Genomic DNA, 72089 nt, shown 5'->3' on the forward strand with positions numbered 1-72089 from the left:
AACTTTTACTCTTACATTTGATAAGTGTTTTAAACCTTCTTTAAGACATGTCACTCAAATTACAATCTTGGAGTATGACTCCAAGACTTGTATTGAAACGAAGTATGACTCATCTTCTTGATTTAACCATTTCAACAATTCAAGATTCCTTCTTCTTAGTCATAAGAATGCACTAAGACTTCCTTAGAGAACTAATTTTGATATGGTTTCTTAATCATTAAGATGATCACAAAACTGATACTAAAGTACTCTCCCATCTTTTCAGATTTGAGAAACTTTTATCCTTCTGCCTAATTTGATTCTTCTTATTCGCTCTGCTATGCATTGAAAACCTTTTCCAATGTCTCAGAGTTACACTTAAGCTTGTAAGTATAATCATATTTACTGAGCTTTAGTAAACTATGACGAATAGCCTTATATCTTTTGTGGTGGACTTAATCAGTGCACATGACTATGTACTCGATCCCTTAGTCCATTACTTGACTCACACATCCATGTGAACAAGTAATTAGTCTTAATTTTTCCAATACTTGAAAGTTCTCATTCATCATGCTATACAACTTGCATGATTCCAAGTCCCGGTCCAATTGAGACTTTGGATGATGAGAGTCTTTCCTTATTTGGTAAATTTAGACATTACCACAAATGAAGGAATCAATTTCATATTTCCACTCTTGCTATTAATGGAATCATATAAGCAACAATTTTTTTTTCAAATGCCATTGTAAGGATATTTAAAATAAATAAAATCAAAAACTTTCGTTTATTTTAAAACTATGCGGAAAAACTTATCCTTACAATCCATACGAAAACTTGTTGTTGTCTATTCCTTAGCAATATCTCATAACTCCTAAGAAGTAGCTCAAGAATCCGATCTTCAAACTACGCGATAGAAATCCATCTATGCGATCAGATTCAACATATTCTTTCTTTAAGTTCCTTTACTTTTCTTTGATTCTTAAAACATTACCATGTGACCCAGTCACATCATGTATAAGGAATCTCAGAATAGAAACTTAACAGAGTTAGAGTAGTGGACTTTTACCTGAAGTAGAGTCAATCTTATTGACTTTAACATCCTTAGGTAAATTAGGCAGCTTCGCAACTAATGACCCTTACTTTGGCAATATAAACATATGGACCCTTTGATAATGGTACACAGGACTATTACAGACTTAGCTTTTCTCTTTACCATTTGTTCAACCGAGTTGACTATGGTCGATCCCTTTCCATTGGGAAGAGAATGCTTTCCTGGATTTCCTGTGTCACCATTGTCAATGTCCATAAAGTTTCAGGAAGTTGATCTTAACAATGGATAAGATCATTAAGGGTCTTGTCATAGTCTATTTCATAGGTGTCCCAAAAGAACTCACTATGTGACTTAGAAAGTGATTGAACCACCAACTTTCTCAAGACATTGACACCCAACTCTCCCGGCTTGTCAATATGTGTCTACATCTCCAAGATGTGATCACACCTAGACCTTGTCTTGCCAATAGGGTTCGAGTGACCTTAAACTTTTCAAGAACTTGTGGGTTAGGGAGAATAATTGGAGGAGGAGAGAGAAGTATGATATCCATGGGACATCATCTTCATTTAGAAAAGCTTGTTTCAAGAGATTTGGGAAGATCATAAATGTCTAATCCAGACATGTTATGGGAGATATTCAAGATAGTTGATCTTTGAGTCCTTAATATGACACCCAATATGAAATATTAAGGCTAGGACCCAACAAACTATTTTATAACTTAGAAGAGGTATGCCGTAATCCAAGCTATAAAACAATTTGAAGGTAGGTGAATGACGATTCACCAATTTCCACCAAGATAAACGAAATGTATTATTAGGTTTTAATTGGTTTTGAAACTCCTAGATCTTTTGAGATTCATTGAACTGTTCAATGGCATGTTTCAATCTCGAGTGTGCCCTTCAGGTTTTGTGACTGGGATGCCGAGGATCACAAAACAAGGTGTGAAGTAACCATGCAAATTACTTGGTACCCTTAAGTGTTTACCCCTCAATCGATGTGCCGGTTAACCACACACGTTCCATCGATACTATGATAAACATTAAGTCACCCTTTGCCTACCTTGTTAAATACGAGTTAGTGTGCCGGTTAACCACACACGCTCCACTAACCAACTTAAACAAAGTGCAAAGTGTAATTTCATGGATTAGCACCTTATTCACATTTTCCTAAGTAACTAAGATTGGGTATTATTTAGAGTTTAGTTACTTAGTATTTATCATTAATACTTTTAATGAAGGGAGAATTATAGTCATGTCAAACCCGTTCGGCTAACGACCCTCCACCAGTCAAGCGAGCGGTGGGTGAGAGTGAACACCCATTAAGTTGCCATTTTATAGGCAACAACCTTATACCCACCTTATAGACCGGCTTCGTGAATGAGGCGTACTAGCGGTAAGACCGACTTTACTCTTATACATATATATATATTATTAACTTATAATATTATAAAGTATAAGGGTTGAATTTTAACTTTTAAAATTCTAAGGGCTAACTTGGAATTAAAGTATTCATAAGAGAAAACTTTACAAATTCCAAAACTTGAGGGCAAGTTTTGAAACTATTCAAAACTAATTAATTCCATAACTTATGTATTTAAAGTAGTTTTAATCCAAAAACTCTTCAAGTTCCATAACTTGTGGACAAATTATGGAAGACTTTAAACTAATAAAGAATTAATCTTTTCTTTATTTTATAACTTATGGAATTAATTAAGGTTACATATTTTATTTATTTATTTATTAATGAAGTGACTCTTGAACCTCCATAACTTAAGGACAAGACTCTTCATCTTTTTTGTAACCTTTGCCAACTTTATGAGTTTTATGAGTCTTTAATGTGACTCTTCATGTAACTTAAGGATAAGTTACACAAACAAATTTTTATACTCAACTCTTAGATTAATTTGGATTGAAAACAACTTTTTCACTCAACTTTTCTATTAATCTAAGCAACTCATAAGAGCAAGGTAATTCAAATCAAACTTTTTCATGTAATTAGTCTAACCTTTAAACTAATACAAAACATGAATCTATTGACAATTATCTTGAAAATGGATTAGCATGAACATTACCACATTTAAAAACAAGTTTATAAGTTCAAAACAACTTAGGGTAATGTTCCTAGTCCATTTCTAGCCAAAAACCTCGAAGATATGCTGTTTGGGGTCCAACTCGTCGAGTGCATGAACACAACTCGGCGAGTTGGATGCATTTTGCCTTGGACTCGTCGAGTCCCTTCATGGACTCGGCGAGTCAGCTGGGCTGACAGCATCAAAACTCGATTTTTCAGCTTCTATTGCAGGTATAACAAGAAAACAAGCCTAGGCTCTGATACCACTGTTGGGTTATGAGCATTCTAACACTCCTAAGTGTACATGCAACCCTAAATACCTTGGATCTATGTTTTCTCTATTATACATGCAAATATGAACATCCAAGGTATTATCCTAATCTAGCATACAAAATAATGGATATAACAAGATAGAATACATACCTCTTTGATAGTGCTTGTCTTCATGAAGCTTGAGTGCTTAGTGCCCCAAGTGTGACACCTCAAATGGTTCACACAACACCATAAGCACTTGGAATAACTTAGAGAGAAATTAGAACACTTCATGAAATCGTCTAGCCCTTCATACATACACATAGTGTTAGTGTAACGATTTCTTGAGCCATGGGTTTCTTTTATATGGTGGCTATTAGGGTTACACCATGTAACTCATGACTTTACCCATTCCTTATGCTCCATGGATTTTAACCTCCATGGAGTATCCATGGGTCACCCCATGGACTTAGTCCAACATAAGGAATCTTGGATCACAAGCCCACATATATAAGAATGAATGATTTACACAATCAACCCATATATTTAATTAGTCTTCTTTTGATCACTTAATTAATTCTAGATTAATTCTTGATCAATACTAATTAAATAATCTCATTATTCTTATTATTAATATACTAGAACTTATAATATATTAATAACCGTAAGTGTCTTATTTCTCTCATTATAGTCTATCCAAGTGCATGATGCCATGCAACCCAAATGGACCATGCCGGGTCGGGTCAAGTCTTACCAATTATAGTTATGGACTTAGACATTAATCCAACAACTATTACATATTATTAGTGTAGATATTATTAGATTAGATCTGTCGATCCTAGTACCAAAGGATACTATAAGGGGTTAACCACTCCTAATCCCTCAGTTAGCTACAGAGGTAAATGTACATCTACGAATGTCTATGGTTGATACCATTACAAGTATACTTTAAGGGACTAACTATTCCTACACCCAGCTGTTAGCTACAGAGGTAAATGTACATTTACGGATGTCTTAATTTAACACTATTACTTATCCTAGTACAAAAGGATAATACTTAGGTTATTATATTATTTCTTCCTCTACTTTGTGACACATTCACATGATCGACGAGGTAGGATATATTTGATATAGATAACTAATTTCCTTATTATCTTTATAATGTGACTCATACACATAAACGATAAGGTATACTATAGTTTTATACTAATAGTTTAAAACAAGGAAAAACCATCACATTTACAGAGATGCTTACCTTAAAAAAAAAGTAGGGTCTTGGTAGAAGATTTCTAGGGTTATTCAAATGCTTTCCATTACTTACAAACCTTTACATACTTATATGAAATTTCTTTCAAAACAATGTCAAGACTTTCATTATAAGTTTTAGAAATCAAGACACAGTAATACTTATGAATTTACCAGCTTTATTGCTGATACTCGCTTTCAAAATAACTTGTATTCTCAGGTCACAAATAGACAAGTACGACGACCAAGCTTTGTGAAGACGAAGCAGTCCAAGCACATCTTATTTTATGATTGTTCATTTTATTGTTGTATATGATGAAAGAACACACTTATAATTACAATTATAATATTAATGCAATGGATGATGTTGTTGCTTGTTCACTACCTTACATTGTTGTGATACATTATATGACGTCCTCCACCCCAGAACGTTTCCACCGTTCTCGGTTTTGGGGTGTGACAAATTCAAATTTAACTATGTTGATCCTGATGTTGAGGGCAATAATGTCCAAATGGTGATTGACGGCAAGGAGGAAAGTAAGGAAAATGTACGAAATAGTAATCGTGAGTTACTAATTTCTGAGGTTATGCTAGATCAATTGAAGACAGGGGATCTAAAGAGTAAAGTAAATCTTCCTGTTCCTAATCCTAGCTCTGATGTTTTGAAGGATAAGGAACCGGTTTCATATGCTGAAAAAGTGAGGGGTAAGAAACTCAATGCAACCAATCTTATTTCTAAAGTCAAGAAAAATGCTGAACTTCCTGTTGGAGTTGTGGAAATGCCTTTATGTGACATTCTTAGAGGATGCAGTCCTTTTACGACTACTTTATATGGATACTTTCTTGATAAACATGTTAATTTTTTTATTGTCAATAAATTTGCTCATAATATGTGGAAAAAACATGGTCTGGAAGAGCTTATGGTAAATGATGAAGGGATATATTTTTTCAGATTTAGTTCGGAATAGGGAATGTATTCTATTTTGGAAGGGGGTGTTTGGATGATTTTTTATGGTGCCCTTGTTGTTAGGAGATGGACTACTGGAGTAAGTTCTGTTAAAGATCAACATGACAAGGTTCCTGTGTGGGTGAAAATTTATAATGTTCCTTTGGAATATTGGAATGGGACTGGGTTGAGTCATATTGCTTGGGAAATTGGAAAACATCTGGATGTTGATGCCCACACAGCTAAGATGTGTCAAGAACATTGGGGAAGGCCGACTTTTATGAGAATATTAATTAAAATGTTAGCAGCTAAAGATTGGCTCAAAGAAATCCAAGTTTATTCTTCGGAACTTGTCATAGGTGAGAGAATTTCATCTAATTGCAAAGCTGAATATGCTTGGAATCCGTCTAAATGTTCCCACTGCAAGGTGTATGGTCATAAGGATTCTACATGTGGAATCCTTTTAGCTAAGGAGGTTAATTCTATTGAAAATTCTAGTTCAGGTGAGCAAAAAAAGGATGGAAGCAAAATTGATCTTATGGAGATTCTTATTAATAGTACCAAAAAAGTGGAGGTGGATAAAAATGGATTTCAAACTGTTGTTAAAAGAAATAGAGGAAGTAATTTGGGAGAAAAGTAAAAGGAGGAAACTGGGATCAAAAACCAAATTCCGAATCAAGGGCAAAAAGGGAAAAATCAAGGAGGTGGTAAGAACTAGATTGGAAATAGTGCTGGGAATCAGGGGCAAAAAGGGAATAATAATGTTAAAATCGGTAATTCTTTTGGAGGAAATCAATGGAATAAAGGAAAAGAAACAAAGGGGCCAAATGGGAAAAATCAGAATTTGAATGGAAATTCTTATGGCAGAAATTTTGAACAGGGGCAGAGTAGTAAAAAAAATAATACTATGATCAGGGATAATGGTGATGCGGCATATTAGGGAAAAAGGATAATATGGGGAATTTTCAGTGAATTGTGTGCAACAGGAAGCAAACAAACCAGAAGTTAATGGGAAAAAAATTGTTTCTGGTCAGAAATATGTTCCGAAATCTGGCAAGGATTTCAAAGTCAGCTGGAATTTTGACTCCAATCCTCTTGCAGTGAAACATTTCGAACCTGTGAATCTTTTTTCTAAAAATAAATTTGGTGTTTTAAATGATTTGGAGGATGATAAATGTTTTATTTTCTCAAAAGGGGGTGTTGATGAAGCTGATCTAGCTTGTTTGGATTCTGTGGACCAAATGGAGGTTATAGGAGGTATCCCTTTGTCTGATACCAACATGGAAGCTTTTCCCAATGATGCTTAGCTTTGGGATTTGGAGTGTTAAGGGGATTTAATTTGTCTCCTAATCAAAAAGAAATTAAAAAGTTGATTCAGTTGAATAATTTGAGTTTATTAGCTATTCTTGAGCCTCAAGCTAATTACTGTAATCTTGGTGAGAATTGTGATAAGATCTTTGGATCTTGGAAGTGGATTGCTAATAAAGGAAGTTCTGGACGCTCTTCTCGTATTATTATTGGATGGAATCCAATTCTTTTTAATGTTAACTTGATTGATCATAATGATGAAGTTTTTCATTATAAAGTTAATTTTCCCCATAATAATAAGTACGTCTTTTGTTCTATTGTTTATGCTACTAACAAGTATATTGATAGAAGAGTTATTTGGTCTTCTCTTGTGCATCACAAAGGTTTGATTCGAGATGACCCTTGGTTGATTGGGGGTGATTTCAATGTTACTCTCAGCCTTAATGAAAGCACTGCTGGTTCTTCTAGATATTCTAAAGGCATGGTGGATTTTCTTGATTGCATTAATTCCATTGAAATTCAAGATATTAACAGCAACAGATTAAACTTCACTTGGAATCAAAAACCGCAAGGCAACAATGGTATCCTGGAAAACTTGATCGTGTGATGGGCAACAACAGACTTCTTGAAAATTTCCCTTCTATTTATGCTTCTTTTCTTCCTTATGGGATATCTGATCATAGCCCAATTGTTATCAAAATTCCGATCAAAAATAAATTTAAAGTGCTTCCTTTCAAATTTCCTAATATTCTTACTTTGAATCTGGGGTTGAAATTTTTGGTGGAAAAGCATTGGAATGTTGAGATTCAAGGAATCAAGATGTTTTGTTTAACTCAAAAGCTAAAAAATCTCAAGAAGCCAATTCGAAATCTGTTAAAAATTCAGGGGCATTTTTCGAAAAATGTAAACCACCTTCGCAAGGAGCTGGAAGTGGTCCAAACTGATCTGGAGTTGGATCCTTTCAATTCTAATCTTCGTGATTTAGAGGCCATTTTTCTTGGTGAACTTAAAAAAGCTTATGAGAAAGAGGAAAGGTTTGTGAAACAAAAAGCTAAAATCCATTAGCTCAAAGAGGGGGATAGCAATTCTAATTTTTTTCATAGAATTGTTAAAGGGAGATCTCATAAAAATAGAATTGAAGTTGTTATGAATCGTGAGGGGGAATGGCTAGAGGGTGAAGATGTTTACAACGAATTTGTGGATTACTTCAAAGATTTTCTAGGTTCTGATGTTACTTGTGGAGAGATCAATCAGCCTAACTCTTTGTTTATTAAAAAATTAGATCTTGCTGCTGCTGTTGAGATGATTCAGGTAGTGTCCAATGAAGAAATCAAAGTTGCCCTCTTCGATATTGATGATGACAAATCTCCTGGACCTAATGGTTATTCGGCTAAGTTTTTTAAATATATGTGGTCTGTCCTAGGGGAGGATTTTTTTCCTTGCTATCAAAGAATTTTTTGCTAGTGGAAAAATTCTCAAAGAAGTTAATGCCACTGTCATTGGTTTAGTCCCAAAGTTTGATTCCCCTGCAAAAGTGAGTGACTTTAAACCCATATATTGCTGCTCGGTTATCTATAAATGCATCAGTAAGGTGATTGTTGCTAGAATAAGGAATCACTTGGGATCTATTGTTGCTGAAAATCAGTCAGCTTTTATTCCTGGAAGATCGATCACTGATAATATTCTCCTTTCTCAAGAACTTGTCTGGGGATATCATAGAGACCGAGGTTTTTCTAGATGCGCTCTTAAGGTGGACATCCAAAAAGCTTATGACACAGTTAGCTGGTCATTTCTTCAAGATATTCTTTTTCATTTCGGATTCCATCCTGCTATGATAAACTGGATTATGAAATGCGTGAGTTCCACCTCGTACATGATTAGTATGAATGGTTCCTTCCATGGTTATTTTCAAGGGAAGAGAGGTCTTAGACAGGGCTGTCCTTTATCTCCTTATCTTTTCACCCTGGTGATGGAAACTTTTAATTTGATACTTCAAAGAAAAATAAAAAATGAGTCGTTGTTCAAGTTCCATTGGAGATGTAAGAAGCTTAAGCCCACCCACCTTTGTTTTGCGGATGACTTGATGATTTTTGGTCATGGTAATTCTGCTTCGGTTAGGGTGATCAAGGAGAGTCTTGAATAATTTCCTTTAGCGGTTGGCCTTCATCTTAACTTCTCTAAAAGTCACATTTTCTTTGGAAATGTCAAAGCTAATGTGAAGGGTAAAACTCTTGACACTCTTCCTTTTGTTAAAGGGAAGCTTCCAATGAGATACTTGGGAATTCCTCTTATTTCCACTAGACTGTTCATTCGTGATTGAAAAAGACTTGTTGATAAAGTCTGATGCAGAATTGGAGATTGGAGGAACAAATATCTATCTTCTGCTGGAAGACTACAACTTATATCTTCGGTTCTTTTTTCTCTTCCTGTGTATTGGGCAACATGTCTTCTTATTCCGGCTGCTATAACCAAGGAGATATAGAAATTGATGAAAAATTTTCTTTGGGATTGGAATGAATCCAAAAAAGGGAGAGCTAAAATTGCTTGGTCTTCTGTTTGCAAACCAGTGGAGTATGGGGGTCTAGGTCTCAGAAATCTTAGAGCTTGGAATAAAGCTATTTTATCTAATAGAATATGGATGATCATTTCCAACTATGACTCTTTATGGGTGAGATGGATAAATACTTATGTTTTAAAAGGAAGAAGCTTCTAGGATGTAGATGAAAAACAAGACTTGAGTTGGAGCTGGAGAAACTTGATGAGATTAAGGCCTCAATTTTGAAATCATTTTTATACCAAAGTTGGGAATGGTGCCAATACTTTCATGTGGTATGATGATTGGCATCATTTTGGAGCTTTTTCTTCTGTTTTATCTCCAAGAGAGATTGCTAGTGCTGGTTTCAGAATTTCAGACAAGGTCAAGGATGTTATTGTTGATAATTCTTGGTTTTGGCCTCCTGAATGGATTTCTCTTATCCCTCAGCTAAATGATTTTCAATTACCGGTTCTTGATCCTCTGGTAGCAGATAGAGTTTTATGGAGGAAAAGAGATGGTCAAATGGTTGAGTTTTATATTCATCAAGTGTGGATTGATCTAAGCAATTGTGGTCAAAAGGTTCCCTGGGTTCACCTTGTATGGCTCAAGCAACACATTCCAAGACACAACTTCATTTTATGGCTTGATATTCAGGAGAGACTTATGACACAGGATAGAATGAGATTTTGGGACAAAAATAAGAATCTCAAGTGTACCCTTTGTAATTTGCAACCGGATTCACATTCTCATTTTTTTTTGGATGCCCATATTCTTCTTTGATATGGAAGGCTGTGAAAGATAGAGTGGAGTTAAAAAGTTTCCCTCATGATGGAAAGAGATTATTGAAGATCTTCAAGATTCTCTTAAAGGAAAAAGCATTCAAGTTTTTATTATGAGAATTGCTTTTGCTGCCATGGGTTATCATGTTTGGAGAGAAAGGAATTCATGATTATTTCGCAGAAGCAAGAATGAGGAGAATAAAGTTATATTGTATATCTTTGAGGAGATTCGTCTTAAGCTTATTGGGCTTAAAAGTGGTTTTTTGGGTTTTGACAATTCTTTTAGAAGGAAGTGGGGTGTTCCTATTGGAGAGGTGAATCTTGATTATCTTAATGATTAAAGGAATTGACGGTTACAGGTTCAACAATTTTCCTTTTAAAATTGCTATGCTTATCGGTCTCATCCCGATATTCTTTAGGATTTTTCCTTTAGAAGTGGTTTCTTTAGTGCAAATGGGTTTTATCCCCATTATTGGTTGTTTCACTCCTTGGCAACTTGGAGTCTCCACTTTTGTGGGTGCCATTGCTAGTTCGATTAGCAAGTGGTGGGATATGCACTCGACAATACATGGGATTGGGTACGTTAACCTTATATTGTACCACAACTGGGTTGGTTGTTTCCTTTATCTTTACAAAAACAACCACGTTGACTCCTTATGGGGTTTCTTTTTTCTTTTTGCTATCTGGTTTATCCCGGATCTCATTGGAATCTTTTCCTTTGAAGTGGTTAATCTTTTACTGCAAATGGGTTTGATCCCCATTATTTGGTGTTTTCTTCCTAGGTAACTAGGAATCTCCACTTTGGTGGGTGCCAGTGCTAGTTCGATTAGCAAGTGGTGGGATATTCACCCGACAATACACGAGATTGGGTACGTTAACCGTAGACTGTACCATATTTGGGTTGGCTGTTTCCTTTGTCACTATAAAAACAACCATTTTTTGTCCTTATGGGACCTTGTTATGATTTCTGTTGTCTAGTTTATCCCGGATCTCAATGGATTTTTTTCCTTTGAAGTGGTTATTTCCTTAATGCAAATGGGTTTGATCCTCGTCAGTTGGATTTTTCATCCTAGGCAACTAGGAATCTCCACTTTGGTGGGTGCCACTGCTAGTTCGATTAGCAAGTGGTAGGATATTTACCCGACAATACACTGGATTAAGTACGTTAACCTTAGAGTGTACCACTTTTGGGTTGGTTGTTTCCTTTGTTTACATAAAAACAACCACTTTTGGATCATTTCTTTTCTTTGGTTTTACCAAAAGATTATTTCCAACCAGTTTATCCTGGTTATCATTGGTATGTTTACCTTTGATGAGGATTTTGAAGGTTTTATTCTAAAGTTTTGTGGACTTAACCTTCAAGGTATTTTTGGAATTACCCTAAAAACAAAGGAATTGATGGAATTGATCTTTTTGATCATAAAATCATCGGTTGTTTGTCCAAGGGTTCTAATTTCACTAATAGCTGGTTTAACCCTCAAGGGTATTTTTGGAATTATTGGAACATTCACTTGAAAGGCTTCATGAAGATTTTTTGGGATTTTTTAGCAAGATTGAAGATAGTGATAATTTGAAGTTTCTTTGGAAGTTGTGGGACAAGATTGGATATTTCGGTTTTAGCATCCTACTTTCTTGGAGTTTGAAGACTAATTTTTTAGCTAAAGATGATGGTGCTAAAAGTTTGGAAGAGATTGAAGATAATTTTTGGATCGGTATTATTGGGAATGTGTTTGTCAATGAGTTTATTAATTGGAGCATATGGATTTTCCAAGAGAAGAATGCAATGAAGATTAAAAGAAGATGTTTAAAGAAGAAGAGTGTGGATTTTAAGAAGATTAAAGCTAATTCGCCACAGTTGATTGCTATTTTTGGACAAATTTTGTATTGGAGTTTTCTGGACTTTAGTGGAGGCTTGATTGGGTTGGCCAATGATTCTCATGATTTGGAAGTTCCTTGGATGTATTTCAAATTTGGTATTTTTCAAACCTTGGATTATTATTTTGAGTATGAGGCCAAAACTCTTAATTTGTTTGGGAGGTAGACTAATTGGTACTTAAAGATTGAAGACTTTGAAGATTTTTTGAGTGGGATGATGTTAACTTTTGATCTCATTGTTTATAATTTTAGAAGCTATGATTGGTTTCACTCTCTTCAATGGAATTGGACATGGAAGTGGATTGGTTGGCGAACATTAGTTAGGGTTTTATGTAATTTAAATTTCCTTAGTCGATAGTTTGTTAGTTGTTTAGTTAAGGTTTGTTTTGTAGTTAGTTCTTTTTGTGGGGCGGTTGCCTCTTTTCTTTGTAATGTTTTTTCCTTTTTAATAAAATTTTCAAGGGGTTTCCCCTTTTATCCAAAAAAAAAAAAAGAACAAGAAATAAGGCCAAACCAAACACTATTAGGCTATAGAATCTTAGTTATGTGTAACTGTGACGCATACACTAAGAAACTACAGTAATGATGTCAATTTCATACAAAGAAGAACCCTAGGCTATCAGGCATCATATAATTAAGAAATTCTATCATGTAATTCTTCAAGATCCCTAGCCTATCACTAGCATGTTGTTCTAACAGATAACAATATCGAATGATAGTGTGGTAACTTAGGGTCTACTTACTGGCTCTGACTGATCGTACACATCACATCATCTTTTTTTATTTTGAAAACAATTTGAAAGTGATTTTTTTTAAAATCTTTTTCCTTAGTTAGAGACTGGATTCGCACGAGTGTTCCTCTAATTCACTCAAACCAAAGCTCTGATACCAACTTGTAGCACCCACAAAATAAAAAATTTTAACTTTTTTAAAACACACCAAAAATGTAAGCCAACGCTTAGTGAGATTTCTAATTCACAAATTGTTTACACACATAGTTTTCAAAACATTTTCAACATCAGGGTCTCTCAAAATCATAAGTCAAAAATATAAGGATGTGTATGGTCATAACTTCACCTTCCTGCGGTCATTTGAAGTACCTGCAATGTAACTCGAAACTGTAAGCCAACGCTTAGTAAGATCCCCTAAAATACTAGCACATACATCGGTAAAAAAAATACAATGACAACATTTCAGATCCAATTAACCATCGGGTTAGAATACCCTCAGGCCCAGTCAACCATTGGGTCGGAATGCCAATATACTATGGGTACAATCAACCATTGGGTTGAAATACCCTAGGCCCCTTAACCATCGGATTGGAATGTCAATCTACAACGGGTCCTGTCATCCTTGGCATGGAATACCCGTGGGCCCATTCAACCATTGGGTTGGTATCCCCCCTGTACCCTGTTGGCTTACATACAGAGCAGAAAAGCCTTAGTCACCAACAAAATATGTGCACATATAACATATAATCATATCATAGTCTACAGCTAGTCAGACATATCTATAGATCACTAAGCATAGCATCGTCATATATAACAGGATATTGATTTAATAGATCACTACATCACAATAGAAAACATAATAGGATATCAAATCCAAAGGGCCAGACTTAGTGCCTTCGACCCACAAGTATAGTGAGGAAAACTCACCTCACAAACTAGATAAAGTTGATGAGGTCTCGACTCCTAATCTCAGCTCTCTAACTAACACCTATTCCAACCAAATGATCAATCTCCAGCAAAATCCCAAAATTCTGAAAATATCCTTAAGGTCAAACTTGGTCGAAGTCAAAATCAACTGGTCAAACCAAATAAGTCAATTGATTCAACCCAATCAAGTCAACTCAACCGAGTGAACTTATGGTGCGTACACTTGGCATACTCTAAGGTACATTGGGTGTACACGTATCCTCACACGTTGACCAGCATTAGGGTGGTTGACCTCATACGTAGGGCATACTAATCAAAAGTCTAATATCTATTAAGAGCTTAATGGCTTAAGCTCTTATGTCCATACTTCAGATCCATGGCTAAAATATTCTCAGGAGTTAGAAAGTCTCCAACTTTATGACTTAGCATAACCAATGAGTGCTTAACTCAACGTATTATTCCATTAAGACCTTCTAAATGATGCATGAAGCAAAACTATAGAATTCATTTTTATGACTTAAGACCTCTCGTAGGGTCTAGAAGGACAACTTAAAGGTCACGAACATGCCATGTTCATGATCTAACCTTTTGGGACCAAAAAGCTCCATAAAGACATTCAAAACTAGATCTATATGCTAGAGGGATAAAGTTGCAAGCTTTATACATTAGGAAGGTTGAACATGATGTAGAAATCCAAAATCCATGTGTTTTTCTCCTTCAATATGAGCTGGGCTTCCTTCCTTCTTCTTCTTAGGCACGAAAATACACACTCAAATCTTGAAAAGGCTCCTCAAAGTGAAACTAGGGTTGCAAAGACGTATGAGAAGGATGTAGGCGTATAAGGTGGATAAGGCCATAAGATTTCTTAAATACGAGTCACACCCTAAAAATTAGGGTTTATATAACTGGAAAATGCCTAGAGTACAGTGATGTACGCCCTATGTACTAGGGTGCACCCTAGCACGCTCATTGTACACCATGTACGCATGGTGTACTCCCAAGGCCAAAATCACAAAAATGCCACTAGGCTCCTTTTGCATACTTTCTTGAACTTAGGGACCAAACTGCAACATAATTACACCATTGTTATTAGTGAACATTAATTGGAAATGAGCAAGAACCATGTCATACTTTTGTTGCATTTGTAGCATTTGTAGAGGTAGGAGTTTGATTATTCTTCATTCCTAACTCAACTGCTCGTAACAAGTTGTGGAGTTGGGCCAATGTGGTTTTTGTGTTGTTCAAATGATAAACCAAAATGAACTGATCATAACAAGGTTGAAGGAGTTAAGAACCATGTCGATGGCCAACTCCTTGTGAAATTCACATTCAGCCTTTGAAGGGACTCATCTATATTTACATTCTTTGCATGTGGTTGCAGACATACTCTTATTTCTTTAAATTGCAAGCCATTAATGCATTGATGAGCTCTCTTGTGAAATGTTTCCACAAGATCTAATTTCATCGTGTATGGCCAGTTTTCCTCACATAAATTTTGTAACTCGGGAAGCATGAAGGCAACCATGATGCAAGCAACCTTAGTTGATTCTTCATAGTATTTCTTATAGGAGGCTATTTCTTCAGGAGTAGCAGTGGTCTTATTGATCTCAATGATTTGTTTCTCAAGGACATACTCTTTGCCCTCATATCGAAGAACCATCTTGATATTACACATACAATCATTGTAGTTGGTGCCATCCAATGTCACCTTGAACACGGTCGAGAGAAGCGAGAAGTGGTGGGTAGTGTTTTGAGAAGCAGAAGTATCACCAGAAGTAGACATCTATAAAGAAAAAGAATCCTTAGTTAGATGATATAAATCCTTAATATTTTAACCCATAATTAATATTTAAGGCTATGATTCAATATAATATTTCATAATCAAGAAGAGGGAAGCCATAATCTTATTGCGAATTTATGAAAGGTATAGCAATTCACCAATTTCGAACTATGAAATTCCTAGATCTTTTGAGATTCATTAAATCTTATCAATGTCATGTTTAATATTAGATTATTCCTTTCTATTTGTGACTGGGATGTCAGGATCACAAACAAGATGTGAATAAGCATACAAATATGATTGGCACTCTCGATGTCATTTATCATCTTTAATTAATATGTCGATTAACCACATGTGATCCATTAACGTTGTTAATTTTTAAGATGCCCATTATTACTATTTATTGTCACTATTAGTGTGTCGGTTAACCACATATGCTCCACTAACTACATTTAAATTATAATGTGCAATTTTATGGATTAACATATTTTTCACACTTTTCTTAAAGTAACTAAGAGTGGGATTTTCAAAAATAATTTAGTTAATTTATATCATTATACTTATTAATTGGATTATGATCTATCAAATTTGGCTAACAACCATCCACCATACAAGAGAGCGGTAGGTAAGAGTGGATAGCTAATGACGGATATTTTATAGGTCGTTTTCTTAAACTCTCCTTATAGTATGACTTCATGAATGAGGCGTAATAACCATTTGACTGACTTGTCTTTATATATATATATATATATATATATATATATATATATATATATATATATATATATATATAATATTAAAGCTTTTAATTACATATATAGTATAAAGTGTATTTTAAAACTTTTCTAAAATACTAGGTTTAATTTTAAATTTTCAAAATCAATAATAAAATTAATATAACTTAAAAATAAATCAATTTCGATTTAGGTTTTATCTTTTAATTAATAATTAATTATTATGATTAAATCATAAGGATAATTCATAGATTCAAGATATAAGATATAAAATTAAAGATAAATATTTAGTTTTACACAATTAAAAAACATTATCTAAACTAATTATCCTAATCAATTTGAATTAAACATGATTTCGATGATCAGAGGGTTCACCATATCATGGCATAGAAGTGTCACATTATGTCATAATGAAGAAAAAAACGGATCTGAAGATCCCCACGTCGTAGCAGAAAAGGACCACGACGTGGTGCTGCGATAGAATGATGATTATGCCAAATCTCCAAATCAGGTTTTGTTCAAGTTCAAGCAATGTATTATCAAATTTTAGAAAACCATATGCTCTGATACAAACTGATCGGTTTTCAGTTCAATAATGCAGATATATCCTTATAAGCTTAAGGGAATATGCAACTTTTTTGATCTAGTCATAACAATATTGAAGTAACATTCTATTTAACAATAACAATCCTATAACCCTAACTAATTCAGAAATTCATAGAAGAAGATTACATACCTTTTGATTGTTGTAGTAAACAATCAAACAATCATTCTTGAAAAAACTCTTGGAAGCTAACACCAGTAAGCTCATTCCTCTAATGGTCAACATCAAAACCTTAGCAACTAGGAAACTTAAAAAGAAAAGTAGGGATGGACGAAATCTTAACCATACTCTTAGCTATTTGAGTGGCTGAAATTTAGAAGCTAATGATCCCTATTTATAGCTTATACACAAACCTTAGATAAACCTTACTTGATTAAAATAACAATATCTTAAATCATGTAAATTATCATGTTTCGTAATTATCTCAAAGGCATATTCTAGAACACTAAGGAAGCCTCTAATTTTCGGCCGACTTTGGAATATTTTAGAATTTATCTCTTGTTCAACTATTAAACAATTAAAATTTATCCTTCCACTGTTATATAATCCAATTAATCCAAAAATTAATTCAGATTAACATCTAATTAACTCTTAATTAAATAATACAATTTATATTTACTATATTATTTTCATAATATATTAATAAATTCATTTATTGTTATACATTTATCATATAATAAATCAATAAATTAGTTTCTCTCTCTAAAAGTCGTCATATTTAATTACTAGGTTTAAAGGCAACCCAAAAGGAATTTGTTAATAATTCAAGTATATACCAATTTAGTTATTGACTTAGACACTTAATCCAATAAAAGGTACTCGAAGTGGATTCCTAAATGGCATGATGCGCTATGGTGATTCATGATGTGCCATTATAGCTCATGATGCTCCATTATTTGTATACCTGGTGCTTATCAATGTCTCTCAAGGATGAATGTTCTAGAAGTAGTTGCGTGGTAGATTATGATTGGTTCATGACTTTCATGGACCTATAGATTGATGGGTTGAACTCATTAGGGTTTTAGGGTCAGTCTTTAGCTTATAAAAAGGATGTATGTTAGTCATTTAATTGTTTCTTGAAGTCTGGTGAATAGGAAAATCTCTATTAAAATGTACTTGTAATATCTGTTTGAGAACATATTAATAAGAATACTCCCTTCTTGCCCTTGGATATATGTCATATTGTCATCTTAACCGAACCACATAAATATTGTGTCTTTATGTGTGTGTGGTTTCACGCATTATCCGCTTTGCTCCCTAATTACTTCTTACAACTCCTTATACTTTTCCTTCTTTCTAGTATGATTCAAGAGCTTAAGGGTCACTTATGAGTAGAAATACATGTATCAAAAACCCTTAAACTGTCCATTAAGTCACTTATTAAGTTCTTAATTTGAAAACTAACTTTACTAACATGTGTCAAAAACCCTTAAATTGTCCATTAAGGGTCATATTAAGTTGATAATATTTCTATATATAGTAGAGTCTATTTAGGTTATACACAAGACATTTAAGCATAAAATGAAAAAAAGAAAAGGAAAATCATAGAGACTAGTCTATGAATTTATCACCTTATGGTGAGTTAGTTAGAAACTAAAGGAATTAAATAGCTGTAATGTAAATATCTTGAATTTGAATTTATAAGTATTTATCCCTTAGATCAAAGGGATAAATACTTTATTATATCAAAATAATATATTGATCAAGGCCTAATATAGAACCGATCCAAGTAGGAGTGAGCAAAAACCAAACCGGTCAAAAAAACCATTCAAACCACAATAAAGCGCATCCGAAAAACCAAAACCAATGCAAAAACCGATGGTGCAGATTTTATTTTCACAAAAAACCGAATTTATTGGTGCGGTGCGGTTTTTATCTAGAAACTAATCCACCAAAACCGAACTGTACCGCAAGTGTATAAATAATAAAATAAATAAGTAATTTATATTACATACAATTATACATATTATTTAAAATAAATAAATTCTACTATATAAACAATAAAATAAATAATAAGTATATTATATACAATTATACATAACATTTGGTGGATCGTTTATGATTACATAAATATATATTACTTGGAGAAGTGAAAAACATTTTTTGTGGGAATTTACCTTAGTTATTTATTTTACTTTATCATAATAATAGTTAGATTTTGTGTTTGTAACTTACTGATTATGTGTAAATAGTACGCGAGATACAACTTGCATGCTTGCAGAGTTACAGGTGCAAATTGAATGAGTTTGGGATTACGGGATGTAAATGAAATAATCAAGTGAGATTATGGGTTGCAAATGAAATAATCAAGTGAGATTATAAATTGGAAATGAAATGATCAAGTAATCAACCTTAAAAACATAAAAGCATGGTTTCTAAACCATGGACTACAATTATAAATCTTTATATGAATATCATGATTAAAAAAATGCATCGGCAAACATAAAAAACCAAACCATATGCTTGACTCGGTTTAAAAATGACACCAAACTGATACAAACTGAAACTGCATTTGAAAACCGCAAAACCGAATCTTTGAAAAACTGCACCCAACGGTTTCTAAAATGCAAAAGCCGCACTTTGCGGTTTGCGGCTCGGTTTGACACTAAAACCGCACCATGTTCACCCCTAGATCCAAGTGCAACATCGACTCCCTCCACATTCCCTCCATCTCTCACATGTTCTTCATCTCTCTCTCTCTCTCTCTCTCTCTCTCTCTATCTATCTATCTATCTATCTATATATCTATCTATCTATCTAAAAGTGCTATAGTTTTGGTTTTGCTACATAAAAAGAGAAGGTATGTGGCCATTGTTGCTAGATGGTGGTCTTGGGTGCGATCACATTATAAGATCTTTTGTTTGAGATCTTAGTTCATCTAAGTAATTAAATCAAAGATTAGAAATACTAAAATTGTATGATTTTTAATCTCAATTTTCTAGTTCTTAATGTTGCAAAGAATCAATGAATCCTTCAAATTTGTTATAGTCATATGTAATTTAGAAAGAAAATTAAGTCCACATGAGAACTTAAGAAAATGAAGGACCTAAGCTTAATTAACTTTATTCAACCAATTTACACTACCAAAACCCTTAGATTATGCTAATAACAACTAATAAAGTTTTAAGGTTGATAATAGGTTTGATCCTTTTATAGATTGCAATTTAGGGGAATGTTAATGAGGCGGAAAAATATGAGGGAATGGTGATGATGACGTCTATGAGTAAATAGGCGACTTTAAGATTGGTGTGGGTGTCAATTATGTTGTCTGCATATCGATGGTATTGGTGCTTCATACAAAAGTTTGGTGTTTGTTTCGAGATCTTTGGTGATGAGGAAAGTCTCGATGTTTGTGGTAATTTAGGTTTACTTGTAAGATGAGAGCAAAATGAGTTGAGATGTGAGGGAATGGGGAAACTATTGTACACAGAGGTAGCTGGTTAAGGGTTCTCCAAATGATGATATGAGAAAAGATGGAGGGGACAAGAAACAGAGTTCAAGAGGAAGGCGATGATTTTGGAAGGATGGAGGAATGGAGTGAGAAGATGGAGACATTTTATTTAATTATTAAACGATTTAGAAAGGGGAAAAAAATACTATCAAACTGTGATTTGGACATTTCACAAAAAGAATGTTAGATTTCCGCTTAGAAAAAATTGATTCGTCTGTGTATAATATATGTTTTACTTAGTTGAATGATAGTTGCAAACAAATGTGTTGTAACAAGAGATCGATTTTTTTAAATAAAAGTATCACCTATTTTCACAAAAGTTTAACGACTATTTATATAACTAAACCTTCATACGGACCAAATATGATATGTTTTAGCAAGTACAAGGATCATTTATCTAATTTTGTCTAAAATCTATATCATTCTTAAAATTGAAAATATGGAATGCAATATCAAACAAGTAGTTGCTGTTAAAACATAAAACCGGTCAAGAAACTTATCCACTTGATCGAAAGCGAAAGTCCATCAGCATAAATCCATGACACACAAAAAGAAAAAGAAAAAAGAAAAGTTAAATCCAACGGTTGTGGAACACCCATTCGCGGAAACACGGAGCCGCTCTCGCCCAATACTTTGGAATCTAAACCCAACCACTCTCTCTCTTTCTCTCTCTCTCCATCCATCATCCACCCACCCACCCACTACCCTAACACACTTTAACTCAACCATGGTTAACCCAAACTCTATGATCATCTCCTTTATATCCCACCATTTTACCCCCCATTTTCATCCTCAAATTCTCCTTCATCTTGCCCTTTCTTCACTCTCAAGTAGCCTTCTTTTCTCCGCCGTCGTGGTTGTGGATCACCAGAGCTACTCGACTACAGTTTTGAACGATGAGTTGCAATGGATGTCGAGTCCTACGAAAAGGATGTAGTGAGAGTTGTATTCTACGACCATGTTTACAGTGGATCCAAACTCCGGAAGCTCAGGCCCACGCCACCGTCTTCGTCGCCAAATTCTTCGGCCGTTCTGGCTTGATGTCTTTTATCTCCGCCGTTCCTGATCATCAACGTCAATGTAAGTTCGGTGTTAAAGTGTGTGTTAATCTTAGTGTATCCTAAAAAGTGTTGAATCTGATATTATAAATCGTCTTTTGTGTTTGCAGCTCTGTTTCAATCGCTGTTATTTGAAGCGGCTGGCCGGACTGTGAATCCAGTGAACGGCGCCGTCGGGCTACTATGGACAGGCAACTGGCACGTGTGTCAGGCGTCGGTTGAGACGATCCTCCGAGGGGGTACGTTAAGGCCGATCCCGGAGCTTCTGAACGGACATCCAGCGATGACGGATGTCGGTGATTCATCGGAAACAGATGTAACGTGTACTGACATGCTCAAGCTTCATGATCATGATCATGATCCAATCGCGTACTCACGACCGAAGGTACAGAAACGGCGGCGAGGATGTGAGATGCAATCTAAGATGACCCAGTTACAGGATCTTGATCTGAGTTTAAACCAGAGTTTTCTGGAGGAAAAACGACAACCGGAGAATCGGCGACTGGGAAGTCCGTCGATGAACTCCGAGGATTCTGTGACTACGACGTGGTTGGATGGTGCTTTACGAGATTATAATTACACTCCAGGAACAAGAGGAAATCAAAACCTGCAAATTTTGAATTTATTTAACTGATTAACTCGATTGATACTATTTTTAGTATGAGATACCCTAATTTTGTTCTTAGGTTTCTCATTTTGTTTCATAGAAAGGGAAGATGTTGTGCCGGAACTTTGGATTCCGGCGAGTTTTGTAGATCACCGGCGGCCACTGAGAAAGAAAGTTGGGCGGTGATATATTTTTACTATCTCTATTTAAACAAACTAAAGAGTTTGAATTTTAATATATAATTGAATAATTCTCTCAAATACTCAATGCCTTATTTAACTAATTACTATAATATAAGAATATGTTCTATTTAAGAAGAATGTTTTGTATATTGATTCAGTTAATAAAATAAGGTAATTGGACATATTCATAGTAAAAATATTACTATCTTTTCGTAACATCTGAAGATCTGTATTTCAGTATTTAAGTCAAAGGCTGTCTAGAGATGTAGAATGCGACTTTTGGAATATCGTAAGGGACATCTAACAAATAGTTGGTTGCCTTTTTATAATTATTTATCCTTACTTTTATGTTTAAAGATATTAAATGATACATAGTTGGGTCACTTTCTGATTTGGATTTCTAAGTAAATTGTATTGGGTCAATGATATATATGACTAATTAACATGCCGAAAATTAGTATTTCGACTAAATTTTGCCATGTTTAGTGGCAATTGTTGTTTTACGCGAAATTTGTTTTGGGTTTGAGATGGATGTCTATAACTATGGTGCCTCTGTGCTATGGTTGTCTATATGGCACCTACATGGCAGTATGATCTTATCATATTCATCATCGTGATGTTTGGGTCTAGGTTTCAAAAGAAAAACTAATATTCATGCAAACATATATTGTTTATTCCAAAACTTAATAGACTTAGGAATCAACGTTCTATGTGTCATAAGCAACCATATAAAAATGAAAGTAACGGATCCACTTTTTCTTTAACTACGGAATAGATTTTTCTTATTCTCATCCCACGATGTGTTAGCTATTGAATTCCGAGTCATGTATATGTTGGTAAAGTAAAGCTTGTCCAAAGTGATGCTGAGCGTCCGAAATAGTATCCTTAGACATGGACTTATCACGGAAGGAGAAGATAGTAAAGCTTCATAGTTTCGAAAATGTTTCCATTAATAGGACATCGAGGTCTTCTATCGTAAGGCTGACCAAGCCAATGATGATTAGCTAGTTTTTTCAAGTGATCAACCGCACTGAACTAGCAGTTGTTGAGTAACGATTTAGAAATCGAACAAATAAAGTGATATTAATTAAAAGATCATGCAAAACATAATGATTACAAAGGTTTATAAGTTCTAGTGTTTATGATCCAACGATACCATCGTTAGATATACTGCCATTAATAAGATTTATAAGATTGTTTTCTCATTAACTCTATTTATAGTGGAATAAAAAGATTGCAAATATAATGATCACCAATCACATTGTGACACCTAGGACCAAATACATGAATGCACAAAAACAAACTACTCGAATTATCATGCACCATTGGTTTAAGAAACTAAAATTTAGAGAAACCTGATTTTTAGTTAAATTTTGATTAAAAGGGCAAGATGATTAATTATGAGAAAGAGATGAGATTATGAAGTTATGACTTCATAAAAATGGTAAAAATAAGTTTAAACCTTTAGAAGATGTTAGATAAGTAACTTAAAAAAAAAATGCATGAGAAGATGTATTACGGTTAAAAGGGTAAAATGCGTATTTTATGCTTTTTGGGCCAACTTTGTGACTAAATAGATTAAGACTTGTATTTAGTCAATAAAATATGACTTAACGGATTTGTTGAGTATGTTCACACCTTCGTGTGGATATAAATATCATAGAAAATGGCTAAGAAATGAAAAAGATATGAAAGTTAGAAGTTAGGAAAAAAAACGTTCCAATGTTGGAATGGAATCAGCTCAATGGGTTGCTGTCAAGTTGGAACTGTGGTGTGCTGAATAGATTTATGCATTGCTGTCAAGTTGGAACTGTGGTGTGCTGAATAGATTTATGCAGTGCGGCAAGTGGTGAAAAAGCGTTTGGACATAGTCTTCTTCGTAGGAGAGAAATGGAAATGTATTTTGCCCCACGACAGGGTGTGTGGATGCCACAACATGGTGGCTAAAGTAGGATTCCTTTAAGAAACAATACCATGACATGGCAAGTAGGTGGCCACGAGGTGGCAATTAAATGGATGCCAACGACCTTGGGTGAAACGTTCGTCACGACAAGGTGCATAGAATGTCGCGATGTGGGTATGTACTCTGAAAACATGTTTTAACATGTTAAGAGCTCATTCGATCCATTTTTAATGGGAGATCGATTAGGGGCTTAAAGTGGGCGATTTTGATGCCCAAATGGTGCTACGAGAAGCTAGAGATAGTGGGTTGTTAGGATTGTTATCCTCTTCACATCAAGGCATGATTTCTCGATTTTGGTGAAATGTTTGAGTAGAGTAGATTAGTTGAACTGATCAACCTATAGGTCGATTATAACGTACATAATAGTGTTTAAATGCTTTAATCAAGCTTAGAAACTTATTTCTATTGTGAAATGTATGTATGTGAAGTTAGGGTTTGAAACCTTAACGAATGATTTTTTAATTGTTGCGTTATAATAGATTATGACGAATTAGGGATTATGGGATACTTATTTCATCAAATGGATGAAATTAAGATACAAAGAATGAAAAGAAAGACTATTGATCCATTAAGTGGTCATTTTGACCATAAGAGGCGTTAAGGTCTTAATAGACTAACACAAGTGTTAAGATGCTTGTGTATGGGTATGATTAGGCCTAAGAGCAAAAAAGATGGATCCAAATGCATCAATAAAGGACTATGGGATAGTTAGACTTCACTAACTGATACTGATACTGTGAGTTATTATTCTCTCTCTATCTCTCTAGATTTATGTTATATATATATATATATATATATATATATATATATATATATATATATATATATATATATATATATACGTGGTGTGTGTATGTGTGTGTGTATTTTACAAATCAGTCTAGCTAATAGATGGCCTCTTACTGTCTACGATTAACGATCAATGCTAGTATTTCGAGTTAGGTGAAGTGGGTCCTAAGTGGCTACACGAAGACTTGGTCGTTCCTAGGTGGTCTACACGGTTTAAGCCGGTAAAAAAATCACACAATCAAAATTTTCAAACAAAATAGCCGACTAGTAAAATTTATGGCATTTGGTGACTAAACTATGATGATTAATGACTAAAATTTTTAAATAGATCCCCAATTAGTCTCAAACTTATTATATACGATTATATAAATATGTCGACGACTAAATATGCTAAAGTTCGATGGTTGTTTACTTATTTTATTAGGATATAGGTAATATTTAATTTTTAAAAAATAATTTTTATTACCATTAAGGGTCTTTGGCTAGACACCAGTTAATCCCCACCCAGACCATATAGCCCCTTAACCCCAATCAACTACTCCACCACCGCCTTACGATTTTTACATCCTTGATATATATATATATATATATATATATATATATATATATATATATATATATATATATATATATATATATATATATATATATATATATATATATATATATATAGGAGTAAGATCAAATGTGAACACCTAAAATGTTGAGAACGCGAGCGCAAATCTATGCCACGTAAATATCTAGATCTAAGGCTATTACTAATCGGACCATTATGTAAATTCTTAAACTAATGGCATTAAATTGTAATATTAAAATTATCAAAAGGGTATAACAGTAATTACAACTTTAGTAATTCCTAAAATTTCTCAATCTCTCCTATTTTCTTTCATTTTCCGGTATTTCTCATCCTCCCACTCGTATACCTAGGCTTTCATTGACAAAGCCGCCTCTATCATCCGCATACCTCCAAAATCTGTACAACATCGTCATCTCATGTTGTAGTAACCATCAAGGCTAATCCCTGGTCTAAACGTCAATTACGCATAGTGGTTCCCTCTTTGAATCCTGATCAATTTCAACTACAATAATGTTTCACTTTCTCTTAAACAAGCAAACAACATGGATAACACTTGGGGGATACAAAGAGAGATTGAGAATGGGGGACGTTGTAGCAGAGGTGTTAGAGGCGTTGTTGTTGATGTCGTACTGTATTAGGCGGCCCAACAAGACGATTATGAACCTGATGCTTGGAAGTTGTGGTTATCATTATTATACATGCTTTTCTTCTTCTTCTTCTTCTTCTTCTTCTTCTTCTTCTTCTTCTTCTTCTTCTTCTTCTTCTTCTTCCTGTTTGGATTTTCTGAGATTAATTTCGATTTTCTGATATTATTTTCACAATTTGTTGTTATCTATGTTATTTAATTCCTTACTAATTAGCCTCCTCTTGTTTGTGTGTGTATGGTGTTGAAAGGGTGTTTAATAGGTTTATGATGATGAAGACGGTAGCTTGATGAGGACTCGTCAATGGTTATATCATATGGCCAGGTGTTTGTGTTGAAGATATACAAATTAAAAAGGCTTCTTAATTTTGAGTTTGCGAGACAAAAGACACATACAAAGGTAAAAGAGTTATTTGTTTCTTTTCTTTTACTTTCTTATAATGCTTATTAAATTGTTTTTCCATTTAATATATTTAACTTTTTCTTCCCGTTCATCATGCTTCTTATGTACCTTTTGCTGATATATTATATGTTTTTGAAAGGTCCACTAAATAAGTTTTTGAACATTAAATCTGTTCAAGAGAATAGATTTTTTTTTTTTAATTTAGATGTATAACAAACATGAATGGGTTTTTTAATCTATATTTAATTTTTATATCAATAAATTTACATTAATATAGCTATAATCATCAACTAATATAGCTACACCATTTTTTATATCTATATATAATCATATATGAATATAGCTATAGTCATAAATGAATATATAATTATAACCATATGTACACGTGTTTTTGAATAAATGAAGATGCATATATACATTATTATAGTTTATGAATTGTTTTATTTTTTAATATCATTGAAATCATTTTGCATGAATGAATTTAAGAATAACAGTGATCTCATGTGCCTTTGTTTTTGGGTGTGATCGTAACATCAAGATTAAAGACCATGAGCGCAACATTGTTTTTTTTATCTGTTTCATTTGTTAGTGATTTCAACTGATTTTTTGAACTTCACATTGTCCTATATTCATTTAAGATTACACATGTATTTAACTTCTTTTTTTCACCTTTGTACTGTGTTTTCTTCATTCGTGATTATAATTGTGTTGAGTTTTTTTTTTTATCTATCCTATTATGTGTTATTAATTACAATGTTTGTTTTTATTTATCATTATTCATGATTAACATAACTTGATCAAATAAAATTATAAAAAACTATTTAAAAGTTTATTTTTATGTATATTTCGGTGACAACCATGGTCACACATGGGAATGTACATATAAGGACTTTTCGAATGGTAAGCCGCGATCCTTCGATGGCACTAGAGTTGTCATTGCATTGACTCGATGGTTCGAGAATACCAAGTCGATCTTTGAGATATGTGCTTGCCCGAAATCCAGCAAGGTGAAGTTTGTGGGCTGCACCTTCACTGACAAAGCACTAACATGGTGGAATGGACATGTCAAATCCCTAACTCTTTCAGTAGCTAATGCCATGAGTTGGGAGGATTTAAAAGAACTGATGCTCGCTCAGTACTGCCCACGTAGAAAGATACATTTGGGGATTAACACCCCTAACACCGGGGAATGTCCTCGCTACAAGACCGCTAACGTTTCACAGTGCCAAACGGTTGGCTCAGACTTTGATTGATTATGGAGGTCGCCAGGATCCCAAGCCAGCTGCCCATGAACCACCAAAGGAGAGCGGTGGAAAGAAAATGTTTTGGAATAAGCTCAAGGGAAAATCTTCCCAGGAGCCCTCTAAGAAACAGCAAGTAGTGGTTGTGCATGCCGCTACTAATCCTGGCGCTGCCCCTACACCTGCAACACCTAGAAGTAGATATGCTGGAAGCCTCCCAAGGTATGACAAGTGTAACTTCCACCATCATGGGTTGTGCTTTGAAATTTTGTGCAATAACTATGGGAAGAAGGGGCACACAACTCGTTTTTTCAAGACACAAGTCCAACTAACCAATCATGCTCCTGGAGCTGGAGTTAGCCAAGCCTGTTATGGATGCGGTGAGACCAAGCATTACAAGAGGAATTGCCCAAAGGAAACAACTGGCAACACGGGGAAAGTGCTAGCTATGGGCTAGGAGGAAGCTATCGCTATTCCCACCGTATTTTTAGGTACGTCCCTCCTCAACAACTCTTATACATAGATCCTTTTTGATTCTGGTGTGGAGAGAAGTTTTGTTAGTCATACATTTAAGCATCTACTCAAGCATGAATCCCAACCTCTAACCAAAACCTTTACCGTCAAAATAGCTAATGCTAAGAAAGAGAGCACTGGCGACGTATTCTTAGTTTGTACCCTTACCCTAATTTATTATTCCTTTCCCATCGATCTTATATCGGTCTCCATTCAAAGCTTTGATGTCATCATCAACATGGAATGGTTAAGTCTTCATCGTGTCGATATCCTCTGTTTCGAGAAATCCATTCACCTAAATTTGCCTAATCTCGAAGTCCTCATCATTTATGGTGATAAACTCAGCAAATACCACCACATCATATCATCCATCAAAGCCCAAAAATATCTTCGAAGAGAATATCAAGCGTTCCTAGCCCATTTGGTTAATGAAAACCAGGAAGTTAAAGAACTCGAGAGCATCCCCGAAGTCTGCAACTTTCTTGATATCTTCCTCGAGGATCTTCCCGAAATCCCTCCCGAACTCCTAGTTGAGTTCAGAATCGACTTAATCCCCGGAGCCACTCCTATAGCCAAATCCCCATACCGTCTAGCACCGGCAGAAATGCAAGAGTTATCTAGCCTGCTTAATCAACTACTTAACAAAGGATTCATTAGACCAAGATTCTCACCCTAGGAAGCCCTGGTCTTATTTGTGAAAAAGAAGGATGAATCCTTCCGGATGTGCATAGATTATCACGAGTTCAAAAAGCTTACCATCAAAACCTCTATCCTCTTCCTCGATTCGACGACCTTTATGATCAACTGCAAGGAGTCAGTTACCTTTCAAAGATAGACCTAAGATCAGGGTAACATTAGTTGTGAGTCCATGAGGGTGCCATTCCTAAGACAACATTTCGGACTCGGTATGGTTACTATAAGTTTGCAGTGATGTCCTTTGGTCTGACCAACACAACAACAATATTCATGGATCGGATGAATCGGGTGTGCCGCCCCTTCCTAGACAAGTTCGCGATAACATTCATTGATGATATAATTGTCTATTCCTGAAGCGAGAAAGATCATAGACAACACTTGAGGCTAGTGCTAGAAACATTACGGGCAGAGAAACTGTATGCAAAATTTTCTAAGTGTGAATTCTAGATTAGAAAGGTAACTTTCCTTGGTCACGTGGTTAGCAAGGAATTCATACATGTCGACCCTTCCAAAATCAAGGCGATTGAGAACTTTTCGGCACCGAAGACACCCACTGAAATCCGTCAATTCTTGGGTCTCGCTAGTTATCATCGCAGGTTTATCTAGAATTTCTCCAGGATTGCTAAGCCTTTGACCACCCTAACTCAGAAAGGTCTACCCTTTAGTTGGGGAGAAAAGTAAGACACAACGTTTCAAACATTGAAGCGGGCCTTATGCAGCGCACCTATCATGTCTCTGCTAGAAGGTACGGTGGACATTGTTTTCTACTTAAATGCAACCAATTAGGGAAGTTTCAGAGTAAATTTCAAATTAACGAAGGCGAAGAGCAGTTCGAAAGGATTCTACATCAATGGTAACCCTATATTGACCTTTTACAATGGTTCTGGTAACGGTCAGTGCAATAGTATCAATAGAGCATGAATAGTAGAATTCATATACTTGTTTATGGTAGAATGGATATAGAAAGTCACAAAAGTCATATCAAAGAGGACCGCCCTTGACATAGTTGACAAAATCTTGGATTGCTTTGGGATTTCAGCTGAGAATGCCACATTGGTCGATTGAATGATGAGTGTAGATTCAGGAGCACGAGGACCTTTGATGATGTTAGCGCTAGGGGAAAACTCATATAGAGGATTTGATATGGTGAAAGCTTTGACCAAGATGATAATTGGGAGTCCTTTGATATATATCTATATATATATATATATATATATATATATATATATATATATATCTATATATATATATATATATATATATATATATATATATATATATATATATATATATATATATATAGAGAGAGAGAGAGAGAGAGATAAATAGATAGAGAGATAGATAGAGAGTGAGTAAGTGAGAGAGAGAGAGAGATAGACAGAGAGAGAGAGAGAGAGAGAATTGTTTGTAAAATTGAACTAGAGCGGTGAGTTCCAAATTTATACGAAACAATTTCTTCCTTCTTATGTAATCACAAATAACGATATATGCACCATAATAATCTCGTATCCCAAGATAATGGTGGATCTTTCAGTCGTCATCCAAAAAGTTACCGTTAAAACAGGTAAAGTGTCATTAGCGGTAATGAACATCAACATAATCAATCAACGAGTACCTTGGAATGTTATGTTTGTGATGTCTCCTGATAGTGTGGGTTTAAAATACCATTCACCAACATTGTATTACGAGATCTCATCAATGTGTGGTTTCATACGTTGAGTCATGAATCGCTTTTACTAGAAGAAAATGGAAAGAGTGGTATGATGTGCGTGATAAGTTGTCACACCCCAAACCAAGACGACGTAAACGTTAAGGGCAGAGTACGTCATGTACAGTATCATAATAGTTGCATCAGAGAAATAAAAGTAAACACAACCATTACATTGAAAAAATAAGGTATTTACATCTGTTCGATACATAGTTTGTATGAAAACAAAATGTATAACAAAAGTATAAAAGACGCGACTCTAAATGCTCTGTCTTCTCAAAACCTATGGGAGTACCTGTCTACCGGTTCCATGAGAATACAAGTGGTTTTGAAAGTGTATCAACATTTAAGATGGTGAGTTCATAAGAATGTCTTTGTAATGAAATCTTGTCTTTGAATTTTTGAAAATGTTTGTGTGTTTCTCAAGAAAATCCAAGCTTTCTTTAGTAATTTAACGTAGTCTTAAACCTTAATACCAAAATGTACGTTCGTTACTGTATTATGCAGCTGTATATGAAAGCGTTAGTATGTATGCCTGGTTACCACCAGCTGTATTGTATACTATTGTTTTGTATGGAAACACTTGTATGAAATCCCTGGTTATCAGTAGTAGTTATGAATAGAAATGATCTGTATGAAAAACTTTGTATGAAATCCATGGTTACCACCAGTAGTTATGTATAGAAATGTTTTATGTGAAAACCTTTGTATGAAATCCATGGTTACCACAAGTAATGTATAGAATTGTTCTGTATGAAAATCCTGGTTACCACCAGTAGCTATGTATAGTATTGTTCTGTGTGAAAACCCTGGTTACCACCAGTAATGTATAGTAGTTTTATTACTTAAAATAAAACCATGTGTTTGTATTACCTGGAATCCTCCAGTTGTATTGTATAGTAGTTCTATTAATTAAAATAAAACTATTTGAAGAATTGATATACCATAAACAAATGGTTAGTTTATAGTGTTGTGAGTTTGGTATAACCGTGCTTGATGTGACATAGTGACCTCTACGACATTCTTCAGGTGTCGGAATGGTATGAAATTTGTCACCCAGGCCTGCCGGCCAAACTTTAGCTAGCAGTTCAGGTGTGGGATTGTTAGTCCCGTATAGATCTATACATAAATCTCACGCTTCCCTCTAGGAGACTCTTGTTATACTGAATAGGATTTAGTTCTGTACCCTGGTGGATACAATTGAAGTAGTTCCTTACAACCCTATATTAACTCGTTTACGTGTAGTGTTGTAGTGTTCTCTTGTACTTGAAACTGTATGTATAACTTGTAGAGGAAAAACAATTATACTTAAATAATTATTTAGTATTGTACTCATGTATTCGAAAAATGGCAATGTATACCATAAACTATATCTACCATAGTGTATATGTTTGTTACTGTACAAAGCTCTAGAATTAGTAAAACCGTATATTGTATCCCAAACTATACCTATCATAGTTTGTTTGTATGTTCTCGCTCATGTATTGAATTCTGTAGAAGTTCTATAATGATCCCATACTATATCTACTATAATTTGACTGTATGTTATGTATTGTGCTAAAAGCTTTGGAATTATGTTTGTATGTTGAAACTACCCTTATGCTTAACATGTTACAAAGGGATAAAAATACATGGGTATTTTATAAAGACGTAATGATTTCTCGGTTTGTATCAATTGCCAAAGTTTTTAATCGTTTTGAAATTGTTTGTATAAAAACATAAAAATCCTTGTGCTTTACTTGTATCCCTCCTGAAAACATTAAAATAGTGAAAGTGTAGGTGTATGAATTCATAGTTGTTTACGTGTACGTGTTGGACCTCGAGACTGGAAAGATGACCCTCGAGTTGACGTACGTAGAAATTAACGGTATCCTAATAAAGTAAAACACATAATTGTAGTTAAATTAGAGAAACCATTAATTAAAGTGTTAGGAAACACTTGTTTTGTGAGTTACTGAAAATTGCACAAGTGTTGCAGAGTGTTTTTAGTCCTAAAGAGGTTCTTGTCCGAAAACGGGTTCTCGGAAGACGACTGGTTTTCGGTTGGAAACAAGTTCTCAGACCTAGGCGTTTTCAGTCACTTGAAGATATGAAGGTTGTTCTTGGTTTTCTAGGTGAAATATGAAGATTTGAATGTTTTTAATTGAATGTTTGAATGTTCTTGTATGATCCTTGGGAACATAATGAGAGTGTTTTCGAGTGAAATGGGTGAGAAATGATCCAGTTTTCATATTAAAAACTTATATATCGATTGAGTTCTCGGTCGAAAAGGGAGTTCTCAGCCGAGAATGGGTCTTCGGCCCATATCAGTTCTTGGTCCAAAGGTTTTTGGCCGAAAAGGGTTTTGTGCGAGGGTTTTTGGTTCCATGGAAAGCCTTAGTTTTTGTTTGTTAATTATTCTGAAAACTCATATAGACATTATTTACATAATTTAAGTTATTTTCTAACCTTCAAGAATTTTAACGAAATAAATAAAACTCAAATTTTATTTATCGGATCTGACTTTTGTTGACTTCGAAAGTATCGGGTTGTCACATTATCCCCCCGTCAGAGGGAATTTCATCTTGAAATTCTTTCTAAAATAATTACAATCATGGACCCAACCAAGCTTTTGTGTCACAAATCGAGATGTTAGACCCAACCAAGCTTGAACCCTAACCTAGCCCAAGTGAAAAACCACATCTGTAAACCTTATTGCATTATGTTTTCTATAGCATTAGGGCTAGTATATAGGGCAAGCAATGAAGTATAGATTGTAACCAAAATTAAATTAGGTTGTTGTAATTGAAAATCAGTTGATTTATATTAGTATAGGTTAATATAAGGCAAAGGATTAAAGTTTAAACTATATAATAACACCACATATAGGAGTTTATGGCCAAGAAGTCATGAAGAAGAAGGGTTCACAGTCCAAAAGCATTTAGAATCCTTGGTTCACGGTTTGGAATTAAGCCATTAGGGTGTTTACAGGTTGGGAATAAAGATCAATGGGAGTTCACGGCCTAAACAAAATTGGGTAAAGGTGTTCACGGTTGAAAGTTTTAATTCACAAAGGTGTTTTCGGTTTGTTAAATCTGAAAACACACAATGTTGGGCCGCAAATACTAGGCTAAACAACTTTAGAACCGTAAACTTCAAGGCCCAAGCCCATTATGATCCACAAACATCCCCATATATATATATATATATATATATATATATTTATATATATATATATATATATATATGTGTGTGTGTGTGTGTGTGTGTGTGCATGTGTGTGTGTGTTTTCACCCTTAATCAATTCATTTTTTCACTTCTCAACCATAAACCACTCCAAAATTCTCTCAATCTTCAACTATGGACAACCCCATTTCCTATCAATAATCAATAGATTACACCTAAAATCTTCAAATCTTCAACCCATTTCACAAAGAATAGTCATAATATCTTCAAATCTTCATAAACCCCTGAAGAACACAAAGATCCAACCATCAACTCACTTTCCCAACCTTAAACCCATTTATTTCCAACCATAAACCCCATTTTTCTAACCAAAAACTCATTTCTAACATTCCAGACTATTCCAAATTAATTTGGTGTCATTATTAGCATGTACGCTTACCTGGGGAACCATGTCTACAATTCACTAGTTCCAGTTAACGCACATTTGAGGTGAGTTCATACCCTTACGTTTTCAATATTTTCCATGTTTTTAGGGGAGAATGCAAGTACAATGCAATTAAATTTACGTAAACAATCAAACGATTTAAAACGATTTTAAACAATATCAAACGGTTACGAACAATTTCAGATAACTTAAAACCATTTCAATGAGTTTCAACCATTATTCATACGATTACATAATTTTATATCTATTGTTATATATAAATACGAGTACAATCTTTTAATCCTTAGTAACATGCTAATCAAAGGAAAACTTTTATAAAATTACATTTATAATGGAACACTAATATCATATTTACGAAGATGTGAACAAACGAACATATAAACTATAATAGGTATAGTTTATGGAACACTAACAACATGTTTACAAAATGCAAAGATACAAAACAAACGAAAAAATAAACTATTCTTGGTATAGTTTATGGAACATAAATATTATCATACCAAGTAAAGTTTTTATCACAGTAACGCACATATAAACTATATTAGGTATAGTTTATCGAACATATAAACATATATTCATTTCAAAAGGATTTTAAGATATTCAACATTTAACCGTCGATATAGCTTTGTGAGGTAACGTCTTCAAGTACTAATTTATGTGCCAACAAAAGTTCTAACCTTAATAACCAGAGTCTCCTGGAGGGAGAGCGTGAGTTTGTGTATAGATCTATATGGGACTAACAACTCTGCACCTTGACTGTTAGCTACAGTCAGGCCGACAGGCCTGAGGTGACAAACGTCATGAATGATTTTCGATGCTTGAAGAACGTCGAGTCAGGCCATCCGTCATATTATGCATGGTTATGAGAACTCACAATTTTGTATTGAATAACACCATTAGTGTATGAATATGCAAACCACTTAACATAGTTTTATTTAAATAATAAGGCTACAGGAAATTATTTTACAAGTATCACTGGTTGATCTAGAGGGTTTAAAACATAAGTATGAATATAGAAGACTATTCCAGTTTAGAAGACTATTCCAGTTCAGAGAAAATATACAGTCATAGTTTTATGTGATATAAAACTACCTTTTCACAAAGTGCGATAACATTCACACGTTTTGGGCATAACAAATCACAATAGAAAATATAGAATTTCATGGGAAAACATACTTACACTTATAAAGAACAAATTGATGGTTTTTAATTACAAACATACTTGTGAACTCACCAACTTAAATGTTGATACACTTTCAAAATCACATGTATTCTCAGGGAACCGATAAGTAAGGTACACCCACAAATTTTGAGAAGACGGAGCTTTTTACAGTTGCGTCTTTTATACTTTTGGTTATACTTTTAGATGTCATACAAACTATGTATTGAAAAGATGTAAACTTTTTACCTTATCAATGTAATGGTTGTTTTTTTTGGTTCCTATTATACAATGATTGTGATACTATACATGATTTCCTCTGCCCCCGAATGTTTCCGCCGTTCCAAGCATTGTGTTTCCTTTGATATTAGAGCATTTTTTTATAGTGAACTAAGTATATCAAACCTTACATGATATAATACAATAAACCCGTAGGGGCCAAAGCACTCTGAGCTAAAAGTATACTTTTAAGATATAAGTATTTTATAAAAAGTATACAAGTATACATACATACCAGAAACAATATCACAGGATGAACAAAAACAAAAGTGTTTAAATGTTCGACACCACGGTTAAACGTGGGAAACTGTGTAATCAGATATGGGATAATTATAGCCTGATCAACTATATTTATTTAAGATATGACCAACATGTGTTTGAGAGTGATAGTGGTGTTGCAACAAGTCTAAAATTTACCCAACTCTATACCAATGGAACACTAGAATCGAACATACATTTAAAATACTATAGGAGTATTTTATAGGACCATAATACTAGAGCCAAACGTGAGAAAACTAAGCACTCTTACTGATATATCTATAAGTGCTAAGTGTATACATATAAGTTATATATAAGAAATTTTTTAATAGTCCTAGAATAAGTGATTTAACTTTACTTCCTCTTCCTTGTTTGGTTGGGGACTTAGAGTGGAATTGCTTAATCGAAGGCCGATTTAGTTTTAGTTATATGTTTTCTATATACACAATGTGATAATAGGAGGATTAGGCAGGACTCACATAATACAAATTCTTTCTATGTGTTACTATTATTTTCATGGTGATTGTTTACTTATATTTTTAGACCCCCCACTATAAATCGCTTAATAAAACACTATAACTGTCAAGATAAGATATATCTTGTTCAATAACACATGACTCATGATCCTTATAGAGGACTTATCATCATTGTAACACCCGGTTCCTCGTACGTATTTAATTCCAAGCATTATGGTATTTTACCCTAGGACTTGATGAGTTGAAGGCCCAACTCGTCTAGTAGAGTCGACTTTTCATGCGGATTTTAAGTGACCTACTCGACGAGTCGGGCGATCGACTCAACGAGTAGGAGCTGTTTGGACAAAACCGTAATATTTAGGGTTTGCACCCTATTTAAACAACTTAAGTGGTTCCATTTGCAGCCTCGAACACCCCTCATACCATCCCCACGAAATCCTAGTCGTTTTGAGTCAGTTTGAGCTCTTTGTGCCATTTTGTGCAGGATAGAATGTTGAAGAGAAGAAGAATGATCTTGGGATTTCAGAAGGAGCAGGGAGATCCATAAGTTTTGCTTCATTTCCTGTTTATAGGAGGTAAAAAGTTCAGACCTTGCTTCTCCTTTCATTAGGTACTCTTTTAGAGTAATTTAGGGTTTTTGGAAGTCATTTTGGAGCCATTCTTGGATGCAACCACAATTTTGGGATAAGGAATTCAAATCTAGAACCAATAAGGGTTCCCATGGCATAAAGATGCCAACATTATGGCTATGGGAGATCCATGCATCTTGTAGAGCTCTTTTTATGGCTTTTTGAGCCAAAGATCCCATGAATTTACATCAAGTTTGAAGCTTTATGTATAAAATGGACCCTAGGTGGCCAGATCTATGGTTTGGACACGTTAAGACCCATTATAATCGACGGTACAGTTTTGGTCATAGAGGAACTCAGCGAGTCGGGGTGCATTTTCCACCAAATCCTTCAGTTTTTGGACCAGTTGTTAAGATCGAAGGTTTCTCCAGTTGTTTAGGTTCACTAGGGACCTGGAAATCATTAGACTCGACGAGTGGATGATCAGACTTGGGGAGTTCAAGGCAATGTCCCAGCTACATGAAGAAGGACACGGTGAATTCAAAGGGAACTCGGCAAGTCATATACTGAACATATTCTTATGGATGAAGATGAACTTGACGAGTTGAAGGACGAACTCGGCGAGTCGGCTGAAGACTGTCCGATGTGTTGTTAAAGGCGAACTCGTCGAGCTCTTGCGAGACTTGACAAGTAGGGAAGAGATTACAAAATTTTGTGGACATGGGGACTCAACGAGTTGACGGGCTCACTCGACGAGTCGAGTCAACCAGATGTTGACTTTGACAAAAAGTTGACTTTGACCATGTATTTGACCTTGACTTTGACTTGGACTAAGTGAACCTTCTAATGGTTACGAGTATGAGTTGATATCATAGAAGAGTTCACGTGTAGGGATTGAGGAGACGGGGAGAGTCGATTTCCACACCGAGATCAATGCAGACACTACATGACTTCAAGGTGAGTTTCCTTCTAGTAGGGGTGGGTCTACAGCCACAATGTCGGCCCACAAGTGAGAGTGTTGGATGGATGATTGTCTTTGTGATAATTATCTAGGATTAATATGTGATATGCTTATTGTGTTAGTATGATTAATGTGCTTGATATGATTATTGTGTTTAATGTGTGTTAGCAGTAGTAAGGGTGAAATAGTGCCCGGTTACCGGTTGAAAGATATAGAAGGGGAGGTTAGCTCCCAATTACCGGTTGAAAGATACCGAAGGGGAGATGTTGTGTTTTGAGCATTCTAACACTCCTAAGTGTACATGCAACACTAAATACCTTGGTATTATCCTAACTAGCATACAAAACATTGATTCATATGGAATAATCTAAGTTAGAAGACATACCTTTTGACGTAGCTTGATTCCATGGAGATTAAGAGCCTAGTGCCCCAAGTGTGACACTTCAAATGGTAAACACAACACCAAATACACTTAGAATAACTTGAGAGAAATGAGACACTTCATGAAATCAGCTAGCCTTCACCATTCATACATAGTGATCGATTTTTGGGAAGAATAAGATGCTTATATAGTGTGTTACAATTAAGGTTACACCATGTAAACCCTTATTGTCATGGCCTTTCATTTCCATGATCCATTGGTAGCAAAACACCACGGAGCATCCATGGAGCATCCTATGGGTTTTAGCCCAACTTGATAATCCATGAAGCATTAGGCCACTATACAAGTATGTATGATTTACACAATCAACCCGTATATTTAATTAGTCCCCTTTTGATCACTTGATTAATTCTAAATTAATTCTTGATCAATACTAATTAAATAATCTTATTAATATAATAGAAAATATAATATATTAATAAACATTAAGTGTTATTTCTCTCATTTTAGTCTATCCAAATTCATGATGCCATGCAACCCAAATAGACCATGCCAATCGACTCAAGTACATACAAAATATAGTTATGGACTTAGACACTAATCCAACAGTTTCCCACTTGGATAAGTCTAAAACTATTATTGCATATGACTTCAAAACCCAACTAGCAATCGTAGCTCTTAAAAGCTGCTACTGTCGAACTCTAAACAAATCAATGACATTTCCATTAGATAAGGGATCATATATTCCACCATTTTAGATATCCTAATTTATGACAACTGACTAATTGAACTGTCACACCCCAACCAAGAACGGCAGAATACGTTTTGGGGTGGAGGACGTCATGTATCATAAAAATTGCATAATAGTAAAAAGAAGCGACAACAACCATTGCATTAAATATAGTAATTGTAAATACAAGCGTGTTCTCTACAGTTTGATTGACACCAAAAGTATAAACGAAAATAAAAGATGGTCTTGTATATGCTCCATCTTCTCAAAAAGCTGCACCAGTACCTGTCTATTTTTAACCTGAGAATACAAGTTATTTTGAAAACGAGTATCAGCTTAAAGTTGGTGAGTTCATAAGAATTTAGTGTATTTGCTTGTATAAAAGTGTTTACAATCATGTAATATAAAAGCTGTGATTAATGTTTGAGAATAGTGAAAATCCCTAGAAAAGCCTATATTTTCCAGATTTGAGCATTTGTAAGTTTGATCCTTCGAGTGTGTAAAAGTATTCCCATTGAAACTTTCAGTAATATAAAATAAGGTAATAGATTTCATTCAAGTAAAGTAGATGAGGAAAGATATTGTCAGCTAGCTGTAGTAGTGTTGCAAACTTCAATTAGTGATATATATTTATTTACTTTGGGAAGTTAGCTTAACCTTTAATTCTTAGTGTGTTAATTTGGATATGGATGTGATCTCTCATGTAACCAAACTGAGTGATCATAGAGAGTCCGATGACCTTCCCGGTCATACGTAGTGTACAGATGTTTTGTCACCCCTGGGCCTAGTCGGCTCGGACTGTAGTTAGCAGTCGGGATGTAATAGTGTCCGTCCTGTATAGATCTATATATTTAGTGTTGCTTTCGTTCCGGGAAGCTCTGGTTACATGGTATTCGCACAGTATAGTGTTGTATAGACGGATGGTGTGTCACATTTCGGATTAGCGTATTCTCTTGTATTATAGTATAGTGAAATTTTCGTATAGTATATAGAGTGTTCCCTTTAACATGCATTAACTTGTAATAGTAGTAATTATAGTGAGTATCATAGTGATAGAGGTAATGAGCAGTAGTCTTAACTATACCTATTATAGTTAAATAGAGTGTGGGATTGCAAGCCTTTGATTTACAAAGGTATTGAATAAAGTGAAGACTTTCATATCTAGCACAAATATATATGACATATAAATAAGAATTCAACAACAGTTGGACGGATAACAGTATACCCTAAGACCACAATCAAACAAGAACAGGAAGTACGGCGAGCTATCAGTCCTAAGTCCTTCAAGTCTTACTTATATAAATATAATGGTATAGATATAGTTTAAAAGAAAAGTAGTTTATAAACAGTTTGAAAATAGTTTAATAACAATTTAACATAGAAAATGCATTTGATAATTATTAAAAAACAGTTTTGTTGACAAGTGGCTAAAAGTATAGAAAATCCTTTTTGATTGCAAGTTATAAATCACACGTGATTTGATACTATAACTTGTTGTATTTAACTTTTATCCCCCCTAAAACATTTAAAATCATTTGAAAGGTTAATTAAGGTGTATGAACTCACCTGTAGCGAGTGGATTGGGTGGAAGTGTCGGTTGAGTGCTTGGTGTTAAGTGAAGACTTGAACACACCTTATGACCCTAGTAACATATGAAGACATATGTTTACATATAATTAGTGATTAAAACACTAATTAAACACGTATAGACATCCTAATGTGAAGAAACACTCTTTGGTTAAGTGCTAGGAGGCTATTGGGTTGCAAGGAAGGAGTGTTAGGTCTCACTATGGAGTTTACTCCTCAAATACTCACTTTAGGTGAGTTTGCAGTTGACGGACCAATTCCCCCATGAGTTTACCGCCGTAAACTCATGGGAGTAGAGTATTTGAGTGCTTATGAATCTCTTACATCACTAGGAAGGGTTCTAGGGTTAAATCCATGGCATGAGGGGTGTTTAAGGTTCAAAAGGGGCACTCCGTTGGAGTTTGCGGTCCTTGGACCACTCCATGGGAGTTTACGGTCGTGAACCCCATGGTTTACGGCCGTAAACCCTTGGACAGCCCTTATCCTTCGTTTTTGAGGTCCTTATCTCACTCCTACAAGTTTCTAAGTTAAGGTCCAAGGCTAAGTAGGGGGTTTAGGGCTCAATTTGCATCATTTGAGGGAGTTGACGGCCTAAGAGTGATCCTAGGCCGTAAAACCTCTTTCAAGCCTCCAAACTTAATGTTTAATGTCTAAAACACTCCAAGGGTAAGTTCTAAGTTAGCCTCTAAGCCTAAGGAATGGATTTGGGGGCATTTTGGCACCCTTTTAGGGGTTTACGGCCTAAGAGGGTTCTTGGGCCGTAAACTCCTTTCTTGTCCTTCTTGGATGATTTTCAAGCTAGATAGACATGTAATGAGCTTTAGAACAATCTTGGTTAAGAGGACCTATAGTTTGGGAGCTAAAACTTGCGGATTTTTGGAAAAAACGAGCCTTGAAGAGAGAGAGTAGAGAGAGAGAGTGAATAGAGTGGGAAAAGTTTCATTTAGTGCCCACTCGACCCCTATATAGGGGTTGAGTTTGTGGCCAGGTTGGAATCTACCCGATACCGACTTTAAACTCATCTTATGGTAGTACCCGATTAAATGGTCGTAATTTGACTTGTTTGTAACGAAAACTTTTTAAGGGAATATTGAGGGCATTTCTAATTTGTTCCGACCCTTATGAAGTCATAATACAAGCTCTAATTTAATTTATCTGATCCCAAATGTTAACGGAAAAGTTTAAGAAGAACGAGTTCTATTAGCGGAAACGGGTTAAGGTGATGGGATAAATTTCAGGTTGTCACATCATCCCTCTGTTAGAGGGAATTTCGTCTCAAAATTAAAGTCCAAACAATCATGTTATTATAAAATAACTAAGCAAAAAGATGGGGATATTTAAGTTTCATTTGATCCTCACGCTCCCAAGTGAACTCCGGTCCTCGTTTGGCGTTCAATCGAATGTTCACAATTAGGATGCGGCTTAGTTCCGTTCGTTTGACCTCCCGATCCATAATTTCCACAGGTTCTTCCACGAAGTTGAGGCTCTCGTTGACCTTGATCTCGTCTAGTAGGATTAAGAGCGTCTCGTTGGATAGACACTTTTTCAAGTTCGGGACGTGGAAGGTAGGATGTATGTTACTGAGTTCGTGGGGTAGGTGTCACACCCCCAAACCAAGGATGGCGGAAACGTCCGGGGGTGGAGGACTTCATGTATAGCATCATAACCACAATTTTAATAGTAATTTAAGCAAACACAACCAACATATATATAATTGAAAAAGTTACATCACTTGTATGAATTACATGTTTCAAAATCAATTACAATATGTTGTCAAAATGTGAAAAGTTTGACGCCTTAACGTCCCATCCTCAAAAGCACTTGATAACCTGATTAGTGTTTTCCTGTGAATACAAGTTATTTGAAAAGTGTCAACACAAAGGTTGGTGAGTTCATAAGCTTTTATTAATAAACTTAGTAGGAGTATTTCACATGTAAATGTCGCGTTTGTTTCAGAAAAATCCGGTATTTCCCTAGAAATCCGAGAAATGTAGCCTTATAACCAAAGACTAGAGTGTATGAGAAATCATCGTTTCTTAGTAACAATATTGTGAGTTTAAAATGTTATGGAAAGTAAAATTTCTTTTATCAACCTAAAACCTACTTCGGTTTTATGAAACCCCGTAAACTTCATGAATTGTTATCCCCCTAAGTGAGTCGCTATAATCATACTGTGACTATGTGAACCTGCCACAACGTTTCTCAGGCGTCGCGAAAATGAAATGACATTTGTCACCCGTAGACCTGCAGGTCCCACTGTAGCTAGCAGCAAGGTGTGGGGTGTCAAACCCAATATAGATCTATATACAAGTATCACGTTCTCCCTCAAGGAGATTCTGATTATAACTACCAGGAATTATATCCCGCACTCGGACGTACGGGGAGAGAGAGAGAGAGTCTCACAACATAGGTTAACAGGTTTGCGTGAAATGTGTGTGAATATAAATCTTTCTTGTATGGATGTACCCTTTTTGGTACGAGTGCGTTGAGTGATGTATCATAAACTATACCTATTATAGTTTATCTAAAATGTATGTAATATGTATGAATCCTCTTATGGAAATGTATTAGTATTGTGAATTTATCAAACTATACTTTTTATAGTCTAATGATACGTGTTCCAAAATGAATGAGTAATATTTAATATTTAGTATGAATTTCATAGTTTCAGTTCATAATGGTAAACTAACAAGGAAACACATACAAATACTAAAACTTATGATTATACACTTTGCTCAACATAATACAAAGTGTTATGATATTTACATGCTGTTGGCAAAATTTAGCGATTCTGCCCTGTTTTGGAAAAATCATAGAAAAATCATACGAAGTCGAAATCTAGATCCGTAAACTCTGAGAGTTCACAAAATGTGTCTAGTTTGTTCATAATTTTTATCACAAATTAATATGACCTCTAACTTGGGTGAAAAAGTCCAAAATCACAGACTGGTCCGGATTGTTGTTTGAAATGATAGGCAGTTTTGTAAAAATCACCATAAATTGTAGAAAAATCGTATGGAGGTGTGCAAGTAGCCATTTTAAAGCTAAAAACTTGAACTATTTGCACCTTGTACAGTTTTGAAAACAAAAATATTTAAGATTCCCAAAACAGTCCGTGAATGGAGTTGAACTTTTCTGATGAAGGCTGTTAGAAAATTTTTGATAGGTTCTTAGTGTTTTAACTTGTATTCACCCCCTGAAAACTTGAGAAATTATGAAAATGTAGGGGTATGAACTCACCTTGAGTGATTTCAGTAGATGATTGTTGAATAATGGAAGTGTTTAATTCAAGAACACTTGGAGATGCCTTGAAGGTTTTCGAGAATCTAACATCATAGTTAGGGAATTTGTGTAAGCAACCAAAGATTTGAGTAGAATGAAGTGAAATAACAATAGGGAGGATGAATTTTTACTTACTAAGTGTGGAAGAACACTTGAAATCAGCCTTGGATCTCGAAAATTTGTGTAGAAGAGTTTGAGAGAAAAAGTGGTGTTTGTTACTTAGTGGAATGAGAGAAATGAGAGAAAATGAGGAGTGTGGTTGTTTGTTCCAGCTCAAAAACGTGGGAGTGAGTGAAATTTGAGTGTAAGGGAACATTGAAGTGACATAGGTAAGGTGGGGAGGTATGGCTGGTCATAGAGTGGGTGTGGGGTGGTTGCTTGTGTCATAAGTTAAGGCAAAGTCAACACTCTACCTTAAATAAATCCCCCATTAAATCTTTATTATTTAATTAATGATTTTTATAAAAATATGTTTAAATTATGAATATTTAGGGTTTATTATGTTAAAATAAAATTTCTGGAGAAAATCCCGCTTTAAAATCACGAAAAACGGTCTTAAAATGTTAAAAATATCAAAAATGGGCTGAAAATGACAAAAATGCGAAGCCTGGCCGAGGTTCGGCCCTCTTATGCTGAACCGAGAGAGAGAGGGAGGCGGAACCGAGAGAAGAAGAAGAGAGAAGGGAAGAACCGAGAGCACGAAGAGACAGAGAGGAGAGAAGGGAACCGAGAGTGCGCGAGAGGCAGAGAGGCGGAGTCGGACCGAGAGTGCGCGAGAGGCAGAGAGGCGGAGTCGGACCGAGAGTGCGCGAGAGGCAGAGAGGCAGAGTCGGACCGAGAGTGCGCGCGAACAGAGAGTGGGGGCGGACCGAGAGGCACCGAGCGCTCTGTCGTGAACAGTACTTTCGGTTCCGGTTCTTGCTTCTTGCTCTCGGTTTCGGTCTTCTTACTTTCGGTTCCTAAGAGGACCTTTCGGTCCTAAGGAACTTCGCCTCTTATAAGAGGGTTTCGGTTCCTAAGGTCCATTTTTCTCGTTTTCGCCCCGTTTTAAGCCGTTTTTGACCCGGTTAAGGGCCGGAATGACCCGAATGATTCCAAAAAGTTACGGGAAACTTTTGAGAGAGATTTGGGAGAGATTTCTCACACTTGGAGAGATTTGGGAGAGATTTGACATTCTTGGAGAGATTTCTCATACAAAGAGATATTTGCGAGAGTTTTCACATACTTGGAGGGATTTGGGAGAGATTTGACATTCTTGGAGAGATTTCTCATACAGAGAGATATTTGAGAGAGATTTCACATACGTGGAGAGATTTGGGAGAGATTTAACATTCTTGGAGAGATTTCTCATACAAAGAGATATTTGCGAGAGTTTTCACATACTTGGAGGGATTTGGGAGAGATTTAACATTCTTGGAGAGATTTCTCATATAGAGAGATATTTGAGAGAGATTTCACCTACTTAGAGAGATTTGGGAGAGATTTGACATTCTTGGAGAGATTTCTCATACAGAGAGATATTTGAGAGTTTTCACATACTTGGAGGGATTTGGGAGAGATTTGACATAGACAGAGATAGAGTGAAAACGATTGAGAGAGGATCCATGTGGGACAGTTGTGAGTGTCCGGCACCGCAATGCATGGTTCGTAAACCCTGTTAAGCCTTGTTTAAGGATCTTACACATTCCCGATGAGTATGCAACATGGTTTTCATCAGTTTAATTCACTGATTAGTACTAAGGCTTAGGAAAATTTTTAACACAAAACTTTTCTCTAGTGATGTTTTCCCATTAATATAGCAAGTTATACAATACGAACATAACACCAACCCTAATACACAAGGTTTAAAAGAGTTGGCCGGCTTGACTTGATGGCTTGACTTGACTCAAGATTGACGATTGTCACATCATCCCCCCGTTAGAGGGAATTTCGTCCCGAAATTTAAATTCGGCTGGGACTTCAAGGGTTTGGGAAAAGATGTGGATATTTTTGTTTCATTTGATCTTCACGTTCCCAGGTAAACTCAGGCCCTCGTTTCGCGTTCCAACGAACCTTCACTATGGGAATGCGACTTTGTTTTGTTCTCTTGATCTCTCGATCCATGATCTCGACGGGTTCCTCCACAAAGTGGAGATTTTCATTAACTTCAATTTCTTCGAGCGGTACTACGAGTGTCTCGTCAGACAGACACTTCTTTAAGTTGGACACATGGAAGATAGGGTGCACATTACTAAGTTCTTGTGGTAGTCGGAGTTTGTACGCCACAGGACCAATCCTAGCAAGGATTTCGAACGGACCGACGTACCTTGGGTTTAGTTTCCCCCGTTTACCGAAACGTATCACCCCTTTCCAGGGGGAAACTTTTAGTAGTACCCGGTCTCCGACCTGGAATTCTAAAGGTTTGCGTCGCTTATCCGCGTAACTCTTTTGTCGATCACGAGACGCTTTTAGTCTTTCCCGAATTTGAATGATCTTTTCTGTGGTTTCCCTTATGATTTCCGGCCCCGTAAGGGTGCTATCAGGGACTTGCCCTCTGGCTAGCTGAGTATCTCCAACTTCGGCCCAACACAGTGGTGATCTACACTTGCGGCCGTAGAGAGCTTCGAATGGAGCGACTCCAATGCTAGTGTGATAACTGTTATTATAAGAGAATTCGATAAGCGGTAGATGGGTATCCCATGCCTTACCAAAATCTATCACACAGGCTCTCAGCATGTCTTCCAATGTCTGGATGGTTCTCTCACTTTGTCCGTCCGTTTGTGGATGGTAGGCCGTACTCATGTCTAACTTGGTTCCCAGAGACTTTTGTAGGGACTGCCAGAAACGCGAGGTGAATCTACTATCTCGATCCGAGATAATGGATGTTGGTACACCATGTAGTCGCACGATCTCCTTAATGTACGTCCTGGTCAACTTTTCCATCTTGTCTGTTTCCTTTATTGGCAGGAAGTGCGCGGACTTGGTCAATCTGTCCACAACCACCCATATGGTATCCATCCCACCTGATGTCTTAGGCAGTTTGGTTACGAAGTCCATGGTTATTCGCTCCCACTTCCACTCGGGTATATCTGGTTGTTGAAGTAGTCTTGATGGCTTCTGATATTCCACCTTGACCTTGGCGCAAGTGAGGCACTTGCCCACATAAGTAGCAATTTCAGCCTTCATGTTTGGCCACCAGTATAACCTTTTGAGGTCTAGATACATCTTATCTGACCCCGGATGAATGGAGTATCGAGTCTTGTGGGCCTCGTCCATTACAACGTCTCGGTACCCACCGAACTTCGGTGTCCAGATTCGATTCATGAGATAACGAGCTCCATCCCCTCTGACTTCCAAGTTCTTATCCATCCCCCTTAGTGCTTCGCTTGCCACGTTTTCTGGTTTCAGGGCTTCTAATTGGGCGTCCTTGATCTGAGTGGCCAGTTGGGAGTGGATGGTCATGGCTAGGGATTTTACTCGGCGACCCGAGTATTCTTTCCTGCTTAAGGCATCGGCTACTACATTAGCCTTGCCTGGGTGGTAGCGAATTTCACATTCGTAGTCATTCAGTAATTCCACCCATCTTCTTTGGCGCATGTTTAGTTCTTTCTGATTGAGAATGTGCTGAAGACTTTTGTGATCAGTGAAAATGGTGCACTTGGTGCCGTAGAGGTAGTGCCTCCAAATCTTCAGGGCGAACACCACAGCTCCCAATTCAAGGTCGTGGGTTGTGTAATTAACTTCATGTGTCTTCAGTTGTCTTGATGCATAAGCGATGACTTTTCCCCTTTGCATGAGCACACAGCCGAGGCCTTGATTTGAAGCATCGCAATACACCACAAAATCATCAGTTCCTTCTGGAAGAGACAAGACTGGTGCGCTGCATAGGGCTTGCTTTAGTGTCTGGAAGGCGGCTTCTTGTTTATCTTCCCATTCGAACACCACCCCTTTCTGAGTCAAGGTGGTGAGAGGCTTAGCGATTTTGGAGAAGTTTTGTATGAATCTTCGATAGTAGCCTGCGAGTCCTAAAAACTGTCGGATTTCTGTCGGCGTTGTAGGTGTTGACCAATCTTCGATTGCTTTGATCTTCGAGGGGTCCACATGTATTCCTTCTTTGCTTACTACGTGGCCAAGGAATCCTACTTCTCGGAGCCAAAATTCACACTTTGAGAATTTAGCGTAAAGCTTCTCGGTTCTTAAAACCTCCAGAACTAGTCGTAGGTGATGTCTGTGCTCTTCTTCGCTCCTCGAATAGACCAGGATATCGTCGATGAATACGATGACGAATTTATCCAAGAAGGGTCGACACACTCGATTCATCAAATCCATGAACACCGCGGGCGCGTTAGTTAACCCGAATGACATCACTACAAACTCATAGTGCCCATAGCGAGTTCTGAATGCCGTCTTGGGGATATCCTCTTCTTGAACTCGCAGTTGATGATAGCCCGACCTCAGGTCGATTTTTGAAAAGTAGCTGGCTCCTTGGAGCTGGTCGAAGAGGTCATCGATTCGGGGTAGGGGATAACGGTTCTTGATAGTGAGTTTGTTTAGTTCTCGATAGTCTATGCACATGCGAAAAGACCCATCCTTCTTCTTTACAAATAAGACTGGTGCTCCCCAAGGCGAGAAGCTTGGCCTGATGAACCCTTTGCTCAATAGTTCATTCAATTGGCTGGATAGTTCTTGCATTTCTGCCGGTGCTAAGCGATAGGGAGCCCTGGCGACGGGGGTAGCTCCTGGGATTAAGTCGATCCGAAATTCGACTTGTCGTGCGAGTGGTACACCAGGCAGATCGTCTGGGAAAACATCAGGGAAGTTGCATACTTCTGGAATTTCTTTGATGTCCTTCACCTCCTGTTTCTTGTCTACGATGTGGGCTAAGAAAACCTGGTATTGCTTTCGGAGGTACTTTTGGGTTTTAACACAAGAGATGATTTGCAGGTTCGCACTAGGTTTATTACCATAAATGGTGAGAACGTTGCCATTCGGCAGATTGAGGCGGACGGCCCTTTCGTAACATAGAATGTCGGCACGATGAAGGCTTAACCAATCCATACCAATGATTATATCGAAGCTTTTTATGGTGACCGGCATAAGGTCGATTTTGAACAAATGGTTGTCTAGAGTGAGAGTACACCCTATGTAAATATCATTAGCGCGCTCAACCTTTCCATTTGCCATTTCTACGATGTAAGAATCTTCTAGTGGTTGAGAATTTTGCTTAAGTATATGTTTGAATTGGTGACTTATGAAACTCCTTTCTACCCCACTATCGAAAAGTACGCATGCATAAGAGTTATTGAGGAGGAACGTACCAGTAACCACAGAGGGATCCTTGACTGCTTCTCCCTGCCCTAAAGTTAGGACTCTCCCTACACCCCCAGCATTAGGGGCTCGTGCCTTGGGGCAGTTCCTCCTGAAGTGTCCCGTTTCACCACATCCATAGCAGGCTTGGCTTGCCCCAGTGTTGGCGGTCGTAGCGACTTGTGTGGCGGGTTGGGTAGTCGCTCTACAGAATCGTGTAGTGTGCCCCTTTTTGTTACAGTTATTGCAGTGTAACTCTCGACAAGCACCGTTATGGTGGTAGTTACACTTGTTGCACTTGGGAAGAGTTCCTGTATACGGTTTCGGTGGCGCTGGAGCGACGGCAGTAGTGGCGGCACGTACAGCAACAATCGGTTGCTTTTTGGCGGGGTCTTGAATTGGTTGCTTCCTTTTATTGCTCCAGAACTTCCTCTTGTTGTTCCCTCCTTTTGTTCGGTCGGTGGTGGTCATCACGGTACCACGGCTAGCCCTGTGATCTATGAGTTGTTGTGCCAATTCCTTGGCACTCTCAAAGGTAGTGGGTTTCGAGGCCAAGACACTATCTTGAATCTGGGATGATAGGCCCCAGAGATATCGTTCCACCTTCTTCTCTTCTGGAGTGACCATTGTTGGACAGAGGAGTGCTAGGTCGTTGAAGCGGGCAGTATAAGTTTCAAGATCAGTGCCTGTCATCCTGAGGTTCCAAAGTTCTTCTTCAAGTTTTTGTATTTCGCCCCTCGGTCAGTATTCCTTTAACATTAGGGCTTTCAAATCCTCCCAGCTGATTGCGTTAGCTACTGCAGGAGTAAGTGACTTAACTCGGCCATTCCACCAAGTAAGTGCTTTTCCAGTGAAAGTGAATGCCGCATACTTGACCTTGCTTGCTTCGGGACAAGCGCAGATTTCAAAAACTGCCTCGGTCCTTTCGAACCATTGCACCAGTGTGATGACGCCCCCGCTTCCATTGAAAGGATCGGGTTTGCCATTCGTGAAGTCTTTGTAAGTGCACTCCCTCGTACGCCCCGTGCTGTCCCCATGAATGGAATTGGTAGCTCCGGATCCAGAACCGCCAGAACCATGGGTTCCCATTTGCGACATTGCTGCCGCCACGGCTGCCGTCACTGCAGCCTGGAACATTGCAGGATCAAACTGCGGAGGTGGTGGTGGAGGCGGCACTGGGTTGTTGGAAGGCCTTGGTCTTTTCCTTGGTGGCATGGTTCTGTCATAAAAAAAAATGACTAGTCGGTAAGACTTCAATAGTGATAACGAGTCGAGTGATACTGGTTCCATCCCTCTTATATTTTTTTTTATCATAACTTTATTATTCGTAAACTGTTTGTGTGATCAGGTTATGATGTATAGTGCCAAACATTCAATAAATAAAACACATGCCAAATTTCATTGATAACTTTTAGTACATAACGTTTAGAGAGAAAAGTTTGACCTCATAAGGGTCTACATTACATCGTTACAAAAGGTAGTTTTTGGCATTACAAAAGCCCTTTGAATAGTGTAATCACATAGTCGCAGGGTCGACCTACATACAAGGAGTAGCACCAACGCGTACTAATAAAATCCTACTACCAAGACGGGAGAATAGCAACAAGTTCTAATCACTACGACCCTTCTTTGACGGAGGCTGCGATGATGTCGATGCGCCCTGTAGTTCCGCCAATTTGCGTTCTGCTACAACCATTCTCTCTTCGAGTGCCATGTATCTTTCCCGATACTTTCTTGTTTCTGCTTGAGCCGCGAGAAGGTCTCGAATGAGTTGGTCTCGGTGGTGGGAGTCTCGTTCCAGGTTTCTGGTGCGATCCGTAGTAGACTGTACAATGGCACTTAACTCCCGGACCTGATCTGTCGTTGTCCTACCACGATCATCCATTCTTGCCATTCGTTGTATCGTGACGGGAAGAGCCCTGTCAGCCGGTCCACCATGAGTGAGATCATAGTAACCTCGTTGGTAGCCATATGGTGACCGTTGGCGTTGTTGTCGGCTCCATCTTTCGATCGTTGTTACCCAAGGGGGTTCAGGTCCATTGTAACCAAAACGGTGCGCGGGTACCCTCGCGATGTAGGGAGGGTTGAATACTTCTGGTGGTTCCTCCGCTTCGTTCCCAACCATGACTACCTCATCACCTTCCTCTTCTTCCTCTTCTTCCTGGTTGTCTTCCTCTTCTTCCTCTTCTTCTTGGTCATCTTCCTCTTCTTCTCCTTGTTCGTCTTCCTCCTCGGGCTCCTCCTCGGGATCCTCTTCGGGATCCTCCTCGGGTTCCTCTTCGGGATCCTCCTCGGGTTCCTCTTCGGGATCCTCCTCGGGCTCGTCTTCGATCCATCCCGCGTTTCCCTGATTGGGAAAATAGGGGTCCCCGGGTATGTGAAATCCTGCCATGTCGTCTGCACGAGAAACGGGATTAAGAAGTACGTATCGGAAGATAATTTGGCGCTATAGAAACGTACAAATACTCATATAGTATTTTTAAATGTTTATATTTGGTTCTTAGCGTGTTCTTTATGGAGTGTAATTAGGTTTTCAGATTTGTCGCTCATTACGACTATTCCTTAGTGTGCGTAAGTTACTTCTTGGATGGATATAGTTGATCAGGCTATATCCTTCCCAGAACTGATTACACATGCTAAGGCGTATTAATAATGTTCGACTCCTCCTCTTTCAATTTATGTTCTCCTAAGTTATGACACCATGCTAGTATAGACTGCATGCAAGTATACTTTAAAACAAGAAATTATTTGTTTTCTAAAAGTACAACTCTTTAAATCACTTTAAGAATCAGAGACTTTTAGTCCCAAATGTGTTTATAGTTTGTATATCTTATGTGGTTGACATACTTAATTCACTATAAACCGTGCTCTGATACCAATCTGTCACACCCCCAAACCAAGGATGGCGGAAACGTCCGGGGGTGGAGGACTTCATGTATAGCATCATAACCACAATTTTAATAGTAATTTAAGCAAACACAACCAACATATATATAATTGAAAAAGTTACATCACTTGTATGAATTACATGTTTCAAAATCAATTACAATATGTTGTCAAAATGTGAAAAGTTTGACGCCTTAACGTCCCATCCTCAAAAGCACTTGATAACCTGATTAGTGTTTTCCTGTGAATACAAGTTATTTGAAAAATGTCAACACAAAGGTTGGTGAGTTCATAAGCTTTTATTAATAAACTTAGTAGGAGTATTTCACATGTAAATGTCGCGTTTGTTTCAGAAAAATCCGGTATTTCCCTTGAAATCCGAGAAATGTAGCCTTATAACCAAAGACTAGAGTGTATGAGAAATCATCGTTTCTTAGTAACAATATTGTGAGTTTAAAATGTTATGGAAAGTAAAATTTCTTTTATCAACCTAAAACCTACTTCGGTTTTATGAAACCCCGTAAACTTCATGAATTGTTATCCCCCTAAGTGAGTCGCTATAATCATACTGTGACTATGTGAACCTGCCACAACGTTTCTCAGGCGTCGTGAAAATGAAATGACATTTGTCACCCGTAGACCTGCAGGTCCCACTGTAGCTAGCAGCAAGGTGTGGGGTGTCAAACCCAATATAGATCTATATACAAGTATCACGTTCTCCCTCAAGGAGATTCTGATTATAACTACCAGGAATTATATCCCGCACTCGGACGTACGGGGAGAGAGAGAGAGAGTCTCACAACATAGGTTAACAGGTTTGCGTGAAATGTGTGTGAATATAAATCTTTCTTGTATGGATGTACCCTTTTTGGTACGAGTGCGTTGAGTGATGTATCATAAACTATACCTATTATAGTTTATCTAAAATGTATGTAATATGTATGAATCCTCTTATGGAAATGTATTAGTATTGTGAATTTATCAAACTATACTTTTTATAGTCTAATGATACGTGTTCCAAAATGAATGAGTAATATTTAATATTTAGTATGAATTTCATAGTTTCAGTTCATAATGGTAAACTAACAAGGAAACACATACAAATACTAAAACTTATGATTATACACTTTGCTCAACATAATACAAAGTGTTATGATATTTACATGCTATTGGCAAAATTTAGCGATTCTGCCCTGTTTTGGAAAAATCATAGAAAAATCATACGAAGTCAAAATCTAGATCCGTAAACTCTGAGAGTTCACAAAATGTGTCTAGTTTGTTCATAATTTTTATCACAAATTAATATGACCTCTAACTTGGGTGAAAAAGTCCAAAATCACAGACTGGTCCGGATTGTTGTTTGAAATGATAGGCAGTTTTGTAAAAATCACCATAAATTGTAGAAAAATCGTATGGAGGTGTGCAAGTAGCCATTTTAAAACTAAAAACTTGAACTATTTGCACCTTGTACAGTTTTGAAAACAAAAATATTTAAGATTCCCAAAACAGTCCGTGAATGGAGTTGAACTTTTCTGATGAAGGCTGTTAGAAAATTTTTGATAGGTTCTTAGTGTTTTAACTTGTATTCACCCCCTGAAAACTTGAGAAATTATGAAAATGTAGGGGTATGAACTCACCTTGAGTGATTTCAGTAGATGATTGTTGAAGAATGGAAGTGTTTAATTCAAGAACACTTGGAGATGCCATGAAGGTTTTCGAGAATCTAACATCATAGTTAGGGAGTTTGTGTAAGCAACCAAAGATTTGAGTAGAATGAAGTGAAATAACAATAGGGAGGATGAATTTTTACTTACTAAGTGTGGAAGAACACTTGAAATCAGCCTTGGATCTCGAAAATTTGTGTAGAAGAGTTTGAGAGAAAAAGTGGTGTTTGTTACTTAGTGGAATGAGAGAAATGAGAGAAAATGAGGAGTGTGGTTGTTTGTTCCAGCTCAAAAACGTGGGAGTGAGTGAAATTTGAGTGTAAGGAAACATTGAAGTGACATAGGTAAGGTGGGGAGGTATGGCTGGTCATAGAGTGGGTGTGGGGTGGTTGCTTGTGTCATAAGTTAAGGCAAAGTCAACACTCTACCTTAAATAAATCCCCCATTAAATCTTTATTATTTAATTAATGATTTTTATAAAAATATGTTTAAATTATGAATATTTAGGGTTTATTATGTTAAAATAAAATTTCTGGAGAAAATCCCGCTTTAAAATCACGAAAAACGGGCTTAAAATGTTAAAAATATCAAAAATGGGCTGAAAATGACAAAAATGCGAAGCCTGGCCGAGGTTCGGCCCTCTTATGCTGAACCGAGAGAGAGAGGGAGGCGGAACCGAGAGAAGAAGAAGAGAGAAGGGAAGAACCGAGAGCACGAAGAGACAGAGAGGAGAGAAGGGAACCGAGAGTGCGCGAGAGGCAGAGAGGCGGAGTCGGACCGAGAGTGCGCGAGAGGCAGAGAGGCGGAGTCGGACCGAGAGTGCGCGAGAGGCAGAGAGGCGGAGTCGGACCGAGAGTGCGCGCGAACAGAGAGTGGGGGCGGACCGAGAGGCACCGAGCGCTCTGTCGTGAACAGTACTTTCGGTTCCAGTTCTTGCTTCTTGCTCTCGGTTTCGGTCTTCTTACTTTCGGTTCCTAAGAGGACCTTTCGGTCCTAAGGAACTTCGCCTCTTATAAGAGGGTTTCGGTTCCTAAGGTCCATTTTTCTCGTTTTCGCCCCGTTTTAAGCCGTTTTTGACCCGGTTAAGGGCCGGAATGACCCGAATGATTCCAAAAAGTTACGGGAAACTTTTGAGAGAGATTTGGGAGAGATTTCTCACACTTGGAGAGATTTGGGAGAGATTTGACATTCTTGGAGAGATTTCTCATACAAAGAGATATTTGCGAGAGTTTTCACATACTTGGAGGGATTTGGGAGAGATTTGACATTCTTGGAGAGATTTCTCATACAGAGAGATATTTGAGAGAGATTTCACATACGTGGAGAGATTTGGGAGAGATTTAACATTCTTGGAGAGATTTCTCATACAAAGAGATATTTGCGAGAGTTTTCACATACTTGGAGGGATTTGGGAGAGATTTAACATTCTTGGAGAGATTTCTCATATAGAGAGATATTTGAGAGAGATTTCACCTACTTAGAGAGATTTGGGAGAGATTTGACATTCTTGGAGAGATTTCTCATACAGAGAGATATTTGAGAGTTTTCACATACTTGGAGGGATTTGGGAGAGATTTGACATAGACAGAGATAGAGTGAAAACGATTGAGAGAGGATCCATGTGGGACAGTTGTGAGTGTCCGGCACCGCAATGCATGGTTCGTAAACCCTGTTAAGCTTTGTTTAAGGATCTTACACATTCCCGATGAGTATGCAACATGGTTTTCATCAGTTTAATTCACTGATTAGTACTAAGGCTTAGGAAAATTTTTAACACAAAACTTTTCTCTAGTGATGTTTTCCCATTAATATAGCAAGTTATACAATACGAACATAACACCAACCCTAATACACAAGGTTTAAAAGAGTTGGCCGGCTTGACTTGATGGCTTGACTTGACTCAAGATTGACGATTGTCACAGTAGGTTATGTTTGTAAGCTACGGGGCCGATTCTAGCGAGAATCTCGAAAGGCCCTATTGTCACACCCCCACACCGGAATGGCGGAAACGTTCGAGGGCGGATGACTTCATGTGGTAATGTAACAAATGAATACATTCTTAAGAAAGCAATACAACCATCATATATATAATTGAAAATTTACATTGTTAAACGAGTACATGTTCAAAACCAATTACAATATGATGCCAAAAATATGAATTTAAACTGGCACCGGAGCATTCCTTCTTCAAAAAGCTGTTTGGTACCTGCAATTATTGAGTCCCTAGAACATACAAGTAGTTTTGAAAGAGTAGATCAACATTTAAGATGGTGAGTTTCATAAGTATTAAATGAAAATGTTGCATGAACTAAATTGAAATGGTATGTTGTTGTTCGTTGGTTCCTAGAAAATTCCATATTTTCTACTTGTATAAATGTAGACTTAATTCAAAACCAATGTTTATTTATAGAAAATTTATGTTTTCCTATATGTGGGTAGCAATTTAGAAGTTCCAAAATTGTATCACAATTAGGTTTTTCATGCCTAAAGTAGTTAATTTTATGTATGTATGAAATCTCCAATACGTCTGAAAAACCCCATAAATCAATGTGTTTTTAATACACTATGTGAGATTTATAACCATGCTATTGACTAGAAACGCCTATACATAACGTTCTTCAGGCGTTGGAATGTTTTGACGTTTATCACCCCAAAAGGTATATTGTTGCTAACAGTCAGGGCGCGGGGTTGTCAATCCCGTATAGATCTATACACAAACACCATGCTCCCCCTCCAAGGGATTCTGGTATATAATATAGGACTTCAAATGTGTACATGAGCATACGTGAAGTTTAATGTCTCACAAAACTTAGTATAAAACAGATTTATGTGTGAAAATATTCGTTTGTTCTTGTATATGAAAGTAACTTCTTGAAATAGTATTTCCGGTATGTAAAAGTTCGTAGTGTTCTAGTAAAACTATACCTATTATAGTTTCCTAAAAGTGCGTTTTGTTTGTATATTGATCCCTAGTGAAATGCTCACTTGTTATGAAAAGTATAATTTTTGTAGTGCCAAAACAGACACATATACATACATTATAAGCAGAGTGTTTGATTTACATAAATACATAAATCATTTCCTATTTCAAAAGATAAGATGTTATCGTGGTATATTTTGCATACGAAGGTTTCCCTATAATAGTTATAAATCACATATGATTCCATTGATAAAAAGCATATAATGAAACTTTATATAACACACGATAATAATCGAGTGTTTTACTTGTATTCCCCCCCCCCCCTTTAAAAGCATATAAAAGTATTTATAAAACATTTAAAAGTGTGGATTATAGGGGTATGAACTCACTTGAAAGATCGAAGAAGGCGAGATGAAAACCGAGCAGAATTTCGACTAGAGAAAGTGGATTTTCACGGGATTCTCGAGAATCTTGGGAGCACAAACGACCTTCGGGACTTGAGCAAGGAAACCGGGACTTCGGGATAGCACTTGCACGGAAAACAAGGAAAAAAACGCAAGAAAGATAAGAGGAATTGGCCCTTTTCTTCGGAACCCTCACATCCCTTTTATAGGGGTTGGGAACCACCACGGTACGCTGGGTGTACGCGATTACGCTGGGCGTACTCGTGCGTCATGCGTGACCGCATCCTCGACTGCCTCGGACTTCGGATGGGACGGGGCTAGCCTCGCATAGGGGCAACGTGGACGATCCGAGGCCTAGGCCTTGAGTACGTTGGGCGTAGCTCGGATCGGCTCGTGACTCAGCCTTCGGATAATACCGAAATTAAATATAAAAATTATATTTTTAATCTTTAATAAACTTCAAAAATTCATATCTTCTTCATACGAACTCCGTTTTCGATTTTCTTTATATCCACGCGTAGGTGAGAATATACTCTACAACTTTCGTTTAGATTCCGTCGGCAAATTTTGAAATTATTTTTATTATTTATTTTTAAAAGGTCGCCGTAAGAAAATTTCGTTAGAAATTCATAACTTCATTATCTGACGTCTGTTTTTGCCAGACTTTTTACCGTTGAAAAACCATTGTGAAGACCTTCTATTCTCATTTAGGTTATTCCGGTCAAAATTCGATTGATCTCCGTTTCGAGTTTTTAGCTGTCCGTTGCTAATCCGAACTTGGAAAATTCATAACTTCCTTATACGAAGTCGGATTTGGGTGTTCTTTTTACGTATGATCATGGTTTAATGACATCTAACATAACAGGTAATTTAATTAGTAATTTATGGACATTTTATTTTTGAAGTTAATTTCATTATAACAAACATGGTTACAATACTTAACTTTTTAGGTCGTTATATAGAGTTGAAATATCGGGTTGTCACATCATCCCCCTGTTAGAGGGAATTTCGTCCCGAAATTTAAAGTAAGAAAGATACTTGTGAATCAGAGAAAAATATGTGGGTACTTTTGTTTCATCTAATCTTCGCGTTTCCATGTGAAATCAGGTCCTCGCTTGGCGTTCCAACGAACTTTAACGATGGGTATGCGACTTTGTTTCGTTTGTTTGACCTCTCGGTCCATAATTTCTACCGGTTCTTCCACGAAGTTGAGGCTCTCATTGATCTTGATCTCGTCGAGTGGGATAACAACAGTCTCATTGGACAGACACTTTTTCAAGTTCGATACATGGAAGGTTGGATGTATGTTACTAAGTTCACGTGGTAGATTAAGTTTGTAAGCTACATGGCCGATTCTGCGCGAGAATCTCGAATGGCCCTACATATCATGGATTTAATTTTCCACGCTTTCCAAAGCGCATTAAGCCTTTCCATGGTGAGACCTTCAATAGAACGCGGTCTCCTTGTTGGAATTCCAAAGGTTTCCTCCTTTGGTCAGCGTAGGTTTTCTGTTGGTCTCTAGATGATTTCAACCGTTCACGAATCTAAACGATCTTCTCTGTCGTTTTTCGTATGATTTCTGGACCGATGAGAGTTTTTTCAGTATCTTGTCCTTTAGCTAACTGTGTGTCGCCAACTTCAGTCCAACACAGAGGGGACCTATACTTACGGCCATAGAGGGCTTCAAATGGAGCAGCTTTTATGCTCGTATGATAACTATTGTTGTATGAAAATTCAACAAGGGGTAAATAGATATCCCATGCCTTTCCAAAGTCAATCACACAGGCTCTGAGCATATCTTCCAAAGTTTGTATCATTCTCTCACTTTCCCTGTCTGCTTGTGGATGGTAGGCTGTACTCATGTCTAGTCTAGTCCCCAGGGAACTTTGTAGTGACTGCCAGAACCTTGATGTAAATCTATTATCTCTATCGGAGATAATGGACATCGGAACACCATGCAGTCGCACTATTTCCCTTATGTAAGTTCTTCTATGCCTTTCCATCTTGACAATCTCCTTTATTGGTAGAAAATGTGCGGATTTGGTCAATTTGTCGACGATGACCCATATGGTATCAAGTCCACCCGTTGTCTTGGGCAACATGGTTATGAAATCCACAATAATTCGTTCCCATTTCCATTCCGGTATCTCAGGTTGTTGTAGTAATCCTAAAGGTTTCTGATACTCGACCTTAACCTTAGCGCAAGTAAGACATTTACCTACGAAGGTAGGAATTTTTGCTTTCATGTTAGGCCACCAGTACAGTTTCTTAAGATCCATATACATTTTTTCTGAACCTGGGTGAACGGAATACCTCGTGTTGTGTGCTTCGGTCATGACCACGTCTCTGAAGCCAGACATGGTGTCCAGATACGGTCCATGAGATAATAGGCTCCAGCACCCTTGATTTCTAGATTCTTTTCCATTCCTCTCAGGGATTCACCCGTCACATGTTCAGGTTGCAAAGCTTCTAGTTGAGCCTCCTTAATTTGTGTGGATAAGTAGGAATAGATAGTCATATTTAGAGATTTGACTCTCTGACCAGTGTATTCTTTTCGACTAAGGGCGTCAGCTACTACATTGGCCTTTCCAGGATGATAACAAATTTCGCATTCGTAGTCATTGAGTAACTCGACCCATCGTCGTTGTCGCATGTTAAGCTCCTTTTTATCGAAAATGCGTTGAAGGCTCGTATGGTCGGTGTAAATAGTACTCTTCGTTCCGTACAGGTAGTGTCTCCAGATCTTCAAAGAAAATACCACTGCTCCTAACTCAAGATTGTGTGTTGTATAGTTTACTTCGTGTATCTTAAGCTGACGGGAGGCATAGGCAATAACCGTCCGTCTTTGTATAAGAACACAACTAAATCCTTAATTTGATGCATCGCAATACACTACGAAGTCTTCTATCCCTTCAGGGAGGGATAGTATCGGTGCGGTGCACAAGGCCTATTTCAGTGTTTGGAATGCCTTCTCTTGTTTTGCTTCCCATTCAAAGGCCACACCTTTCTGGGTTAATGTAGTAAGAGGTTTTGCAATGCTAGAGAAGTTCTTTATGAATCTGCGATAGTAGCTAGCTAGACCTAGAAATTGACAAATCTCTGTAGGTTTCTTTGGTTCCGACCAGTTCTCAATGGCCCTAATTTTGGAGGGGTCAACATGTATCACTTTTTCGCTAACAACGTGGCCCAAAAATTCAACTCTTTGAATCCAAAATTCGCATTTAGAGAACTTCGCATAGAGCTTCTCCGATCGTAGTCTTTCTAAGACTCTTCGTAGGTGCTGACTATGTTCTTCCTTACTTCGGGAGTAGACAAGTATATCATCGATGAAGAAGATGACGAAATGTTCCAAGTAAGGATGGTACACTCTATTCATTAGGTCCATGAATACCACTGGTGCGTTGGTTAATCCGAACGGCATCACTACAAATTTGTAGTGTCCATAACGGGTTCGGAAGGCAGTCTTGGGAATATCTTCCTCTAGCACTCGTAATTGGTGATATCCGGATCGCAGATCTATCTTCGAGAAGTAGTTCGTTCTTTGAAGTTGATCTAATAGGTCGTCAATGCGGGGCAAAGGGTAACGATTTTTGGCAGTAAGTTTGTTCAGCTCTCTGTACTCGATGCACATACGGAACGATCCGTCTTTCTTCTTTACAAATTAGACCGGTGCTCCCCAATGTGAGAAGCTTGGTCTAATGAATCCTTTTTGGTGGAGTTCATTAAGCTGACTGGAAAGTTCTTGCATCTCTGCTGGTGCCAGACGATAAGGCGATTTTGCTACTGGGGTAGCCCTCGGAACTAAGTCGATTCTAAACTCGACTTGGTGTTGTGGTGGTAATCCCAGTAGTTCTTCTAGAAGGATATCGGGGAAATCGCGTACTTCTGGAATGCTGTTAATATCCTTTACTTCCCGACTCGTATCAACGATGTGTGAAAGGAATGCATGATAATCCTTCCATAAACAATTTCGAGCTTGGATGCACGAAATGATGTGAAGGTTTGTACTTGATTTGTCGCCGTAAATCACTAATGTTTCATCGTTCGGGAGATTAAGACGAACTGCTTTTTCAAAGCACATGATGTCGACGCGAAGAAGACTTAACCAATCCATGCCAACTATGATGTCGAAACTTTTAATTTGGACCGGCATGAGGTTGATTGGGAAAGAGTAACCGTCTAAAGTTAATGTAAAACTCATGTATATGCAGTTAGTGTTTTCCGTTTTTCCATTTGTTATTTCTACAGTGAATGATTCTTCTAACATGGTAGGTTTATGTTTAAGTAAGTGAATAAAGTTTTGGCTCACGAAGCTTCTCTCTGCTCCACTATCGAATAGTATGCATGCATATGAATTATCGAGAAGAAACGTATCAACAACTACTGTAGGATCAGCTACGGCTTCTTCGTCACCTATAGCCTAAACTCATCCGACTCCGCCGGTATTCGCTGCCTTCAGGCAGTTTCTTTTGTAGTGGCCCACCTCGCCACAACCGTAACAAGATTGGCCTACACCAGGATTGGGAACTTGAGTGATCGGCTTTACGGGGGTCTTACAGTACCGGACAGTGTGTCCCTTTCTGTTGCAGTTGGAGCACTGCATTTCCCGACAAGGTCCATTGTGGTGGTAATTGCATTTGGTGCACTTTGGAAGGTTGCCCAGATAAGGCTTTGTTGGGTAGAGATTTGTAGGAATGGTAGTTGGTACAGTAGCAATATTCACTGTAACTAGTTGGTGTTTCTTCTAGTATTCTTGGGAAGACCCACCGTTCCCTTTATTCCATCCTCTGTTGTTATTGTTGTTGTTGTTTCCTTTGTGGTTCTAGTGCTGAAATTGTTGAGTTCTAATGATTTCCGTGATCAATAAGCGATTGTGCCAACTCTTTGGCACTTTCAAAAGTGTGGTTTTGAAGCTAACATGCTTGACTGAATTTGGGGCGACAGTCCCCAAATGTATCTCTCTATTTTCTTGCTCTCAAGAGTAATCATATCTGGGCAAAGAATTGCTAGATCGCAGAATCTGTTGTTATAAGTTGCTATATCGGTACCAATCATTCCAAGAGTCTAAAGTTCGTGCTCGAGTTTTTGAATCTCTCCTCGTGGATAGTACTCTCTCATTAACATGATTTTTAAGCTCTCCCAGCTTCTTGAATTTGCCACTATCAGAGTAAGTACCTTAACGTGGCCATTCCACCAAGTTAAAGCTCTATCAGTAAGTGTGTAAGTTGCAAACTTGACTTTGCTGTGCTCGGGACAGGAGCAGATTTCAAAGACTGATTCCGTCCTTTCAATCCACTACCTTAAAATCATCACACCACTAGTTCCATTAAACATCCGGGGTTTTACATTCGTAAAGTGTTTATAGGTGCACTCTCGGGGTTGCCCATGACTATTGCCATGGTTGGAAGGATGTATGTCAATTCCCGAATCAGTAGTAACAGGGGTATTGATCTGTGACATGGCAGCCGCCACAGCTGCAGTGACTACTGCTTGGAACATGACAACATCAAATTGAGGAGGTGGAGGTGGTGGTGGTATCGGTGCTTCCCCACCATTGTTTTTTCTAGGATTTCTACGCGGAGGCATCCTTCAACTATAGATTGAAAAGACAAGGGTAAGAATTTCATAATATAGGAAATGCATGTGTCTCATGAACTAAATCGATATAGTTCAACAACAGATGATAGTATGAGTTTCAAAGACTGAAGAATGAAAATTATTCGTAAATCCGAATATATGAACCAAGCGTATGGTTTTTCCATAATATTTTCAAGATTGAACGAAATACTCAACGTAGTAATAATAGCGTGCAAACTATATTAATATAATAGATGATACAACGATCACGAAAATTTGACCCCTAAAAGGGTCTCCGGTTACAAGTTTTAATAAAATAAAAACTTTTAGCCGAGGTCCTAACTTATAACAAAATTTGGGGTTTTCGCAAGTACTACTTGCGACATGTGTTGCGCTTGAAGCTTGACTCCGCATCCGATTGCTTTGATTCCATTAGACGCCTATCGAAGGCGGCTTATTGTTCCCTAAACTCTTCGAGGGCTGCAATCATTTGTGCTTGGAATGCGTCAGCGCGGAGATGGGTGTCATCCTGCAACATATCTAGATGACGGATGTCGGCCGTGTGAACTTGTACTTCCACGTTGACTTCGCGGATTTGATTTGCTTGGACCCCCGATTGATAGGACTGGTTGGCCAGTTTACCTAGCATGACCGGAAGTACTCGGTCGGCTGAACCTCCGTCCCCGATGTCGTAGAAGTTCTGACACACACCGTAGGGAGAGTCTATCCCTTGGTGTTGGCTCCAATGGTGGAGGTGACTTCCCCAAACGGGAGTCGCTCCCTCGAAGTTCCTCCTAATGGCTAGAGGGTTGACTATTTTTGGTTTTGAGTCCATACCAGAGTCATCCCCTTCTTCCAACTCGATAGGCTCTTCATCCTCTTCGGGATCCTCCTCTACCCATCCTCCATTGCCCTGGTTTGGGTAGTAAGGGTCCCCTGGTTGGTGGAATCCAACCATTTGACTATACGAGAATAGTCTTATAAGATTTGAACAAAATTTGAAAACATGTAACAATAAACATGTCGATTAAACTATTATATGCACCAAATACTCCTATAGTATTTTAATTTGTAAGTTTGATACTAGTGTCTATTTCGGTAAGTTTTGACTTGTTGCTCACTACGATCATTCCTTGACATACGTTAGTCCAATCTCGGATAAATGTAGTTGATCAGGCTATATTTGTCCCAAATTCGATTACATATATCGAGAACTAATCGTAGTGTCCAACTCGTCTTAATACCTTTTGTATAGCTCTAATCATGAAAATATATCGTTGTATGCATGTATCTTGTATTTTTATGACCTAAAATAATCTATTTAAATGAAATAAGGTTTTAGGAGTAAGAACGTTTTTTCAGAGACTTTGAGTCCCTAAGCATTTATAGTTTGTATATCTTATGAGGTTCAATATACTTAGTTCACTATAAACATTGCTCTGATACCAATCTGTCACACCCGCAAACCGGAACGACGAAAACGTTCGGGGGCGGATGACTTCATGTGGTAACGTAACAAATGAATACTTAGTAAAGAAAGCAATACAACCATCATATATATAATTGAAAGTTTACATTGTTAAAAGAGTACATGTTCAAAACCAATTACAATATGATGCCAAAAATATGAATTTAAACTGGCACCGCAACGTTCCTTCTTCAAAAAGTTGTTTGGTACCTGCAATTACTGAGTCCCTAGGACATACAAGTAGTTTTGAAAGAGTAGATCAACATTTAAGCTGGTGAGTTTCATAAGTATTAAATGAAAATGTTGCATGAACTAAATTGAAATGGTTTGTTGTTGTTCGTTGGTTCCTAGAAAATCCCATATTTTCTACTGGTATAAATGTAGCCTTAATTCAAGACCAATGTTTCTTTCTAGAAAATTTATGTTTTCCTATATGTGGGTAGCGGTTTAGAAGTTCCAAAATTGTATCACAATTAGGTTTTTCATGCCTAAAGTAGTTAATTTTATGTACGCATGAAATCTCCAATACGTCTGAAAAACCCCGTAAATCAATGTGTTTTTAATACTCTATGTGAGTTTTATAACCATGCTATTGACTAGAAACGCCTATACACAACGTTCTTCAGGCGTTGGAATGTTCTGACGTTTGTCACCTCAAATGGTGTACTGTAGATAGCAGTTAAGGCGCAAGGTTGTCAATCCCGTATAGATCTATACACAAACACCATGCTCCCCCACCAAGGGATTCTGGTATATAATACAGGACTTAAAATGTGTACTCGAGTGTACGTGAAGTTTAATGTCTCACAAAGCATAAACAAATTTACGTGTGAAAATGTTCGTTTGTTCTTGTATATGAAAGTAACTTCTTGAAATAGTATATCTAGTATGTAAAAGTTCTTAGTGTTCTCGTAAAACTATAGCTATTATAGTTTCCTAAAAGTGCGTTTCGTTTGTATAGTAATCCCTAGTGAAATGCTCACTTGTTATGAAAAGTATAATTTTTGTAGTGCCAAAACGGACACATATACATACAGTATAAGAAGAGTGTTTGATTTACATAACTACATAAATCATTTTTTATTTCAAAATATAAGATGTTATCGTGGTATATTTTGCATACGAAAGTTTCCCTATAATAGTTATAAATCACATATGATTCCATTGATAAAAAGCGTATAATGAAACTTTATATAACACACGATAATAATCGAGTGTTTTACTTGTATTCCCCAGCCCCTTTAAAAGCATATAAAAGTATTTATAAAACATTTAAAAGTGTGGATTATAGGGGTATGAACTCACTTGAATGCTCGAAGAAGGCGAGATGAAAACCGAGCAGAATTTCGACTAGAGAAAGTGGATTTTCACGGGATTCTCGAGAATCTCGGGAGCACAAACGACCTTCGGGACTTGAGCATGGAAACTGAGACTTTGGGATAGCACGTGCACGGAAAATGACGAAAAAAACACAAGAAAGATGAGAGGAATTGGCCCTTTTCTTCGAAACCCTCGCATCCCTTTTATAGGGGGTGGAAACTGCCTCGGTACGCTGGGCGTACGCGGGTACGCTGGGCGTACGCGAGTCCGCTGGGCGTACTCGTGCGTCATGCTTGACCACATCCTCGACTGCCTTGGACTTCGGTTGGGACGGGGCATAGCCTCGCATAGGGGCAACATGGACGATCTGAGGCCTAGGCCTTGAGTATGTTGGGCATACGAGTGTACGCTCGGCATAACTCGGATCGGCCCATGACTCAGCCTTCGGATAATACCGAAATTAAATATAAAAATTATATTTTTAATATTTAATAAACTTAAAAAATTCATATCTTCTTCATACGAACTCTGTTTTCGATGTGCTTTATATGCACTCGTAGGTGAGACTATACTCTACAATTTTCGTTTAGATTCCGTCGGCAAATTTTGAAATTATTTTTATTATTTATTTTTAAAAGGTCCCGGTATGAAAATTTCGTTAGAAATTTATAACTTTATTATCTGACGTCTGTTTTTGCCAGACTTTTTACCGTTGAAAAACCATTGTCGAGTCCTTCGATTCTCATTTCGGTCATTCTGGTTAAAAGTCGCTCGATCTCCGTTTCGAGTTTTTAGCTGTCCGTTGCTAAGCCGAACTTGGAAAATTCCTAACTTCCTTATACGAAGTCAGATTTGGAAGTTCTTTTTACGTACGATCACGGTTTAATAACATCTAAGATAATAGATAATTTAATTAGTGATTTCTGGACATTTTATTTTCGAAGTTAATTTCATTATAACAAATGTGGTTACAATACCTGACTTTTTAGGTCGTTACATAGAGTTGAAACATCGGGTTATCACACCTATGTATCTTGGATTCAGCTTTCCAAAGAGGATTGCGCCTTTACAGGGAGAGGCTTTCAAAAGAACTCGGTCTCCCACCTAGAATTCCAAGGGTTTTCTTCGTTTATCTGCGTACCTTTTCCTTCGATCTCTGGCGACTTTTAGTCGTTCACGTATTTGTACGATCTTTTCGGTCGTTTCTCGAATGATCTCCGTACCCGTCAGAGTGCTATCAGGACTACGTCCTTTAGCTAACTGAGTTTCACCCACCTCAGCCCAGCACAGAGGGGATCTGCACTTCCGGCCGTATAGGGCTTCAAACGGAGCTGCCTTGATGCTCGCGTGATAACTGTTGTTGTAGGAAAACTCGACAAGGGGTAAGTGGGTATACCATGCCTTACCAAAGTCGATCACACACGCTCGCAATATATCTTCCGGGGTTTGGATATTCCTCTCACTTTTTCCGTCGGTCTGCGGATGGTAGGCTGTACTCATGTCCAACCGTGTTCCTAATGCGTTTTGCAGTGATTGCCAGAATCTCGAAGTAAACCTACTATCCCTATCGGAGATGATAGATATAAGGACACCATGCAGTCGTACGATCTCCTTAATGTATGCTCTGGTTAGTTTCTCCATCTTGTTTGTTTCCTTGATGGGCAGGAAGTGTGCGAACTTGGTCAATTTGTCGACAATGACCCATATGGTTGTTGGAATAGTGTCTAAGGCTATAACTATATTCGGTGGTGCATGGTCCTTTTGGGTTGCCTTCACCATAGCAACTTGAAGGATGATTTGTTAAGAGAGAGTAAATATTATAAGGAATAATATTTAGCTATTTGATTAATATAAGTCATAAATTAATTGGTATTAATTTGGTGACTTAAAGAGATTAATTAAATAAGAGGGTATAAACTGTCAATTGTTTGATAGTTAGACTTTGGACTATAAATCCATTAGGATGGACTTTGGACGGTTTCTAAGAGCTTTAGGATAGCTCAAAATAGACCATAAGGATATCTATGAATGGATTTGGATAGCCTTAAGTGAAGATTATCCAATTAGGGTTTAGGGTGAAACCCTTAAGGAGTTTAAAGGTATAAATAGGCCCTTGGGGTGTGGAATTCGGGTACAACCTTTCAGAACCTAAAGCAAGGAACCTCTGGCCGAATTCCATCCCCTCTCCTCTCTCCTAAATCATCTTGCTTGCTATTGGTGTTTGTAAGCCATTAGAGGAGTGACAATTGTGACTCTAGAAGCTCCAAGACAAGAAGATCAACAAGGAACTCAAAGGTATGATTCTAGATCTATTTTAATGTTGTTGTTTAACCTAATTAGCCATTAGAAGTCTTGGATTCAAAAGCATGTTTGATAGAAAGCCTAGATCCGAGCAATAGGGTTTTGCATGCGCACATCGGAAAGTTCTTATGGCTAAAACCCAACAGTGGTATCAGAGCCTAGATTGGTTTTCTACAAATTGTTGCTTGAATAACTGAAACAAACCTGCAAAATTCGATTTTTTGGTTTTGAGTCACTGACTCGTCGAGTTCCATGGTGGACTCGTCGAGTAGGCCTGACTCGTCGAGTCCCCTTGTGCACTCGGCGAGTCCAAGCGTCAGGAAGGACCAGATTCGGGATTTCTTTGTGTTTATCTTATCCAAACTTTCCATAAACTAATTAGATCAATATGAATCCGATTTCTTGATAAATATAAGTGTTATCTTGATCTAGTTAAAGGTAATTATCAACTAATTAAATATTTAGTTTCCTATATGATAATTATTTAATTATTTTGATTATTTTTTGGTAATTATCCTCAAAGAAATCAAAGATAAATCAAATAAAGATAATTAAGATATTAATTGTTAATTGAAATTATTTGTTAGTTGATCCTCCATGTTTTTAAATGTTTAAAACCTACCCTATAGTTTTGAAATTTATTTTTGTGATTAAAAGCTTTAATTTAGACAACTTAAATTTCAAACCCTAGATTTTGAAAAGTTTAAAATGCAACCCTATACTTATATGATGATAATATATATATGTATAACTAAATGCTAGTCTTACCGCTAGTAGGCCTCATTCACGAAGCCAATCTATAAGGTGGGTATAAGGTTGCGGCCTATAAAATGGCGCTTAATGGGTGTACACTCACACCCACCGCTTGCTTGATTGGTGGAGGGTCGTTAGCCGAACGGGTAGGATAGGGCAACCTCATCCTCTCATTAAAAGTATAATAAGAAATACGAAGTAACTAAATCTTTTTCAAGTTTCCCAATCTTAGTTACTTTAGGAAAAGTGAATTGATGCAATTCCATGAAATTACACTTTGCACCTTGCTAAGATGTTAGTGGAGCGTGTGTGGTTTACCGGCACACTAATTGGTTCTAAGCGAAGGTGGCGAAGGGTGATTCATTGTTTATCATAGTTCGATGGAGCGTGTGTGGTTTACCGGCACATCGAATAGGTGATCGTAACAATGAAGGCACCATGTAAATTTGCATGGTAATTCACACCCCCATTGTGATCCTCGGCATCCCAGTCACAAACAAGAGGGGCATATCGAGATTTAAACATGCCATTGAATAGTTCAATGAATCTCATCCGAACCTAGGAATTCTCAAAAACACTTAGGACCAAAAGTTTAAGTTTTGTGATGGAGAATTAGTGAATCGTCATTCACTTACCTTCAATTTATTTGCATGTTGGATTACGGCATCCCTTTTCTAGTATGTAAATGTTATTGTTGGATCCTAGCCCTAATTCTCTTATTGGGTGATAATTAGGGATTCTTGTTCTAATATATCTTTGTCCTTTCTATAGATGTCAAACGCAAACAACGCTGCTGCTAGTTCTTTCACGTTGATGAGCCTTTGCCAAAAGGTCACCTTCGATGGAATGAACTTTGGCGAATGGATAAGATACATTCTCACCATTGCTCGCTATGAGGATAAAGAGTATGTCCTCGACGAGAAGCTCGAGAAAATCAACCCCGAAATTGCTACTCCCGCTGAAATCACCGCCTTTGAAACCCATGAGCGAGATGCGACGAAAGTACATTGCATCATGATCGCCACCATGAACTCCGAGTTCCAAAAGTCCTACGAGGACATGTATCCATACGAGATGCATCAAGACTTGTTGGAGAGGTACCACCAAAATGCGAGACAAGAGCGTTACGAGATCTTCACTAACATGATTTCCGCTAAGATGGGTCATGGAGAATCTCTTACCGTGCACTTGCAAAAGATGCAAAGGTATGTCGACCGCCTTCGCAAGTTAAATGTTGACTTCGGCGAAGACTTGGCGATCGACATGGTGCTTCACTCTTTGCCTCCGATGTATAATCAATTTAGGATGACCTACCACATGAACAAAGAGGAGGTCACTCTAAGTAAGCTCCAAGGTCTCTTGAGGGTTGCTGAGAGCAATTTCAAGGACAAGTCTGTTGCACCAACTCCCAATCCGTCTGCTGCTCCTGTCTTGGCAATTGGTCAAGGGAAGGGAAAGAAGAGGAAAGCTTCTTCAAATAACTATCGAAAGGTGAAAGCCCGAGATGGTTCCTCTTCTAGTGGGACAAAAGTTGATCCCTTTAAGCCCTGCTCTAACCCGAAGGAGGCAGAGTGCCACCACTGCCACAAGATAGGACATTGGAAGCGAAGCTGACCGGACTACCTGCAAGCCATCAAGGAAGGAAAGATCAAGCCATCTTTCGCAGGTATATATGCAATAAAATCTAACGATTCTAATCATGCTATTTCTTGGGTTCTTGACACCGGTTGTGGTTATCACATTTGTTCTAATGTGCAGGGACTAAAAAGAAGTAGGGATGTGGAGCAAGGAAGGATCAATCTAATCATGGGGAACAGAAGATCGTCGCCTGTGACCAAGATTGGAGTGTATTCTTTGGTGCTTAAGAATAGTTTAGTTTTAGATTTGAACAATTGTTGCTATTCGCCAGAAATGGCTAGAAACATCATTTCATTTCATGGTTTATATAGACAAGGTTTTAGATTTTCTTTTAATAATGAGAATGGTTCTATTTTGGCTTATCTGAATGGTGTCTTTTATTTTGAAGCTATACCATGTAATGGAATATATGAAACTGTTATGATTGTTGATAACTTAGGAAATGATGTTTTGAATATTGATTCTTCCACTAGTATGGATAAAGCATCCTTGTGGCATTGTCGTCTTGGACATGTCAACAAGAAACGCATAGCCCAACTCCAAAAGGATGGAGTGTTGGAGTCATTCGACCTTAGGGAAGATGACACATGCGAATCTTGTTTACTTGGAAAGATGACTAAGTCACCCTTCACGAGTACTTGTGAAAGGGGTGAGGGACTATTAGACCTAATACATACCGATGTATGTGGACCTTTTAGATCAACCACGAAGGATGGGAACCGCTTCTATGTGACCTTTACTGATGATTATAGTAGATATGGGTATATCTATTTAATCAAGCAAAAGTCAGAAACCTTTGAAAAGTTCAAAGAGTTCAAGAATGAAGTGGAGAATCAATTGGGCAGGAAAATCAAGATGCTTCGATCCGATCGAGGAGGAGAGTACCTAAGTCTTGAATTCCACGATTATCTCAAGGAATGTGGAATAGTTTCGCAATTGACGCCTCCTAGGACACCGCAATTGAATGGTGTGGCAGAAAGGCGTAATCGAACCTTATTGGATATGGTTCGCTCTATGATGAGTCGTGCTTCACTACCTATCTTCTTTTGGGGGTATGCCTTAGAGACTGCCGCCCATATCCTTAACCGAGTCCCTACCAAGAAGGTTGCCAAAACACCTCACGAGATGTGGACGGGGAAAGTTCCCTCGTTGGCACATATCAAGGTTTGGGGTTGCGAGGCTTTCGTAAGACGAGATACTCACGACAAGCTTGAACCTCGAAGTGAGCGATGTATTTTCATCGGCTACCCGCAAACTTCCTTTGGATATCTCTTCTATAGACCGAAAGATAATGTTATCTTTGTTGCGAGGAGAGGAGCTTTCCGAGAGCGAGAACTCATAAGCCAAGGAGACAGTGGGAGGCAAATCGAACTTGAAGAGATTCAAGAATCGATAGATGAAGGAACCTCTACCGCTGGCGTTCAACCCGAGGAGGAAACTCCGGTTGAACTGATTGACGAATCCTTACCTCTTAGACGTTCCGATAGATTTAGAGTTCAACCCCAGTTTTATGGTTTTCATATTACTACCGAAGGGGACACGTATATTAGTGATGGTACACTAGTAAATCTTGATGAACCTAATAGCTATAAGGAAGCCATGGCAGGCCCGGAGTCTGCAAAATGGAAAGAGGCGATGGATAGCGAGATCCAATCCATGTACGATAACCAAGTTTGGAATTTGGTTGATTACGTGCCCGAACGTAAGACCGTAGGGTGCTAGTGGATCTTCAAGAAGAAGACCGACGTGGATGGGAATGTACACACATACAAAGCGCGATTGGTTGCGAAGGGCTTTACTCAAACTCCCGGAGTTGACTATGATGAGACCTTCTCACCAGTTGCGAAGATTAAATCTATTAGAGTGATGCTAGCAATTGCCGCATTTCATGATTATGAGATTTGGCAAATGGATGTCAAGACCGCTTTCCT

General features: G+C 37.4%; 2 protein-coding genes across 2 annotated transcripts; both read left to right on the forward strand.

The window, feature by feature from the left end:
• The first annotated feature begins 5568 nt into the window (after positions 1–5568).
• Positions 5569–8994, forward strand: LOC145035786 (uncharacterized). Its single transcript, XM_078984296.1, has 8 exons — positions 5569–6163; positions 6332–6474; positions 6530–6610; positions 6710–6800; positions 6944–7335; positions 7386–7885; positions 7985–8162; positions 8275–8994. Exons 1-8 carry the CDS (start codon positions 5569–5571, stop codon positions 8992–8994), a joined length of 2700 nt encoding a protein of 899 aa, XP_078840422.1.
• Positions 8995–21044: 12050 nt separating this feature from the next.
• On the forward strand, positions 21045–22193 carry LOC145037009 (LOB domain-containing protein 37-like). The gene is made up of 2 exons (XM_078985554.1): positions 21045–21348; positions 21437–22193. The coding sequence occupies exons 1-2, from the start codon at positions 21165–21167 to the stop codon at positions 21958–21960; spliced, it is 708 nt and encodes a 235-aa protein (XP_078841680.1). The 5' UTR covers positions 21045–21164; the 3' UTR covers positions 21961–22193.
• Positions 22194–72089: the final 49896 nt, after the last annotated feature.

This window comes from Lactuca saligna, chromosome 3 (assembly GCF_052625555.1).
Source record: "Lactuca saligna cultivar CGN05327 chromosome 3, ASM5262555v1, whole genome shotgun sequence".
In the NCBI taxonomy this organism is placed as follows: domain Eukaryota; kingdom Viridiplantae; phylum Streptophyta; class Magnoliopsida; order Asterales; family Asteraceae; genus Lactuca; species Lactuca saligna.

Excerpts from the sequence above, each read along its gene's own strand:
- LOC145037009 (XM_078985554.1), top strand. The coding sequence starts at position 21,165 with ATGAGTTGCAATGGATGTCGAGTCCTACGAAAAGGATGTAGTGAGAGT. Across the intron at positions 21,349-21,436 it reads TCCTGATCATCAACGTCAAT|CTCTGTTTCAATCGCTGTTA; the intron begins GTAAGTTCGGTG and ends TTGTGTTTGCAG.
- LOC145035786 (XM_078984296.1), top strand. The coding sequence starts at position 5,569 with ATGTATTCTATTTTGGAAGGGGGTGTTTGGATGATTTTTTATGGTGCC. Across the intron at positions 6,475-6,529 it reads TCAGGGATAATGGTGATGCG|GAAGCAAACAAACCAGAAGT; the intron begins GCATATTAGGGA and ends TGTGTGCAACAG. Across the intron at positions 7,336-7,385 it reads CTAGATATTCTAAAGGCATG|CAACAGATTAAACTTCACTT; the intron begins GTGGATTTTCTT and ends AGATATTAACAG.